The sequence below is a fragment of the Panthera leo genome, chromosome A2 (genome assembly GCF_018350215.1).
Source record: "Panthera leo isolate Ple1 chromosome A2, P.leo_Ple1_pat1.1, whole genome shotgun sequence".
NCBI lineage: Eukaryota > Metazoa > Chordata > Mammalia > Carnivora > Felidae > Panthera > Panthera leo.
In genome coordinates this window covers 89,134,014-89,206,102 of record NC_056680.1, presented here as the reverse complement: position 1 = coordinate 89,206,102, position 72,089 = coordinate 89,134,014, and the positions used below count along the sequence as shown (strand labels likewise).

The following is a 72,089-nucleotide window of genomic DNA, read 5'->3' as shown; positions in this document are numbered from 1 at the left end:
AAAAAGCAGTGGCAGAATGAATAATGTCCATTTCAAAAATGTTATTTTTTAACTTCTGTAATAAAAAATGAATCAACGAAACATGCGTATACCTACTGCCTTTCATATTTTAAAAATGCATGTCAGAAAAAGCAAATAAAAAAACAGTTTCAAAGTGCTACCTTCCAAAAACAATCAGATTGAATTTCACTGGAAAATTCTATCAAACATTCCAAAGCAGTTAATTCTCATGCCAGTTAAATCGTTACAAAGATTAAGAAGTACTGGAAAACATTCCGCACTCTTTTTATGAAAGAAGACGTTGATATTAAACCCAATCAAGATTGTCATTTCAGTTTAGAAGGACGTTAAAGATATAATGGCATAAGAGATACACAATAAAAAAGTACAGATTAGTCCTGTTTAATCATGAATAAAATAATTGCAGAAGAATCTAAAATCACATTAAAAAATACATCATGTTCAAGTAGGATTTATTCCAAAAACTGGATGATTTAATACAGGGTTTCCATTAATTTAATTCATACCATAGACCTGAAGCTTTTTAAAAGTCCACTATTTATTAACAAAGTACCAATAAAATAAAAAACATGGTGACTTTCCAAGGCGCCTGGGTGGCTCAGTCAGTGGACATTGGACTTCAGCTCAGCTCATGATCTCACAGCTCCTGAGTTCGAGCCCCTAATCGGGCTCTGTGCTGACAACTCAGAGCCTGAAACCTGCTTCAGATTCTGTGTCTCCCCCTCTCTTTCCCCTAAACCACTCACATTCTGTCTCTGTCTCTGTCTCAAAAAAAATAGATTATAATATAATATAATATAATATAATATAATATGATATAATAATATAATAATATAATAATATAATCTTTTCCTTGAAAAGATGAAAGGAAACACCAGTTTTTGACTATAACAATCAAACTTTATGAAGACATTTTCCACACTCGGTAAAATAAATTTACCATGGTCCCAATAAAATAGCCAGGACTTGGATTCATTATGAAGGTCATATGGAAAACAAACAAACATGACTAGACTAGGAAACCATAAAAAAGATCAACAAGGCAAAGTAGGATTTTGGCCCTACCAGATATTAAAATAAAGAAAAAAAAACTTTCTCATAAAAACAATGCTATTTGTACATGAATACTCAGAAAGATCCTGGCACCAAAGAGTAAAATTGGACCCAAGTGCATATGAAAGTATAGCGTATGATAAATTAAGTCACAGGGGAAAAATAGAGTTTTCAATCAATGTTTTAAAAAGTAACCCTAAGGGTGCCTGGATGGCTCAGTCGGTTGGGCATCCGACTTTGGCTCAGGTCATGATCTCACGGTTCATGAGTTGGAGCCGCGCATGGGGCTCTGTGCTGACAGCTCAGAGCCTGGAGCCTGCTTCAGATTGTGTCTCTCTCTCTCTCTACTCTCCCCCCACTCATGCTCTGTCTCTCTCAAAAGTAAATAAACATTAAAAAAAAAAGTTTAAAAAGTAACCCAATAGTCACTAAAAAAACCCACTAAAATTGAACCTGTGTATCATTACTTTCCCTAGGATAAATCCCAAATCAGTCAGAAATATAAATGCTTAAAAATAAATTCTCCAAATACAAAAAGAAAATATCTACTATCATAAGTTGGAGTTGGAAAGCTACATATTATGTCTCAAAATTCAGAAGTGATGAAAGATCAATGAATTTCACAATTAAAAAAAAACCTAGACATAGAAACACAAACACATTTCAAGCTAAAACCAGAATATATGTGCAGATTTTAATCATAGATGAAGTTTAATACCTGTGTCCATTCTTTCTCTTCCTCTCCCTTCCCTCCCTTCCTGTCCTTCCTATCATTTGTCTTTATTTATGTTTTATCTACTTCTTTAAGTAAATTCTAGCAGAAAAAAATGACAACTTAAAAATACAGTTGACAGAAAAAATAGAGTAAATGCCTTTAAATTTAGGAAAAATGCTCGGACACACCCCCATAATAAAAGAATTTCAAATTAATGAAGACCCATATTTAAAATATTTTCTCACTTTGTAGTTCATAAAAATCCCGCCAAATTTTGACAAAACACTCTAGTGCCTGGTGGAAAAAGCTATTCTCATAGTTCACTGGTATATATGCGCAAAATGTTACAAAATTTATTGGGGGAAACTGACACCACCACAAAACGCTGGACACCATTTTCATTTTGGCTTAGGAAATCCACTGCTAGGCATCCAACCTAAATGTAGCTCTCTGTAAATGGGGGGGCGGGGGAAAGACACTAATGTCCACTGCAGCACTGGTTACACCAAAAATTTAAAAGTACAAATGTTCAAATTAAGGGACTATTTAATTTCTTTAAATGGTACATCAACATGAAGGAGTACCATGGAACTGTACAAAAAAATGGAGGAGAATGTTGGGTTTCTTGCATCTGAGTGGGAGTCAACGTGAGTGTAGAGTTACAAGCAAAACTTTTCTAAGTATACTCTTACATAATTTTGACTTTTAAAGACTAAGAGAATATTTTACACATTCAAAAAATTTGGGAAGAATTTTCTAACATCTAAAATTGAATAGCACTGAGAAAATCAATCCCAGTTCCGTGTCCAATTATTAACAACCAAATAGAACGAAGAAGAGGCCCTTTATGTGACACTACAATTACATCCGTGTGTGTGTGTGCACCCGCGTGTGCGCGTGTGCAGAGAGGGAGAGGTAACGAAAACAGCAAAATATTAATTATTCTTGTTCTATGTATGGTTTATGACGTTCGCTGTGTTATTCATTCATGTTGCCTGTCTGATCGCAAATTTATATAGGAAATAGTTTAAAAAATAAAACAAAGTGGTCTCAGATCTATTTCTTTAAAGCCTTTTAATAAGCTGTGTGTTGCTGAAATATGTTACTCAATACAGCTCAGTTTGACTTCCTAATTTTATGTAAAGAATTGCATCAGGTGAAAGGTGCTACTCAATCTGAGGTCAACAATTGCTTACAACACAGATTGTGGTGCTTAAATGAGAAATGCTTCAGAAATACTTATATTGGAAACTGTCTCCATATTCATATAGTTCCTTTGAGATATTTATTTGCCATGAATTCAATTTGAGGATCCTACACTAAGGAAACCAGGGTTATAGAAATTAAATTTCCTCTAGAATAATGACCACTTTCCCCGGAAGACCATCTGATTAATTAAGGCTTGAGAAATCTCTCTACTAGGTACATTTGAAGTCAGGGAGAGAAGTAGCATATTTTGAATTTACATTTAATATATGCCCTGTTATTTATATATTATAGTTTTAGTATTCTTAAGTTCCCAGAATATGATCATTAGGTGATGAGAAACAAACAAACAAACAAACAAAAAATGGGAGAGGATAGGGATCTGTGGGATTAGAAATGGTAAATATACATCCATTGGCAATAGTGACATTCTGACGGGAAGAAAGTAGAAAATAAAAAGTAAATTAGTGGACATTAGTTTAAGGTCATATACTATAGAGGTAAATAGTACATATATTTAAAAGGCTCCCAAGAATACCTTTACTTAAACAACAATTAACAGAGTCGCCTGAGTGGCTCAGTTGGTTGAACACTGGACTCGATTTTGGCTCAGGTCCTGATCACAGAGTCATGGGATTGAGCCCCATGCTGAGCTACATGCTTAAGATATTCTCTCTCTCCCTCTGCCCCTCTCCCCTACTCATCCTTGGTCTCTAAAAATGAAAATAAACTTAGAAAAACACTACATAAAAGTGATTATAACATATCCTTATAATACTTAATATTGACATCAAGAATATTCACCTTTATTTCCAATTAAAAAAAAGTAATTGAATTTTAAAACTTGTGTTTCCTAGCATCTCCTGAACTAGTCCCTCTCATTTTCCCTTTTACAGAAAATTAATTACAAACATCCAAACTTGGAAAACTACGATTTCTAGATAACCTGTTATTAGACACATCCAGAAAATCATGATAGAAGAAATACAGCTAGTTAATGCATACTGGCATATTTTTTCTTAAAATTACAAAAGAAACACAAATTAAGGTGCCAATATTATTTTTTTTAATTTAAATTCAAGTTAGTTAACATAGATTAGAGTTCTAGTTGCAAATATTCTCATATCTGTGCTAGTGACAGTGAAAAGATCTTAAAGAAAGCACTCTATTTTGACAACAATGAAGTGAAATAGCGCTTTCTAGAATCAGGTAGAAGAATATGATGCAACATTTCTAGAGAGTGATACGTAAAACGAGTATTCCTAATGTTCACATTCACTGAACTGGTAATTCTAGTTCTAGGAGCTTAGTCCAAGACAAATTAACTAAGGCTATTATCTATTTCCTTTTTTTTTTTAAACAATTAGAAGTTGCAACCAGGGTTATTTATGGGAATAAAATGTAGAAACTGGAAAAAAGTTCAAAAATAAGGCACTGGATATATTTTGTCTATGAGAAGTCATCAGTGAATTCAATAGTTTCAGGGTACAAAGCCATTATAAAAATCAGTTTGTTTTAACATGCTAACAACAAAATATCTAAGAAAGAAATAAGAAAAACAATCCCACCTATAGTAGCATCAAACACAATAAAATGCTTATGAATAAATTTAACTAAGGAGGTGGAATATCTGTGCCCTAAAAACGATAATACTCTGATGAAAGAAAGTGAAGATGACACAAATGGAAAGATATTCTATGTTCATGGGTCAGAATAATTAATATTGTTAAAATGTCCATACTACACAAAGATTATAAAAAGAGACAGAGGCATTATTTAATAATAAAGGGGCCAATCCAACAAGAAGATCTAACAATTATAAACATTCACGCACCCCACATGAAGCACCAAGATGTATAAAACAATTAATAATAAACATAAAAGAACTCATTGATAATAACAATTATAATAGGGGACTTTCACACCTCACTTACATCAATGGACAGATGATCTAAACAGAAAATAAATAAGGAAACAATGGCTTTGAATGACACACTGGACCATACGGACTTAACAGATATATTCAGAACTAAATATATTCAGAATTAGATATATCCCATCCTAAAAGAGCAGAATACACATTCTTTTCAAGTGCACATGGATCATTCTCCAGAATAGGTCACATATTAAGTAACAAAACAGGTTTCAATAAATACCCAAAGACTAAAATCATACAATGTGCCTTTTCTCACCACAATGCTATGAAACTAGAAGTCAACCACAAGGAACAATTTGGAAGGACACAAATAGATGGACGCTAAACAACATGCTACTAAACAATGAATGGGTGAACCATGAAATCAAAGAACAAGTTTAAAAAAAAATACATGCAAACATGAAAAATGAAAACATAGGGTCCAAAAGCTTTGGGATGCAGCAGAAGTGTTCCTAACAGGGAAATATGTAACAATAGGGGCCTACCCCAACCAACAACAGTAACAAAAATCTGAAGTAAATAAGCTAACCTTTCACCTAAAGGAACTAGAAAAAGAACAACAAAGCCTAAAGCCAGCAGAAGAATAAAGATTAGAACAGAAACAAATGAAACTTTGTAGAAACTAAAAAAATGAAAGAAATGAAAGAAAAATGAACGAAATGAAACGAAACGAAAAAATGAAAGAAAAAACACAGTTGAATAGATCAATGAAACTAGGAGCTGGTTCTCTATAAAAAAAAAAAAAACAAAAAACAAAAAAACAAAAAAAAAAAAAACCAGAATAAAAAAAATAATAAAAGTGATAAAACTCTGGCCAGACTTATCAAAAAGAAAAAAAAGATCCAAATAAGTAAAATCACAAATTAGGATAAATAACAACCAAAACTACAGAAATACAAACAATTATAAGAGAATATTATGAAAAACTGTATGCCAACAAATTGGACAACCTAGAAAAAATGGACAAATTCCTAGGCACATACAAACTACCAAAACTGAAAGTGGAAGAAATAGAAAATTTGAAGAGATTGATAACTGGCAAATAAGTTGAATGAGTAATCAAAAAATTCCCAACAAACCAAAGTCCAGGGCTAGATGGTGTCCCACAATTCTACCAAACATTTAACAGAGTTAACACCTATTCTTCTCAAACTGTTCCAAAAAGTAGAAAAGGAAAACTTCCAAATTCATTGTATGAGGCCAGCATTACCCTGATACCAAAACCAGATAAAGACTGCACTGAAAAACGGAACTACAGGCCAATATCCCTGATGAACATCGATACAAAAATTCTCAATAAAATACTAGCAAGCTAAAGCCAATAATACATTAAAAAAATAATTCACCAATATCAAGTGGGATTTATTCCTGGGATGCAAAGGTTGTTCAAATCAATCAATGTGGTACACTGCTCTTGAATTCTAAACGTAAAAATATCCTTCAAAACTACAGACAAAAAACTTCACATAATGAAAAAAGAATTTAAGAATTTGACATCAGCGTAAGTGCACTAAATAATAATTATTAAGTGTTTATTAAGCAAAATAAAAATAATTCTAGATGGGAGGTTGGAAGTTCATGAAACAATAGAGAACAATGGATACAGAATGATAATTAGCCTTGTGGGATTTAAAATATTGAAAATTAAAAGACGTGATATACAAACAACAATAGAACAATGTCAAAATGGCAGGAGGGAAGTATAAAGGTATTGAGAGCAACTTCTTTATCTAGAAAATACAATATCAAGTCATATTTTATAGTCTGCATGTTTTATAGTCTGTAGAGTAACCACTAAAATAATAGTAACAGAAATGTTAATATCAAGTTAGTAGAGCAGGAAAATGAAAACTAGTAGTTCATCAAAAAGAAGGCAACTAAATACAGTATCTATCTACCTATAAAGAGAGAGAGAGGGATAAGATAAATGAGAAATAGTAATAGCAAAATGGTACATTTATTGTTAAATATGTCAGTAATCACATTAAATTTAAGCTAGCTTTGCCACTAATTTATTAAAAAATAGTGGAAAAGTGCTCGTTATCTGACAGTCTACTGGATGACTGCCTAATGCAGATAGGTACAAATTCTGGTGTTAAGTTATGCCATACGCATCGCAAAAGATTTAAAAAATCCTCTAAAGAGACCTCATTATGCATACAGATGTGTTTTGTTTTTTTTTTTCCACTCTAAACTGTTTTTGAAAGACTTATGAGAAATATTTTAAATAACACATGACAGCAGTGTTTTATATAACACACCATCCTTAACTCAAACTATGTTTTACTTTCACCCCTGTCTCCTTCCCAAAATGTTCTGAGAGTTTTAATCTCTCTCAATTTAATCCACATGTGCTCCATTTCGCAACTCTACTAATAAAATGCATCCGATGTACTTCTTTTTGCTTGGTATTTTTAAGTTATTAAATAGCCTTATGTAGAAAAATAAATACCAATGTTCAGGATCCACCTCAAACGAATTACATAAAAATCTGTAGTGCTGGAATTATAGCTTTGACATTTTTAATGCTTATATACTAAGAAGTGGCATAAGACACCCTTCCATAATGTGGGAAATGTATATTTGCAAGTAGAGAATGGGTTAATACTTTTGTAAACATTCACTAAGCTGTATACTCAAGGGGCTATGCAGTTTATGTTTTTTTTTTTTAATTTTAAAGTTTATTTTTTGAGAGAGACAGCATGAGTGGGGGAGGGCAGACAGAGAGGGAGACACAGAATCCAAAGCGGGCTCCAGGCTCTGTGCTGTCCGTGGGGCTCGAACCCTTGAACCATGAGATCATGATCTGAGGCAAAGTCAGATGCTCAGCTGACTGATCCACCCAGGAGCCTTTTATGTAAGTTTCAATGCAGTATAACTTTTTGAAAATCAAAACTTCCCCAAATTATTCTAATGCATAGGTGTATTTTAAAACCACTAAAGACCAAAAATAAAAAGGTGGTGGTGGAAGATACACTGAAAACAAAATTGTGTCATGAATGTAGATAAGAATTAAAAAAAGATATAAAAATATATAATGCATTCTGTAATGTAGCATTAGAATTGGGGGAATGATTAAAATTAAATATAAAGAAGAAAGAAATATGGGGAGTAATTGAGTTGTCTGTCCTTCCTGGATTTGGATGTATGCTTCCTTCCTGGGATTAGGGAAGTTTTCAACTATTAATTCCTCAAATAAACCTTCTGCCCCGTTTTCTCTTTCCTTCTTCTTCTGGGATTCCTATGATATAAAATATTATTACTTTTGATGGAGTCACTGAGTTCCCTAAGTCTACTCTCATAATCCATAATGCTTCTTTCTTTTGTTAAGGTTCATTTTTTTCCACAATTCTGTCTTCTGTTCTACTTGTTTCCTCGCTTCTTCCATCCTTGTGGTCATTACATCCGGTCAGTTTCAAATCTCAGATATTGCATTTTTCATTTCTGCCTGATTGTTTTTTTTTAGCTCTTTTGTCTCTGCAGTAAAATTCTCCCTTGCATCTTCCATGCTTTCCCAAGCCCAGCAAGTATTTTCATGATTGTCATTTTCACTTCTCCATCAGGCATATTACTTATATTTGTTTCAATTAGATCTCTGGCTATGACCTTTCCTTGTTCTTTGAGATGAATTCTTCCATTTGGCAGTATTGACCTTGGCCAGAGCCTGGCAAGTTTTAATGAAGCGTGCTCTGGTCTGCTTGTTAAATGATACCTGATGCTACTTTCACTGGAACTGAAACTTTCTAGAATTCTCTGTTTGGAAGATGTACGTGCAAAGGTTTCTACTGGTCTTCTGGGGAAAGGGCCCGCTGTACTGGTCCTTAAACACACTTACCCAAGAAAAGCTGTACCATCAGAGGACAGGAGGACAGGACTTGGTGTAACCAGGTTAGGCAGCCCATGTTGGTGCTGTTCTGTTTACTCAAGTTCATGTATGCTGAGGGACAGGGGGGAGAAAATGGCAATAGCTGGCTTCTTTGTCCCATGAGAGGGGACTCTGTGCTTGCTGCTCTCCGGGAAGCACTCCCAGAAGAGCACGTACTTTCCCCTTGGGTGTCCTGGGTGTTTCTGAGGTTGCTGTTTTCACCAGTTTGCCTCCGGGTTCCTTGCCTGCCTGGGGCAATGCAGTAAACTTTGGGCTCTATCCCAACCAAGCCTACTGACTTTTAAAACTCCAAATTTTAGGGGCGCCTGGGTGGCTTAGTCGGTTAGGTGTCTGACTTCAGTTCAGGTCATGATCTCACGGTTTGTGAGTTCAGGCCTCGCTTGGGGCTCCATGCTGACAGCTCAGAGCCTGGAGCCTGCTTCAGATTCTGTGTCTCCCTCTCTCTCTGCTCCTCCCCCTCTCGTGCTCTGTCTCACTCTCTCTCAAAAAATAAATAAACAGTAAGAAAAAATTTTTAAAGTACAACTCCAAACTTTAGGAACCTCATGTGTGGAGAACTGTGCTGGTCTTCTGGGGGACAGTTTGCCATGCTGGGACTGATGCAGGTTGGATGAAAAGGGCAAAGCACAGGGACATAGGATTTGGAGCCAAAGCAGGCTGAATCGCCAGTGTCTGATTTAGCCACTCTCAGCAGGTGTCTCTGTGCCTCTGCTGAGGAGTGGGGGAAGGAAATGACACCCACCTGCTCTTTTGTCCCCTGAGAGTTGACTCTGCAAACATCACCTCTCACAAATAAGCTCCAAGAAGAGCAAATATTCTCTCCCTGTGTGCCTCAGCCCATCCTTGGATTGTGCCATCTGCCGCCTGGGTTGCTCCCCTGCCTTCTCTCCAGGGGTAGGGCAGCATCCTCAGAGCTCTATCCCAGCCAAGCCACGGACCCCAAAAACTCCAGTCTTTGTACCCCGCTGGTTACAAAACCTTATGAAAACCAGCCTCTCTGGTTTCCTAGGCCAATGGCTTTGGGCAAGTGTTCTTGTGTGATCCCCTGTGCGTTCCACTCTCCCTCACCTTTCTCTCCAACCAGGGCTCTCCCCCACTTCACAGCACCCATGATCTGTTTCTCTCTCATACCACGTCTCTGTACTTCCACCTTCCTCATCGTGGCCTCTTCCCTCCCTCTCATTGTGCAGTTTGTTCTGTCAGTCCTCAGGTCGATTTCTTGGGCATTCAGAACGATGTGACATTTACCTAGCTGTGGACAAGGCAAGCTTAGGATCCTCCTCCTACACCCCCACCTTAGCTCTAGCTCTGCCTCTCCCAAACAGACTCTTAGAGACAGCAAACTGCTGATTGCCAGAGGGGAGGCGGGTGAAGGTACACGCGAAATAGAAAAAAAAAAAAAAAAGGAATCAAGAGGTACAAACTTCCAGTTATGAAATAAATATGTCATGGAGATGAAGAGTGTAGTACCTAGAGTATAGTCCATAATGTAATAATGTTTTCCAGCGTCAGATGGTGACTACACTTACCTTGGTGAGCACTGTGTCTTGTGCAGAACTGTCACATCAATATGTTGCACACGTGAGTCTAACCTGGTATGCCAACTATACCTCCGTTAAAAAAAAAAAACAACCCTAATCTGCCATTGTTGGAAGAAAGAAAATCACCGCTTGAGAGTTTTTAATTCTCCTCAATTTCTCCACAGTTTCTTCGTAAAATTGCAGATAAGAGTGCTGTGCAAGGAAAGGATGATAGCGTTAATCCAAAGCCAGGCTTATTAGATATTAAGGAATAATTTATGTGAGATAGAGTCTATGATGCTAGAGACTGCATTGTCTCTGACTTTCGGTTGTAGGATGAGAGAAAACATCCAAAGTGATCAAGATCATTGGCCTTTCGTTTTATCATAAATATTGGGATTCAGGGTACAGATAAATTTGAGGGCCAAGAAAACATTTTATGTTCCCACAATGATATTTCCGTTTTAGGTGTAATGTAACAATATTTTTTAGTGTATAGGTTTTTCAATGACAAAAGTGTCCAGCGTATAAATTGGAAGTTATCCCTCAATAATGGTAGATACTAGTTTAAAGCCCATCAGGGAGCTTTTAAGCGCTGAGACACAAGAAATTCAATTTATTTTTTGTTGGCACTCAAATTTACATGTAGTTATTTTGCATTCTGTCCAAAAGAACAGCATTAGAAATGCTGTCTCCCAGGGACAGTACATGATAACTTAGATTATCAGGGTCTCATGTGGATTCCCTGCTCCAAGAAAGGTTAAGTGATCAGTACCACTTCTCCAACTTCTCCCATGATTTCTCTTCCAACTTTTTGGCTGTATTCTGGGATTTAAAAGCCCAGGAATAAAAACGATCCACTAGTGTTCGGGTGCATATGAATCCAGTCTTAAATATAGGTCTGGAAGTGAGGATGGTAAATATCAGAAGTAGCTGATGCATTTTAGATCCACTGATGAAGGTAAAGATAAAAACATGGTCAGTGCAGATATGAATGCCCATATCTAATACTCAGAACTTTAAGAAAATCATTAAGAGGATCAGTTTATAGTGAAAAAAATAAATTAAGGCAAATTATGTATGGAAAAGTTTATCCAATAACAATGGCTGTTTGAATCAAATGGCAAAACATTATAAGCATTTGCCATCTACTTTTTTTTTTTTAATAATAAACATAATAGCTATTACTGGTCTTATGTTAATATTAATAAAGAGGCTGAGGGTATATAATGGAGTAGGGTGAAATTCTTCCTTTTAATGTGCTTTAATATCAGTAAAAGATGATGAATTTGAGAGCTTAAGGTAAAACTATACATTGCAAACTACTTTTTTGTTGTTTGGTTGGTTTTCGTTTTGTTCTGCTGGTACAAAGTAGCAATGCTTGAATTGCCTTTTCTTTAAATTGTCTTAGAAGGTTAATAGGAAAGCTGACATTGTAAGCAGAGATGGGAGTATTACTTAGAAATTTGTAATCAACACTGAGAGAAGTCATTCAAATTAACCTGACTAAAATAGCAAATTCCTACCAGCTCCCAATCCAAAAGAGGAAACAAAATCTGTATCTAGATCAACTCTCAATTCCTGTGTCATTTATCATCATGTTGGATTATTTATTACTCTGTGGTGTTTGCAACTTCAGGGTTTTTTTTTTTCTGATAGTGTCTTTATAACCCCTTACTGTTCATATAGCCTCCATCTGGTTGACTGGTTATGTAAAATTAGATATCCTGATGTAATGGACTGGTATTCAACATTAAATACAAGGCTTCCTGAAAGATATATAATAACATGAGATAATTTTTGTTTCCTGTTGGTAAGCAACATTTTTATTTATAATATGGCATCTGAGATCTATAATGCCTATCTTATATGCATTGCAACCATTTATTCAATAAATGCATATCTATAAAACTTTCCACCAATATTTTTATTTTATGAGGGAATACTGCAGGTGATTTTTAATTTGTTTGTAATTTTTTCTTCTCAAACACTTTGTACAAGGTTAGAGTTGTTTCTAAAATTAAGAGAAGTGGTTGGGAATGGGTGAGAAGTGTAATTGGCATACATTTTATTAGAAATACTACTTTAATACCTCTATTAAAATAAATTTGAAAGAAATTTTAAAACAAAGACTATAACAGAATTACCTAACTTCTGCATTTCCTTTTATCTCCCTCTCTCTCTCTCTCTTCCATTTATGCAGGTGCACAAATATAAGATAGAAACCTCTAAGTTGCACTATTGTTGAGAGGTAGGGAAAAATAAGTCCCTCATCTTTAAAATTGTTAAATTTTGATTTTTTGAGAGAGAAAGAGAGCAAGAGGGGGAGAGGGGCAAAGGGAGAGAGAGAAAGAGAGAGAGAGAATCTTAAGCAGGCTCCACACTCAGTGCAGAGCCCCATGCAGGGCTCAATCCCACAACTGTGAGATCATGACCTGAGCTGAAATCAAGAGTCCAAACACTCAACTGACTGAGCGACCCAGGTACCCCCAACGGTCCCTCATCTAATGTATTGGTTAGTAGCAACATCTCTGCCACTGAAATGTGCCTCATTCATTTTGTCTGCCTTTCCTTCAGTGATTTAGTGACAACCCTGTTCAATTATCAATCTCTTTTTCATACCCTTGCAGCTTTTACTCAAATAAAGCAAAATGGTCTATATTAAGCAAATAAATCAACTTAGAAAAAAGAGATATCAAGCTATTTTTCTACATATCTGAAATAACGCAGACATTATAGACATTTTCTGAATCAAATAAGGTACTGGTGGTGATTGGAAATCTCAAGAAGAATAAGAATTTCATTGAGCCAGGTGTTGTGTTCAGGGCCCGCGATACAAAGACGATTGGAGTGATCAGTGTTTATTGAAGCTCACTCATCTGAAGGATTTTTTTCGTTTGTTTACATAAGCCCCAGCATGGTACAAAGAGATGTGTGTGGAGGTTGTCCTCCGCCAGATCACTGAAGCATGAGCTGCCCTTTGCCTCTGTTTCAGATCCTCCTGTCCCGTCTGACTTTGAACTCTTAATAGCTCTGCGTGCCCCTGCTTGCATATCAAACACCAAAGACAATCCTAGCTATTAGCAGAAAGGGGACTTTCAGAATGCTATTCTTTGCACAGCTGTAAGTGTGACAACAGTGTGGCCCGTGTGTAATGCTACCATTGAGTTAGAGTCCTTTCAACATTCAACTGCCAAGGTAAAGGATTAGGACACTTCTTACTGGGGCATAGCAGTTTCAAAGTGTCAGATTTCTTTAAGCTACCCATGACAGTTGCTACCTGGTGTGTAGAGATAGGGTCCACACAAATAGACCCACGTCAAGCACACTTAACTGCCTGGCTTCATGGAAATGAAGCATAATAGAATTCTTGCCTGGTCTTTTGTGACTATTGCTTTTGTGGAAGTATTTCAATCGGGGTAGGTACCAACAGGTATAGAGTTTCCGTTTGAATACCCTGGGTGCAAAATTTATAATACCTTTTTATTTGGAGAGAGATTTCTTGACCTAATTTGTCCAGCAAGGATATTTCCCACTTGTTCTCCCTTTCTAAATAGGAAGATCCCATTGTTGGAGGAAATGGATGTTAATTAATCATATTCTACTGAGCTTTTTATGGTGTAGCTCCTTTTTATTTGAAAAGTATAATTGGGGTTGAGGTAGGGCAAGAGTGAACATTGAAAATAAAGCATATTATTTACGACAATACTGAATACTTACGCAAACCATCTTAAAGTTTTAGTCTGTTTTCTGCTGGTAACATTTTATGGCTGATTAAAGCTGTCAGAACAACATTCAAATTAAATTCAGTGGGAGGTCATTCAGTCATCAAGAAGTATGTTCAGTCAGCGAGCTCCCAGCTCTGCTGCGGAAGGCCAGGGTGCTAATGAGAAGTTTGGCAATATTGCTTTATTTTTCCATATCAATGTTCAATGAATGTATGTATATGTTTGGTTTTAATAATGTAATTATTAAGTCAGAGCCTTAAATTAGCTTTTAACAAGTAGACAAAGAATCCGGGAAAAAAGGCAAGACTTTCTACTAATCTCTAAAATACAAAAGTTAAAATAATTTAACATAAAGGATAATTAAGTTCCCATAAAACCATTTACTGAAGTTCCCACATCATTATAAACATAATTATAATTAGGGGCGCCTGGGTGGCTCAGTCGGTTAAGGGTCCGACTTCAGCTCAGGTCACGATCTCACGGTCAGTGAGTTTGAGCCCCGCGTCGGGCTCTGGGCTGATGGCTCAGAGCCTGGTGCCTGTTTCAGATTCTGTGTCTCCCTCTCTCTCTGCCCCTCCCCCGTTCATGCTCTGTCTCTCTCTGTCTCAAAAATAAATAAATGTTAAAAAAATTTTAAAAAGCGTAATTATAATTATTAATAAATATTTTATTTTTCCTTAAAAATTAAAGGAGTCTCTGTTGTTTTCCATGACATCTTTATTCACTGTGATTAACTGCCTTGAAATTCTCACAAATGAATTCAAATATTTAAAGGGCTTTCATATAATAGGAATTGTTCTTATAATGTATGGAATCTAGTACTTGAATTAGCTCACTGCAAAGCAGTGGGTGTTCCGTACATATTTGTTTGAAACTAGCAAACAGTGGATTTTCTATCTATGATGCATGGAAATAGGACTACTTAAAGAGGAGATAGGTTGACCCCAGGAAACAGAGTACGTATTGAGAAATTTTGGGTCAATTACAGCTCAAGACTTTTATCAGATATCCAATACATTGTTGATGTAGATGACTTCAGAAGTCTCCTCCATCACTGAAAATTCTAAACACACACGTTTACGCGCACGTGCACACACACACACACACACACACACACACACACATGTTATCTAAGTTTATCATATCAATTTACTTTTTCCCCTGGCACTCTTAAAGTTCAATCAGAATACATTTCCCTTCTTTCTTACTCTTCCTTTTGTTTAACAGTGCTTATAAATATGTGTACTTCCTTAATAAAAATTTGCAGGATGTTTAGAATCCTAGGTCTTTTTTGGGATTGTCAAGTCACAATTTTCAAACTCTTAAAATGCTATTTTTTTCATATAACTGGCAAGTGGTTCCTTTCAAATTTCCACATTGAACTTTTACCCTTAGAACTTGCTTTTTCTGTTTTCAGAACTGGCCATATGTAAGACTCTATATCCATCTCCCAGTGCCCTTATGGATATATCCAGATTACTTCTTAAACTTACTCTTTTGATGGTTTTCTGCAACACATATTTCACCTGAAATTAATGACTCTGGTGGTCATATTATGGGTAAACAAAAATCTGTTCGTGTCAGCTCATAAATGAAGAAGTGATAGAATTAGGAAAATCACCATTTTTACATCCCCCAGTATAAAAATTGATTCAGGCAAGAAGTTTCAGAAGGATGTGGGAAATATAACATTTGCACAGTATTAAAGCATAACACAACAGATTACTTATGTTTTGCCAAAGGAAAATTCTGCCTTATAATGGAAAGCATTGGCAGTGACTACTTTACTCATGGCTTCAATTATAGGGAGACACCAGATTTACTCCTCACGTGATTACAATAAGAAGTACGTAAGAAAATCTAAAAATTATTCTTATAAAAAATGCTTAACCTAAATCCAATGAAACGTCTAAACTCCTATCTACATTTAAGCAAATACAAGGGACAGAGGAATAAACTAAAGGATACCATGAGGAAACACTTAGCCAATTCCAGAATTTGGGACACTGTAAAAGACAATGGCCTTGTACATTTCACAATGTCAAAGTAAAAAAAAAAAAAGGTATGAAGAGCTTTCCTCAGATAAAAATAATAAAATCTGCATGAAATACCCAAATTAATAACCTGGAGTTTCTACAGCCTGAACAAAGTCGCAGATTTTGGAGAGGAATTAAGACATGGAAAATGGACCAGCTTGTGGTGGGTTATCTATTTGTGTGGATTAAAATGAGGGTAAACTATGATTCATAATGGTCTGGAGTGGCAGAGGCTATGATAGAAATTCCACTATGCTTTTGGCATGAGAATTTAAAGAAGAATTTATGGTGGCCACATCTTGAGGGGGTTGGAAATTCTGGAAATGTGAAAGCCCAATGATGGAGGCCTCCATGGTTCTGTGTGTAATGACTACCACAGTCTTTTCCTGACATCTGAGCCATGCAAGTGTGGGCAAAATCAAAGTAAGGCACCTGAAGGGGCACCTGGGTGGCTCAGTTGGTTAAGCGTCTGACTTCAGCTCAGGTCATGATCTCCTCGTTTGTGAGTTTGAGCCCTGCATCAGGCTCTGTGCTGACAGCTCAGAGCCTGGAGCCTGCTTCAGATTCTGTGTCTCCCCCTCACTGTGCCCCTCCCCAGCATGTGCTCTGTCTCTCTGTCTCTCTCAAAAATACACATTAAAAAAAAAATAAAAAAACAAGTAAGGCACCTCAAGCCAAATGAAGTGACAGAGATTTGAGCTGCTGCCCAAAAGACAGAGCTTGAAATTAGAGTCTAACCAACTCAGAGTATAAGAGTCTCCATAATATAAATTTTATAGTATCCAAGAACATTTTAAATTATAAGAATAACTAGAGACATAGGACATATGACTGTATGTCCTCTGATAAGTCAAGCAGGTATATTGTAATTCCCAAAGCAACAATTAAAAACATGTAATTGTAACTAGATATCTAAGAGATAAATCAAACTGGGATTCTAAAATTATTTACATAATCACAAGGCAGGAAAGAGGAATAAGGAATAACAACAGAGAAGAAAAACATAAATAAATAATAACATCGCAGATCTAAGTCTAATGCTCTTAATAATCATATTAGAGTCAAAATGACTAAAAACTTCACAAAGAAGGCAGAGAGTACAGAAGTGAAGAATGCAGAACCCAATTACATGCTACAGGTTCCAAATAAATGGATGGCAGAGACATCAAGAGTAAGCTTGAAAAGTCTCGAACGTTATACTATTATCAGATGAAATAGACTTCAGGATAAGGAGCATATTTGAGACCAAATTGTACATTTCGTAATGATTAAAGAGTAGGTCCATAGGGAAGACATGACATCACATAATGTGTATATAGATAATAAGGGAATTTCAAGATATATGAAGCAAAAGTTGAGACAAGGAAAGAAAACAAAGACCTTTCCACAACTAGAGTAGATACATTTAACACATTTATTTCATCACCTGATGGAAAACTATAAACATTAAAACTATAGGTGATTGAAAAATTATATCACCCATATTGATTTAATTGTTATTTATACATTGCTATATCCAACAACTATATTATTTTTAATTGCATGTAGAATATTTGCCAACTTAGGCAATATGCTGAACCAAAAAAAAATCAAGGAATTTAAAAATATTTACATCATATAATATATGTTGTATTTTCATAACAGAATTATAGATTAAAAAAACCTTAAGATACCAAAGAAAACCAAAAGTATCTCAAAATGAAAGAAATGCTAAACGACTCATAGGTCAAAGAAGAAACCACAAGACAAATTAGAAAATATTTCCAACTGAATGATGAGGAAAATACAACTTATCAAAATTTATGGGTGGGATAGTAATGCTTAGAACTATGTAACTTTAAATTATCATATACAAAATAAGAAATGGATCACTGTTGAAGTTTCTCTCTAATGGAGCTAGAAAAGAAGAGCAAAGTGAATTCACTTCAAGTAAAAGGAAGTAAATGATGGTGGTAAGAGCAGGAATGGATGGAAGAGAACAAAGGCAAACAAGATGGGTAATTAACAAAGCCAAGAGCCTGTTTATTAAAAAACATCAATGAATTTGATGAAACTCCAGACAGAGTGAAAAAGAAAGAAGTACAAATTACTAATATCAGGAATTAAAAAGATTATCACTACAGATTCCATAACCATTAAAATAATAATATATTAATGTTATTAGCAATTTTATGCCACCAAATGAAGTGATGAAAAGGAAAACTTGAGTGAAAATCTACAACTTAATGAAAGTGACATAATTAAATGAAAAACAGATACCTTTATATGTATTTAACAGCTTAAAATTTTAATTTAAAAATCTCAGAATACCAGAGTCAGATATTTCAGTAATTCTGAGACATTCAAAGAAGACAGGTCAGCCTCTTACAAATTCTTTCAAATGAAGTCAGCATTACCTTAATACTAATGTGATAAAGATATTACAAAAAAGTAAAATGATGGGTCAAGATTATTTATGAACACAGATCCCTCAAATACTAAACAAAAATATTATCAAATTGAATTCAAAAACATGTAACAAGCATGTAACAACATAACTTCTTTTACGATAGCATGAAACATAAAAGATTTGGGGATTCATAAAAAAGGCAAAACTTTTGAAATAAATCTAGTTATTTTTTTCTGAAAAAAATTAAAGAAGCTTCGATAAAAGTTAGAAATATTATGTTCACGGATTTAAAGACTTACTACTTTAAACTATCACTTCTCACCAAATTGATGTACGTAGATTCAACAAAATACCAAAAAAGATCTCAGCATGCATTCTAAGAAGGGTATTGATAAACTATTTCTGAAATTTTTTGGTAAACTATAAAAAGCAAAACAACGGTCAAGAAGGGGAAAGTTAGGGTACTTATAACATTGATTTTAAGATTTACTATAAACGGACAGTTTTTGTAGCTTCTTATAAAGTTAAACATACACCAACCATATCCCCCAACCTTTCCACTCCAAGAGATTTCTAGGAGAAATAAAAACGGGCATGCACAAAAATATTTGTTTGTGAATGTTTACAGCAGCTTTATTCAGAGTAGCCCCAAATAGGAAATTACTTTAATTCCCCAAAAAGGGAAAATGAGCCAAAAAACCCTCACAAATACACACACACACATACATGTTACATCATTAAATTATTACTGAGCAATTAAAAGGTAACTAATTACTTATACATCTAGTACTGTAGAAAAATCTCAAAATCATTCTTTTTAAGAAAGTCACATGTAAAATATACTTATTGTATGATTCCATTTATATGAAATTCTAGAAAAAGCAAACTAATCTACAGTGACAGAAGCAGACCGTTGTCTGGATCTGGGAGCAGAGGGAGGGAACAGCTGCCGAATAATGATGGAAAATTTTTAAGCATGATGAAAGTATTCTGGATACTGATTGTGGCTTTATTTCCATATATTTATTTATCCAAAGACAATGATTTGTACACTTAAGATAGATGCAGTTTATTGTACCGTGACTTAAAAAACAAAAGCAAATATAATTAGCCTAATTAAAAAAGTACATTTCATTTTGGTCTAAGCTATGTTTTGTTATGCTTTACTAAATCTGAATTCATCAAACCCTAATGATATATGCTTTTTGCACTTAGTAGTAGTTAGGTATTAACACACTTGTTGAGTATACAAGTAAATGTCTAAGTACTATAGTCACTTTGTTTTTTTTAACCAATGGGATGAAATTAGTGTGTGTGTGTGTGTGTGTGTGTGTGTGTGTGTGTGTGTGTATGTGCGTTCTAAACTGTGGTAGAGACATCTGTAAGTCTCTTGCTTTTAAATCGCTTGCAGTATTAAAATGTTTCAATACTGATAGGAGGAAGACCTGATATGATATACCTATTTTGTTTAAGGCTATAATTTGTTTGCTTTTTAAAAATCTATGACAAACCACAAATCTTATTTTATGAAAAAATGTTGATGTCATGGAAAAATAAGTGGAGGAGGGGTGATGTTCTATGTTTGAAAAAAGACTAATGAGACCTAACAACCAGATACAAATACTTTACTGGAATATGTAGGTAATCTTTGCATGTTGCGTGTTAATATTAAAAAAAAGTTATATGTTTTTTCAATTTATTTTGGGAGAGATAGTGTGAGAGGGGGAGGGGCAGAGACAGAGGGAGACACAGAATCTGAAACAGGCTCCAGGCTCTGAGCTGTCAGCATAGAGCTCAACGCAGGGCTTGAACCCATAAACCGTGAGATCATGACCTGAACCGAAATAGCACACTTAACCAACTGAGCCACCCAGGCGCCCGTTAGTTAGTATTTTTAAGGCTGATAATGATACTGTGGCTATAGAAAGGGGAAAAACCCTTATTGTTAAGACCTGTGAGCTCAAGTTCTTCAGGTAGATATCATGACTTTATAACTTGTTTTCAAATAGTTCAGGAGAAAGAAGGAGAGAACTATTGTAACATTTGGACTATAATTACATTTTCTGAAAGGTATTCAGTGTTTCCTACTTGTTCAATTTCTATATATTTGAACATTTTCATAAAAGCACTAGAAGAAAAAAATCTCTTTTTACTCTGAAGACAAATAAAAGATCATTAACTCAAGAAATGGACTCCCAAGAAGTAAAAAATGGACTCTCAGTGAAGACTGACCTTTCACTGACTGAATAAATTAATTTTTCTAGTAACAATCATCACTTTTTAAGGAGTTGAAGTCAGCTATTAGGTATGAAAAAAAAAAACTGTTAAAATGCTATGGTTCACCATGGATACACTATCATCTAGCTACTAAGTACCATGAACCAGAATATTTTTATGTGGATGATAACATTTCAAAGTTGAAAAAAAAATAATAGCAGAAACAAGAAAAATTATATTCACTTTCCACATTTTTACTCAACGACAAAGGCTTATGAGCCTTAAATGCCTGTACATCTATCAGAAGGTATTTGAGAATTTTATTTCCAAACCAGTGTCTTTAAAAAAAAAGACAAAATCAGAAATAAGGCTGACAAACCCTAACCCCAAAACCTCCAAAAAACATTATCATGTAACATAACTGCTTGGTTGTTTCTACCAGGTTATCAAAAGTGAAGTGCTTGAAAATAAAAGTGTTTTTAATGATATTTCGTACATGTTTTTTAAATGGTCACAATAATCTCTCCCATCCCCCATTCCTATCATCAGAAAGTGGGGTCTATGTTCCCTCCTTTGAATCTGAGCAAGTTTGTGGCTACTGCAGACGCAATGCTTTGTGACCTCCTTTTGTGTCCCCACTAGAGCCACCTCACCTGATCCCACTGAAGCAGAGACAATCTGTTACGCCGTGACCTGACCAAATTGTAGACTTGTGAGCAAAATAAGTGGATATTGTTGTCTTAAGCTTCTAAGTTTTCAGGTAGCTTGTTATACAGCAATACATAACTGAACCTATTGCCAACAAAGAATTTAATAAAATATTAATTAGAATTAATTAGAATTAATTAATAAGTACCTTCACAAATACCACTGCTCCTGTAGTTATATATCTTATTATGGAATGCCATGAGTAATGCCATTTTCTTTTCCTGGCAGGTGCCATATGAGATGGCAAGATCTATTGTTCGTGATACCCGTGTGCACATAGGTAGGGTAATTTGTGTTGTAAAGAACCTTCTATGAAAGGGTCATGAAATGTCGTACTTACAAAATAGGAAACAGTGGCTGAGTCATTTGCTCATATGTGGTCAAAAGGAGCCATTTTTGTGACTTTCACAGAGCCTATTTAGAAGCTCCAATTACATAAACATAGGAAAGGGGCAACTGGGTGGCTCAGTCTGTTAAGCGTCTGACTTCGCCTCAGTTCATGATCTTGCAGTTTGCGAGTTCGAGCCCTGGTTCGGGCTCTGTGCTGTGCTGACAGCTCAGAGCCTGGAACCTGCTTTGCATTCTGTGTCTCCCTTTCTCTCTCTGCCCCTCCACTGCTCATGCTCTGTCTTTCTCAGTCTCAAAAATAAATAAACGTTAAACAAAATTATTTGAAAAAAACCTAGGAAAGCTCTTCCTAAACTCTAAGGAGCCATACAAATAACATTTTCTATTAAAATCAAGATCATTGAAATGTTGCTATTATCTTTGTTTTTATTCTGGTCTTTAAAAGTCAAGGCTGAGAGAACTGAAGAGTCTAAATGAATTAGGTGTAGACTACAGCAAGGTCTTGGGTTGTTTACAGGCAGGTACAAAAGATTTTGCTTTTTCATTTTAAGTGAAATTACTTTTTGAAACCTTTATATGCTACCTTGGCTATATCCTGAGAATAAAAAGCTAGGAGGTCAAAGGGCACTCTGAATTCTGCTGTGATCAATTTAATCCTGCCTTCAGAATTCTAAACAACGTTCTTTTTGTGTCTTAAAAACATTCATGATCATGGGATAATGTTCATTTATATATTATTAATACTCTCAGTTTACTTCATTTCCCAAAACAGAGTTGTCAAAGAGCTAACTTGTTAGTAAAAAAAAAAAAAAAAAAAAAGAAAAAAAAAAAAACCTCGCTTCTAAAAATAGGTATTATCTTTCAGAAAATCCACACAGTTCATAGATTTTCCAAATGGAAACAGAAACAGCCTTTAACTGCATAAGATAATGAATATTATAAATACTTTAATATTGTTGAAGATACTTGATTGCTACCCCAGTTAGGTAATTTTTGTTCCCATTCGGAAATGTAGGATATTTTTTCATTATATATTTTCTTATTTAGCATATTTCAGGAATGTCAAATGCAGAATATGTGGCTATTTTAATATAGTTCCACTCTTTTTCCGGGATGACGTTCAAGCAGCAGACTTATCAGAAATGGGCATGCTTCAGATGACAATGCATATGTACAAAAAATACGCAACTCTGCACTTTACTCTGGATTTTTCAAGTGGGTATCTGAAGGGCATTTATTATTTTGGTGACCTGAAATTCTGAAGATACAAGTCAGCTCAAAATGACAATCTTTTAAACTTGGTAGGAATTAATCCATTTACTCATTTATTTATTCTTTTATATACTCGCTAATTCAGGCATACTATATTTTACTTTCTATTCTTCTGTGCCAGGCGCTAAGTGAAATCCTTAGGCTATAAAGATGTTCATGATTAAACTCTGCCTCAAAGAGCTTGCAATATTGATGGAGAGACAGTTGTGACTACACCAGGAGGCATTAGACCATTTGTTTGCCTGGCCTGGCTGCCATCAGAATTAGCAGTCCTTTTCTCTCTGAAGTGACTGGCTTTCCTATTCCTAAAATATGTGGGTCTCAGCCTAGAGAGTCAACACCAAAGGTTTCCTAACTCATGACTTTCTAAATATCCCTGTAAATGATCATAGGACCTGAAAACTTTAAAAAACACAATTCTGTGGCTTTAGGTGTGTAAGGTACCTGATCTCCGTTATGAGCTATGCATGTTTGTGTAACAGTTTTACCTTATATGTTAGATCTTTTTTAAACTAGCAGCTTACTTCCCCTTTACTGCTATTGTATCCCCTTCCCTATCTGTCTACAGAATACACATATACAGTTGTTTTCCTTATATGTAAATATTTTCGCGCATGTAACTTTTAGTGGAAATAGGGGATTCTGTGTTTAATCACAGAGTGAAACAAGGTAATTTTCACTTCGCATTCGCTTCACAGGCAGTCTTCGAAAATCTCGAGATACATTTATTTTAATTTTGTATATTTTCTTTGATTCCAAACATCATCTTTTTGGAAAGTCAGCAGTATTACGTGTAAAACACGTGGGCTATTAAGTGGTAATGTACATCTCGCATGTGGAAATGTATCCACCTGTAACAAACAGCTTAAGCTAAAAGGGTATTTATTGACTCACATAACTGAAAATCCAGGGAAGGGGCTGTTTTCAGATGAAGCTTGATTCAGGGCCAAACGCTATTATCTTTCTTCTATGTATTGACTTGAAGGAGGAGAGTGAAATTTGGTAATTCTTTTGTACTAATCAAGGCCTGCATCTGGAGCTGAACAGACTGAGCCTACCCAAAACTATAAGGATTGAGACGAGACAGGTGGGTTTTTTTGTTTGCTTTGTTTATCAGGAAAAGTGTGATTGTTGGATACGGGCAGGCAAAAGTGCCCTCTCCTGATTGTGTACCAGTGACAGCATCTCCTACTTGTTTTTCTAGTAAGTCAGTGCGATAACAGACCAAATCAATGGAACAATAAATTCAACCCTAAATATAGATGAGAACAACCACCGAAATTTTCTAGAATCGTGCAGTCCACTTATATGTAAATCATGAATGGAAATGACACTTTGTAACAAGCATTCTTTCTGCTACTGTTCAAGCCTCTGGATCACTTCACATGGACTGGCACTGAGGGAAGTAAAAATATTTAAAAAAAAACAACAAAAAACAAAAAACAATTTGGAACTTTTCATAATATTCTGTAGAGGAAGGTACAGGAGAACATCTCAGCTAATGTATGAAAATCTCTTGCAGGTCAAATAGCCTCCAGCATATGTCTGAGTTAATTGATACATTTTCTATCAGAGAAGGCTCAAAAAAAAAAAAAAAACAAAAAACCAACAAACAAACATCGTCATTTCCTTCTACTTGTGTTAATACTAAAGTTAACGAATATTTGTCTAAGGTATGATTCTTGGTAGGTAGGTCATGTTTCTAGAAAAAAAAAAGACCCTATGGCTCTCTTTTAAATTTTGAATTGCATTCCAGGGCTCTTTGTGAACAAGGATCTTTTTTTTTTTTTTTTTAATGTTTGTGTATTTTGAGGTGGGGGATGTGCAGAGACAGAAGGAGAGAATCCCAAGTATGTTCCAGGCTGCGAGTCCAATGAGGGGCTTGATCTCACGAACTATAAGATCATGACCAGAGCAGAGATCAAGAGTCTGATGCCTAACTGACTAAGCAACCTAGGTGACCCGAGAGCAAGGATCTTTAATACTTTCTGAATTTCCCAACCTCCAGGGTATCTCTTGCATATTGGAAGTCATTAGAGTTTGCCAATTTTAGAGACCTAACTATGCCAGATATTATGTAATCACAGAATTCCAAGATTCAAAAAGAATTTTTGAATTAGCAAATTGTTGCGGGCCTTTCATTTACTTAAATATTTACTAAGTAAATGGGTCTTTCATCGGGCCCATGTTTTCATAGAGCTTACATGCTCTAGAAAGACAGGCAGAAGGTAAATCCAGAAAAGAGACAAATACACAAAATATAAAATAGGGTGATGTTACAGAGATCAACTGGGTAGGAAATACTAATTTAGAATAGGTGTAATGAAATGCTTCCCTTAGTAGGTGACATCTGAGTCAGGACTTGAATAATAAAAATAGCCAACCATGTATAACATGAGAATTAAAGATCCTGGAATATAGGTCACAATACATAAATATGTTCGGTGATTAGGCAAGATATAGTCTAAGCTTTTACATAGGTATCAATATGGTTTATTTGAAAACTTGCTTCAGGAAGCAAATATTCTAGTTCCAACATTCTAGGGTCTTTTAAAATGTGGCATTATAATAAAATGACTTAAATAAACATCAATGTGGGCAAAGCTGATGCTGTTATAGGCAAAGTAGAGAACTAGTTTCTTAGCTGTACTAGGAACAGAAATGTATTGCTTTTTATTTATTGTCACAATGTAAAATTTATTTATCCAAACTCTGGTCTAGGTCTCTGATAAGATTAGGTTGATATGTCTCAATCAGTGTCTCCTTCTTACCAAGAAGCAACTTCTCTCTCAAATGCCTGTATCAATTTGACAGTTTTCTCTACTTCAGATATTCCAAAAAAGCTTTGGCTGTCTTAGTAAGTTTCAGAAGCCTTGAGGTATATAATTTAGAGTGGTTTAAAAGCAATGCATTCATTTTCCCTTTAACTTACTCTGACTGCCAATATTATTTTCACTTAGCCTGACTCTACACATAATGGAAGAGATTACTTGGCTGATAAGTTTAAGTTAGAACAAGGACGTCTGCGTTTCCAATGGCAAAGTCCAGATAATTCTCATCAGTCCACTGATAATTAATTTTTGAAACATTAAGAGATATTTTGGCATTTGCTTTTGTGGTATTATGTCTGGGCAATCAGGGATTTGATTACCTTTTCTTAATATGCTAAAACCTCCAATAACCTAAAATAGCAAACTGGAAAAATTCAGAGAAGCGCTATAGTTCAACAGTGATTAGATGCAGTCACATAAAAACACTGACAATTTTCTTTTTTTGTAAACACAATTTTCTCTTGAAAAATTGTGGTTATTTAAAATGACACAAAGAGTTTTTATATTAAACCATAAAGCTAATGATAAATGTAAATTAGAAGATGATGTAACTGTCTCTACTATAACTTTAATTCGTTTCATTTCATTAGGTTCTGAAATATTGGATTAGCCCATTTTTTTATTTTTTGAAAATATTTCTTTATTTTGAGGTAGAGAGACAGCACAAGCAAGGCAGAGGGAGAGAGAGAGAATCCTAAGCAGGCTCCATGCACAGAGCCAGGTGAGGGGCTTGATCTCAGGAACTATGAGATCATGACCTGAGCTGAAATCAAGAGTTGGGTTCAGCCAGGCACCTCAGGATTAGCCCATTTTATAGAAAAAACAGATTCATAGGTTGCACAAGGTCATTATAGTAGGCTTAAGTCTTTGAGTAGACCAAGGATATGTAGGTACTAATCTCTGTTAGAAGAAGTGTATGAACCAGACAACAAGTCATCCCTTGGAACGTCCAGAGAGGTATAGGCCTGCTGACACCTTGATTTTGGCTAATGAAATTGATTTCAGACTTCAAATCTGTAAGAGACTGTGCATTGTTCTACCACAAAGTTGGTGGTAATTTGCTAGAGCAGCCACAGGAAACTAATGCAATCGTAAAGTTGAACTGGTGAATCCTAAATAAGAAACAATGTCTTCCCCCCATTTTCTTTCTCATGTGTCACCTTGTTATGTTGCTTTCTACAGAAGACTTTATAATGGCAAACACAGAACAAATGACTAAACTCTTCATGTGAACTTCATGTGAACTCTCACATTCATGAGAATGCCTCAGTTTGTAGATACGGTAAGGAAACCTATGTTAAAATATTGGCTTCTTCACTTAAAATTGGGTTATTTATACAGTGTGCTGAAAGGTGAAACCCAAGCTTTGAAAAATTATTGACATTACTTATCTTCTCAGATATATCTCCCTTAGGAGGAACTTAGAGAATATAGACTTCTTGTCAGATAGGCATGATTTGCAACCTATTCAATTCCTTTTGAATACACTATAGTCTAGCATTTTGTGTATAAAATAAGTTTAGTGACATAATCTGATCTAGGTCTCTGATAAGATTAGGCTGATGTGTCTCAATTAGTGTTTGGCTTGAATAATCACTGGGTGTCCCAATCCAACCAATAATCACTGCTCTGTTGTGTTTTTGGAATAGACAAAAGTTGTGAAGAATGGCATATTCTGTTTACTACTCTGAAAAATATAATAAAGATAGTAAACTCAAGAGGAAAGCTAAAGGAATACAGTACACATTGCTAATAAATTGAATTAGGCAATTTATCAAGTTACTGACTGCTAATTTGGATCTGAGTCAAAAATGAGAAGATGTCTTTTCGTTTCTGGAAAAGTGGGTGCCAAAACAACACAGAACCCCACATGTAGAAAAAAGATCTATTTATGGGTAGATTCCAGAGTAGAACAAGTAAAAAGGGATTCAAAGCTGAAGAACTGTGGTAAGATTGGGTATCTGGGTGGAGTGAACAAAAAAGAAATGGGATTTTGGAATCAAAGGCATAGAGCTGAGAGACAGATGTGGGGAATTTGAAACTAAGAGCTCATTAAGGGCAAAGATTATATCTTATTATTTAAAATATATTTATTTCTGTGCCTGCAATGTGCCAAGAACTTGTCAAAGTAAAAATTTAAGCTGAGTAGTCTGAAATGAAACGGCATCATTTCTGAATGAGTAGCAATGGTTAAGGTTGAGCAAAGAATGTGAGGTGGTTCAATTCCTTCGGTTTCAGGTCAAGTTCGGTCCCAGAAATTGAGGTCAAAGTGAGCCTGAAGTGGTCCTCAAGAGTACTATCCTAATGTGAAAAGCAAGTTGCATTTCCAAAGGTTAGGAACTTGGCTGGCTCAGAAGCACTTTGCTGTTTCAATTCACAAAGAAATGGTAAAGGAGTTAAACCTGTACCGCCTACATGGGCAGTCTAATTTTATATGGCAAATGTAAGACTCGAGGTCTTTTCATACTTCTTCAAAAGTGGTAAAGCTGAGACTTGATGTGGTTTGTAAATTGTCAGACAAGGGGAAATGGCATGAGGTAAGGTTAAAGAGCTAGACAAGGGCCAAATTGTTTTGGGCTCTGTAGACCATGGTAAAGAGCCTGGACATTATTCTAAGTACAAATGGGAGTCATTGGAAAATTTGATGTAGCGGACATACATCACATGACCACATTCTTAGAGGTCAGTTTGGTGATCTTACGATCACCAATGAATTAGAGAAGCAAGAGGAGTCAGAGGAACCTCTGAGAAGGCCATCAAAGTATTTTAAATGGAAAATGATGTTGAAGGTGGTGGGTGTAGAGTTAAAGAGAAAAAAAAATTCAAATATTTTCTTAATTTTTTTTTAAAGTTTATTTTTGGAGAGAGTATGCAAACATGAGCAGGGGAGGGGCAAAGGGAGAGGGAGAGACAGAATCCCAAGCAGGCTTTGTGCTGTCAGAACAGAGCCCGAAGCAGGGCTCAATCCCACCAACTATGAGATCGTGACCTGAGCTGATATCAAGAGTTGGATGCTCAACCAACCCCTAGGATATATTTTCTAAATTGAGGCACAAGAATTTGCCACTGACAGGTAATGTATATGGGTTTGTATGAATATGGTTGGCAATGAGCAGAAGAAATTCAAATTAAAATAATTGGGTGGCATGTCTAGGAATTCACTGACATGAGAAAGATTAGTAGAGAAACAGGATTATTAACCTGATTGGTTGATTTCTGGTGGGAAAAGAGGAAGGAAAATCAAGGGCTGTTTTTTTGAGTTTGTCTTGCTTGTGAGACATTTCAGTGGAAATACCAAGAATCAATGAGATATAATGCGATAGTTCAGTAAGATAAGTATTTGGGAATCATTATCTCACATATGCTATTTAAAGACATGTGAATCTATAAGATAAACAAAAGAGAGGATATTGCAGAGAAGAAAATAGACGCCAGCTACAAATCCTAAACAATTCATCTGAGAAAGGGATAGCACATACAAACTGAGAAAGAAAAATAGGGGGGGTGGGGGAAGAAGAGTGAGACATCATGAAAACTGAGGAAAGAAGTATTTTAGGAAGTATTCATTGGTCAAGTGTAGAGCATGATGAAAGGTGGCCTAAAGTGAGTACCAAAAAATGACCACTGGAATACTCCAAAGGAAGGTTCTTAATCATGTTGATCAATGAAGTTTCAATGGAATATGGACTTCGCAAGTGAATGTGAAATATTGTAAAAATAAATGTATGATATTGTTGAGGAGTTGTGCCTAGACGGAGAGTATAGAAATTTAGTGGCTAATGGAAAAACATACATCTATTGAGGGAGAATGTGTTTTCAAGATGGGAGATATTTTTTAACTTTATTAATTTATTGTGAGAGAGTGAGTGAGAGCATGAGTAGTGGAAGGACAGAGAGAGATGGAGAGAGAGAGAATCCCACGATCAAGGTACAGAGCCTGACGTGGGGCTCAAGCTCATGAACCATAGGATCATAATCTGAGATGAAACCAAGACTCAGATGCTTGACCCACTAAGCCACCCAGGTGCCCCCAAGATGGCAGATAATATAACATGTTTATTATGTACTAATGGAACAAATTAGTAAGAGAGGGAAAAATTGATGATGTGGGGAAAAAGAACATATAAATGGCAGAGTAAACCACTGAGAAGGCAGGAGTGATATAAAAAAGAAAGAAAGAAAGAAAGAAAGAAACAGTATTTACTATTACAGAGGAGAGGCATCAGAATCTAAGCAAACATGAGGATATTTTGTGATGGAAAGGTGAATCTTTCTTAACTGATTACTTCTATTTTTTAAATTTAGTTATCAAGAGGAATCATTAGCTGATTCAGAGAAGGGAGGAGAGGGCTATGAAAGGTTTATAGAGAACTTATCTGCTGAAATATCTAAAGCACCAAGAATAATGCTTTGCACATGGAAAACCCTCATAATTGTGTGCTGAGGGAATGAAGGAATGAAGGGAGAAAAGAAAAGAGAGAAAATTGTTATCTCAGGAAACAGAAAAGCTGGCTTACAAGGGATACATAATAGGGTTGTGTAACAGACTGTACGTCCAGTTTTACCTCTTCACTCCTTCCTGCAGATCTTGGATCCTAATTGCTCTGTACTAACAATGATGTTGTCAATGCCCGGTTTTGGCAGTGGAATGCAACTGGGTTCTGGGCCAACAAAGGAAAAGAAGAATTCTTCTAGAGGTTTCTGCTAAAAATATCTTTGCTTTTAAAGAAAGATGCAGGTTAGGAAAAAATGCTTCTTTTCTGCCTATAGACAGCACTATGTTGGAGGATAATACAGGGACCTAGATCAAAGTTCAAAAATGGCAGAGCTGAAGAATGAAGAGGACTCAGGCATGGGACCAGCATTCAACCAGCACATAAGACCCTGCTATCAGCCTCATAATCTGACCATTTAAAAGACCTGGAACAATGCAAACCAATAAAAAAACATATTTGTTGAAAGAATGCACTGGTAAATTTGTCAACATGGTTTTGTGCTCAACAGGTACAAATGTTAACCTATAAACCTAAATATCACCTTTCATGGTTACTGTAGGATAGCCAGATAAAATACAAGACAGACACTTATGTTTGAATTTCATAAAAACAATGATGCCCTTCGCAATATTTGGGAAATGCTCATAGAAAAATATGTTAATTCTCTGAAATTCCAATTGAGCTGAGCAACCTAAATTTTTATTTGTTAAATCTGGCCACTTTAGACTAATCAGCCTGTCTGTAGCTTTTGTCCTAGGTCCTTAACAGGAAATGGGATGGCATTCAAATGCTGTGAACTCTGGTTGTACCACAGAGGACAGTGGAAGACAGGCATTGCTTTGGAGTACAGACAGCATTTCACCAGCAAGTGCTTAAGTGAGAAAAGACAAATATAGTTTTATTTATATTTTAACATACAAAATTCTTTGCATATAGCAAAAAATGCAACAGATTTTGCACAAATCTGCACAAATAATACCATTACTGAGTAGTGCCAAGCATCCACCTCCTTTTTTCCTTTGATGTTTGGATTTGTGGTTCTAGAGGTATTTATTTATGATTTAGTGCAGTATCGACCTTGGCAGTTGATAGCTGGAGAATATTTGGCTATATTAAAAAATCTATATTATAGGTCCATTTATAACACGAGTGGAGCAGGATACTGATGCTTTATGTTGATCACTGGATATTCAACGAAACCTGAAACTCTAAGTGATTTTAATTCTTACAATGTAGTAGTAAATTTAATTTTACAAAAAAAAGTGAAGCATATAATTTTACTCAAGTGTTTTTCTTTCTTTCTTCCTTTTCTTCTTCCCTTCCTTTCTTTCTTCCCTTCTCTTCCCTCTTCCCTTCCCTTTCCTTTCCTTCATCTTGTTTTCAAGTTTCCCAAGCATAGTACTTAGCTAGTATCATTCTAGATGCATGGGGGAAAAATTAATTCATTACACCAAATAGATGCTTTAGGCATTAGGGCTTAATTCTCTTTTGTGACCCTAGGTGATAAAAGCTGAAGGGATATAGGTTTTCATTTAATAAACAGAAGAGCCCATTAGTCCTATTAGAGCTTGTTAGAAAATACATCACAAATGGACTTTAACAATCACAAAAATCTACAGTCTAGATGCTCTGGTGTTTGAACAAAGCAGGTAAAGAATACACAATACTAACTACTGATTCTTCAGATTCTTTGAAAAAATATATACACATATAATTACATATTATTTACATATTTGGTGTAGAATATATATAGGAAAGTGGCAATAGAATTATATATTTGGATTGTGTTATTTTAGTTCCGACGGAAGTGTCTTTTTTTTCCCTTTACAGTGCATATTTTGCTCTAGTTAACTCTTCCTGTATCCATGCCTTTGCAATACGACTTTGAAACTTCTTACATCAAGAAGAGTCTATTATCCTAACCTTTAAAACAGGGCTGGCCTTGGATTTGTTTTGGTTAATATTATATAGAAGAAGGGATGATTAATAAGCAAAAATTTGAATTCATTCTTTTTCTGTGTGTCATAGAACTTGTATCCAGCTATAAGAATTAAGTGAGTGTTTTTTTTCTTTAAAAAAGAACCAGAATTAATAGGTTTTTATCTATAATCTTTAATGATACGCATTTTTATCCTGGATGGTTATTTTTTGTATCTCTTCATCACCTACCACTACGCTTCATTCCAAGCAAAATACATTTAGAGTTAAAATAGCTTTAACTGTATTTTTTTTTTTTAAGTAATCTCTATACACAATGTAGGACTTGAACTCATGACCCTTAGATCAAGAGTCATATGCTCTACTGACTGAGCCAGCCAGGCCTCCCAACTGCTGTCTTTTAAAAAGTATTGTAACTACTTTTCTAACTTTTTCACTAGCACTTTTTAAAAATTGTCAAGTCAGCACTTGAACTACATGACTAAAACCTGATAAACTTAAGATACTGAAAGTCATAATCTGTTATAAGAACATCTTGAGACATTATGGCTAAAACCAATTACCAGGTTAGAAGATTATTTTTCTCAGTGATGGTGTTTTAAAAAAACCTTTTAGGCATTTTCAGGTTACTACTTGACAGTTTTTGAGTTTTAAAATAAAAGCATATTCTTTGTGCAAGGGAAAAGCCTACTGTTTTATGAAAACATTGTCTAGAAAGAGTGAGGGTTAGGTTTATTTGAAAACTGTATTCAAAGTATGTTTTTATGGCTAACACATATATTTATTTTTAGAGAATGATGTTATATGCACAATGCATAAATATTGCCTTCTACTATTTAGTGTTCCCTCCATTTAAATTTTACAAATCAATATTTTAAGATTATAACAAATGCTTATCTATTCCTTTAGAAATATGTGCTTATTCCACAAATAAATGTCTTATATTTTTATGGTCATTTTGGACGTCTCTGGGTGCAAATGGCTCTGGGTGCATTGTATGTTCGCAGAATTGAAAGCTTAAAATTTAGCAGAGAATTTGGTGTCTGCTCTTCAGAATGGCACAATGGCAAGAGTAAGAAGGAATATTCCAGTGTTGGTAATGGGCAGAAATGTTCTGGCTTTCAAAAAAAAATATATGGATGTCTGAGAACCAGGAATTCATGGAACCCAGAAGGATTTACTACTTATACGTGGACAATTCCTTGACTTATAACTTCTCCAAAATTGAGATAAAATTCAAGATAACTTTGGAAAAGAATGCTATCCAATACAATTTCTATAAATTCTAAATTCAAGGGCAGGGGCAATTTGTTCTATAGTAAAAGGAATGGGGCAGAGGGATTTTCCTGGAATTAATACAACCATGCACTCCCATCTGTTGTCTGAGATGATCTAGGTAATTAGTAGAGAGCTTACACATACGAAAAGGGGAGACACTTTTGTCATAGTTTCTCAAGCACATACCTCCATAAGTTGTGTTAGGCTTCTAATAGAAAACACATAAATAATTTTTCTTTTTCTTTTTTTTTTTTTTTTAGAGAAAAGCCCTAAACACAGGTTTTCTAGATGTCTGCTTTGACAAGTTTAATTCCTAATCAGAACCTCTCCATTTTTTTCCAATCCTCAACAATTAGTACGTAAACAGATAAAATGAATGTATGGGTTCTTTTGAGAAACTGATTTATCATCCTGTGTTCAAGATTTATCTAAAGTGCCCTATGTATTGACAGATATAAAACCACAACATTTTTTCCGCAATTAAGTGAATTAGGCACGTCAAATTTACCTATTACGTAAGACATACTTTAAAAAAATGTGTATGTTGGGGCGCCTGAGTGGCACAGTCGGTTAAGCGTCCAACTTCCACTCAGGTTATGATCTCACTGTTTGTGGGTTTGAGCCCTGTGTCGGGCTCTGTGCTGACAGCTCAGAGCCTGGAGCCTGTTTCAGATTCTGTGTCTCCCTCTCTCTCTGCCCGTCCCCTGCTCATGCTCTGTCTCTGTCTCAAAAATAATAAACATTAAAAAACTTTTTTTAAAATGTGTATGTTTATATGTATACACGTGTATACCAATTAGTACATTAAAACTTGACACAAAGGAAATGACAGGCTGACTTGTGAATTCTTCCAAAATTTTAAAGAATACAAATTGAATTCTTCTTCCCCCTAGATGTTCATCGACTGTTTTAACTTCTATTTAATAGTGTTTTCAGGGGCGCCTGGGTGGCACAGTCGGTTAAGCGTCCGACTTCAGCCAGGTCACGATCTCGCAGTCCGTGAGTTCGAGCCCCGCGTCAGGCTCTGGGCTGATGGCTCAGAGCCTGGAGCCTGTTTCCGATTCTGTGTCTCCCTCTCTCTCTGCCCCTCCCCCGTTCATGCTCTGTCTCTCTCTGTCCCAAAAATAAATAAAAAACGCTGAAAAAAAAAAAAAAATTTTAAAATAGTGTTTTCATGGTTTTGAAAACATGAAATAGACTCCTGACTAAAAGGAACAAGTAAAACTATCTGTATTTGTATATCACATGATATCATATATAGGAAATTCTAAGGAACCTATTAGAAAACTACTAAAGGCAATAAATAACTTATAGTGTGATGGGATACAAGATCAATAAAAAAATAGTATTTCTAAGCATTTATAACAAACTTGATTGAAATAAAAAATGCACTTAAAGTAGCACCAAAAAGAATAAAACACTCAAATATAAGTTAATAAAAAGAGTGAAGAACCTGTATATTGAAAATTACAAAGCATACTTAAATTAAAGAATAAAACATAAATAGACATCCCATGTTCATGGATTAAAAAACTTAGTATTGTTAAGATAGCAATATTCCCAAAATTGATTCAACGGATTCAGTGTGATCATTATCAAAATCACAGTTAGCTTTTATTACTTTCTTTGCCAATATTGACAAGCTGATGCTAAAATTTGAGGGACCCAGAATAGTCAAAACATCTTAAAAAAGGAAAGAGTGGGAGGACTCACACTTCCCAATTTCAAACCTGCTGGAACAACTGCATAGTTGAATGCAAAAGAATAAATTTGGAACCCTATCTTACACCATTCATGAAAACTTAAGGAGCTAAAAGTATAAAACTTTATAAGAAAATCTAGGAGTATGTTTTTTAGATATGACATCACTATATGCAACAGAAACAAACAAACAAACAAACAAAAAGCAACTGATTAACTGGACTACATGGAAATGAACAATGTTTATAATACAATTTATAACATTAAGAAAGTGAAAAGACAACACACAGGATGTATGAAAATATGTGCAAATCAGGTATCTCACAAGGAACTTGTGTCCAGAATATATAAACTCTCACAACCAAATAATAAAAGGAGAAGCCATTTTAAAAGGGGGAAAGGACTTGAATGGACATTTCTTGAAAGAAGTTATACAAGTGGTCTATGACCACGTAAAAAGATGATTAAGACCACTGTTCATTAGGGTACCACAAATTCAAACCACATTAACATACTACTGCCTGCCCAATAGAAGGGCTATAATTAAAACAACGGAAATTAATAAGTGTTGGCAGATATGTGGAAAAATTAGAACATGTATGCATTTTGGGCAGAACTATGTAATATATAGCTGCTGTCTTTAACATTTTCACACTTCCTCAAAATGGTTAACATAAAATTGCCATACAGTTCAGTATTCTATTTCTAGGTGTATTTCTGTGATAAATGAAAACCTATGTCCACACAAATACATGTATATGAATGCATAACAGCAGTACTTTCAATAGCCTAATTGGAAGCAACCCAAATATTCATCACATATTAAAAAGAAAAATTAAATGCCATATCTATACAATATAATACCATTTGGCAACAAAAATAAATGAAGTAATGACACATGCCACAACATAGACGATCCTGAAAACCATTTTGCTAAGTGGAAGAAAATCCTCACAAAAGACCACATATTGTGTAATTCCATTTACAGAAATATCCAGAAGAGGCCAATCCATAGAAATATACAATAGATTGCTTAGAAATAGGACATGGGCAATAGGAGGGAGATTATCTACTAATGGGTCTAAAATTTATTTTAGGGAGGAAAAAAGCATCCCAAATTAGATTATGGTAATTGTTGCACAACTCTCTGAATATACCGAAAATACTGTATAATTTAAATGAGCAAATGAAAATGAAAACATGACAGTCCAAAACTTTTGGGATGCACAAAAGCAGTCATAAGAGGGAAGTATATTGCAATTCAGGCCAATCTCAAGAAGCAAAAAAGGTCCCACATACACAAGCTAACCTTATACCTAAAGGATCTAGAAAAGGAACAGCAAATGAAGCCTAAGGACAGCAGAAAAAGGGAAATAATAGATTAGAACAGAAATAAATGATATAGAAGCAAACAAACAAAAACAGTATAGCAGATCAATAAAACTAAGACCTTGTTCTTTGAAAGCATTGTCAAAATTGGTAAACCCCTAGCCAGACTTATCAAAAAGAAAAGAGCAAAGACCCAAATGGATAAATTTACAAATGAAAGAGGAGAAATCACAACCAACACCACAGAAATACGAACAGTTATAAAACAATACTATGAAAAAGTTGAAGCCAACAAACAGGGCAATCTGGAAGAAGAGGACATATTCCTAGAAACTCACAAACCACCAAAATTTAAGCAGGAAGAAGATTTGAACAAACCCATAACCAGTAAAGAAACTGATTCAGTAATCAAAAATCTCCCAGGAAAAAAGAATCCTAGGCCAGATGGCTTCCAAGGGGAATTCTACCAGACATTTAAAGAATTCATACCTATTCTTCACAAACTGTTCCAAAAAATAGAAACAGAAGGCAAACTTCCAAAGTCTTTCTATGAAGCTAGCCTTATCGTGATTCCAAAACCAGAAAAAGACCCAACTAAAAAGGAGAATTATGGGCCAATATCCCAGATGAACTTGGATGCAAAAATTCTCAAAAAGATGTTAGCAAGTAGAATTCAACAATTCACTGAAAGAATTATTCACCATAATCAAGTGGGATTTATTCCTGGGCTGCAGGTCTGGTTTAATATTTGCAAATCAATCAGCGTGGTACACATTAGTAAAAGAAAGGATAAGAACCATATGATCCTGTCAAGAGATGCAGAAAAAGCACTTGACAAAATACAGCATCCATTCTTCATTAAAAACAAAAAAAAAAACAAAAAAACCTCAACAAGGTTGGGATAGATGGAACATACCTCAACGTCATAAAGGCCATATATGAAAGACCCACTGCTAAAATCACCCTCAATGGGGAAAAACTGAGTCTTTCCCCTATGGTCAGGAACAAGACAAAGATGTCTGCTTTCACCGTTACTATTTAACCTAGCACTGGAGGTCTTAAACTCAGCAATCAGACAACAAAAAGAAATAAAAGGCATCCAAACTGGCAAGGGAGTCAAACTTTCACTATTGGCAGATGACATGATATTGTATGTAGAAAACCAGAAAAACTCCACCAAAAAAATTGCTACACATAATATATGAATGCAGCAATGTTGAAGAATATAAAATCAATGTGCAGAAAGTTGTTGAATTTTGGTGTACTAATAACAAAGCAGCACAAAAAGAAATCAAAGAATCAATCCCATTTGCAACTGCACCAAAAACAATAAGATACCTAGGAATAAACCTAACTAAAGAGGTAAAAGATCTACACTCTGAAAAATATAGAATACTTATGGAAAAAAACTTTAGAGAACACAAAGAAATGGACAGCATTCCATCCTCATGGATTAGAAAAACAAACATTGTTAAAATGTGCATACTACCTCAAGTGATCTACACATTTAATGCAATCCCTATCAAAATACCACCAGAATTCTTCACAGAGCTAGAACAAACAATCCTAAAATGTGTATGGAACCACAAAAGACCTTGGATAGCAAAAGCAATTGTGAAAAAGAAAAACAAAACTGGAAGCATCACGATTCCAGATTTCAAGCTATATTACAAAGCTGTAGTCATCAAAACGGTATGGTACTAGCACAAAAACAGACACGTAGATTAATGGAACAGAATAAAAAAATCCAGAAATGGACCCCCAGTTATATGGTCAACTCATCTTTGACAAAGCAAGAAAGAATATCCAATGGAAGAATCTATTCAACAAATGGTGCTGGGAAAAGTGGACCACCTTCTTACACGATACACAAAAATAAATTCAAAACAAATGGAAGACCTAACTATGAGAAAGGAAACCATCAAAACCCTAGAGAAGAATACAGGAAGTAACCTCTTTGACCTTGGTTGGAGGAATTACTTATTAGACACATTGCCAAAGGCAAGGGAAACAAAAACAAACTTGAATTATTGGGACTTCATCGAGATAAAAATATTATGCACAGTGAACAAAACTAAAAGGAAATGACGGAATGGGAGAAGATATTTGCAAATGACATATGGGATAAAGAGTTTGTATCCAGAATCTATAAAGAACTTATCAAACTCAAAACCCAAAAAACAAATAATCCAGTGAAGAAATGGGCAGAAGACATTAATAGATACTTTTTCAAAGAATACATCCAGATGCAGATACATCAAGAATCAGAGATAGGAGAACCCTCTTGGACTGCTGCTGGGAATGCAAACCGGTGCAATACGGAGGTTCCTCAAAAAAAATGAAAATGGAACTATCCAACGATCCAGCCATTGCAGTATTAGGCATTTACTCAAAGGACACAAAAATACTGATTTGAAGGGGTACATGTACCCCAATGTGTATAGCATTGTCAACAATAGCCAAACTATAGAGAGAGCCCAAATGTCCATCGACTGATGAATGAATAAAGAATAGGTAGTGTATATACACAATGGAATATTACTTAGCCATCAAATATAATGAAATCTTGCCATTTGCAATGATGCGGATGGAGGTAGAATGTATTATGCTAAGCGAAATGTGTCAGTCAGAGAAAGACAAATACCACATTATTTCACTTATATGTGGAATTTAAGAACATAGGAGAGGGGGAGAGAAGAGAGGGAAACAAACCACAAGAAGCTCGTAAGTATAGAGAACAAGCTATGGGTTTACAAGGGAAGTGGGTGGGAGCTGGGCTAGATGGGTGATGGAAACTAAGGAGGGCACTTGTTGTGATGAACACTGGGTGTTGCATATGAGTGATGAATCACTGAATTCTACTCCTGAAACCAATATTGCACTGGATGTTAACTAAAATTTAAAGTATTAAAAATGTGTAAAAAAATTTAAATGCTGAAGTTGTATGGTATGGGAATTACATCTCAATGAAGCTAATGAATAAGTCTAGCTTCTTTTGTTGGGGCAATAAATACAGTTTTAAAAAATTCTAAGGTGGCTCAGTGGGTTGAGCGTCTGACTTTTGATTTCATCTGAGGTCATGATCCTGGGGTCATGTGATCCAGCCCTGCATTGGGCTCTGTGCTGAGCGAGGAGCCTGCTTGAGATCCTCTCTCTCTCTTTCTGTTTTTCTCTCCACTCCTCTCCCCTGCTCATGTGCTCACTCTCTCTCAAATAAAAAAAAAAATAAAATAAAATATTAAATAAGAAAGGCTAAATTCAAAAGAGAGCCTGAGAGGATGGCAGAGTAAGGGGACCCTAAGCTCACCTCACCCTATGGATACATCTAGGTAACAGTCACAACTAGATAGCACACATAGATATAACAAAATAAGTATCAACAACCCAGAGAAGAATTGGAAGACTCACAGCACAAACCCTACAAATGAAGGCAGAACACAGGCCATATGGAAGACGGTAGGAAGGGCAGAGACATGGTGGGCAGCTAATGGAGCATGGACTTATGCAGGGGTTGGGGATGGGGTGGGGAAGCAGCCATAGACAAGGAGAAGGGAGAGAAATAGAGTATCTTATCTCAAAGCCCACATGGGGAAGCAAATCCCCAAAATATTTGGCTTTGAAAGCAAGAGGGGGAGAATTTCAGGGGTTCTTACAACCAGAGGGACTTGAAGTCTGGAATTTTAAATATCAGCAGGCTCCATTCTGGGGAATCTGGATGGCATAGGGAGCTGAGCCCCTACAACAAACAGCCCACAGAGATACAGTGTAGAAGCAGCAGTTTGAAAAACCTCTGGGGCACACGGAAGGGAGTTATTTATGCCTCCCGGAGCTCCTCCCAGAGGGGCAGCATTCACGGAAGAACTTCTCTAGGAACAAAGGAGTTGGCAGGCACCATCTCCCTTGTCTACCCCACAGCATAAATGCTCGCCCACCTACTGGAACCTGTGCAGCACAAGCACCCACAACCTAACTTGCTTACACCAAGCCCCTCCCCCCCACCCCCACCCTGGCCCCGACCCAACACTGCACATCAGTGGATCTGGTCTTCCTCGTTGCATGTGCCTCAGTCCCAGAGCTACAGGTCCCCTCCCCCGAAGCCCAGTGCAAACCTCGCCAACACTGCATCTTCCCACCTGTGCCCTTTGCGGGGCCTTGGTCCCGGCAGTGGCAGCAGGCCCTGTGGAAATTGGGTGCCCTGACCATTCATGCTCTGTGGATCCGACAATGCCGGCCCTGGTCCCAGCAGCGGTGGCAGCTCTCATTTCATCAACAGACTGGTGTACATCCTGTTAAAACTGCATGCTCCACCCAGGCTGGGGACCACCAAACACTACCTACAATAGGCAAAGAGAGTCTCTGCAGATGATTGAACTGAAGGAAAAAGTGCCCAGGGCACTACAGCAGGGTACATGGAACACACAGAGGAGACATCACTGAAACTCCAGGTTCTGATGAACAGGGGACATTGCACTGCAGGGCATTATAGGGACCTCTTCTTCATAAGGACATTACTTATAAGGTCAGGAGACATAGGTGACTTCCCTAACACAGAGAAACAGACAGAGAGAAAGAACAGGAAAAAATCACAGCAAGAGACCTAAGCAAAACAGACCGAAGTAATATGTCTGATAGAAAATTAAAGTAATGATCATAAAGATATTCACTGGATTTGAAGAAAGAATTGAAGACATGAGTGAGACCCTTAACAAAGGGATAAAAAAGAACCAATCAGAGATGAAGAGCACAATAAATGACATTAAAAATATACCTGACGGACTAAACAGCAGGCTACAGGAAGCAGAACAAATTAGCAACCTGGAAGACACACTAATGGACTAAACAAGCAGAGCAGGTGAGAAAAAAAATTATGCAAAATGAGAACAGACTTAGAGAACTCAGTGACTACATCCAGCATAATAATATTCACATTATAGGGATTCCCAGAAGAAAAGGAGAAAAAGGAGCATACAATTCATTTGAAGAAATAATAGCTGGAAACTTCCCTCATCTGGGAAGGAAACAGATAGCCAGATCAAGGAGGCACAGAAATCCCCAAGGGGGATTAGTGATAAAAGAAAAAAATTAAAGCAGCAAAAGACGACAATGACATACAAAGAAACCCCATAATGCTATCACGATTTTTCAACGCAAACTTTGCAGGCCAGAAGAGAGCGGCATGATAGAATCAAAGTGCTAAAAGGGAAAAATCTGCAGCCAAGATTACTCTATCCAGCAAGTCTGTCATTCAGAGTAGAAGGAAAGATACAGAGTTTCTCAAACAGAAGCTAAAGGGGTTCATGACCACTAAACTAGCCCTATAAGAAATGGTAAAGGGGACTCTCTGAGCACAAAGGAAAGGCCCTACATAAGAGTATGAAAAGTAGAAAACACAAAAGCGTAAAACTAAGTATATCTGTAAAACTCAAGGGATTCACAAAATAAAAGAATGTAAAGTATGATACCATATACCCAAAACATGGGCAGCGGGGGGGTATGGGAGGAGTAAAGAATGGGGTCAAACTTAGTGAACCATCAACTTCATACAGACTGCTATATGCAGAAGATATTATACACAAACCGAATGGTAGCCACAAGTCAAAAACCAGTAATATGCCAAGAATTTAGAGAAAGGAATCCAAGTGGATCAGTAAATGCCTGCAAACAAAGAAAAGAGATCAACAGGAGGAGTCAGAGAAGAACCACAAAAACAACTACCAAAAAAGTACCAAAATGGCAATAAATACATATCTATCAATAGTTACTTTATGGGGCACCTGGGTGGCTTAGTGTGTTAAGCATCTGACTCTTGATTTTGGCTCAGGTCATGATTCATGAGATTGAATCCTGTATCGGGCTCTGTGCTGACAGCTTAGAGTCTGCTTGGGACTTCTCTCTCCATCTCTCTCTCTGCTCCTCCCTGCTCACTCATACTCTCTCTCTCCAAATAAACATTTTTTTTTTAAAATAGTTACTTTGAATACAAATGGACTAAATGCTCCAATCAAAAGACAGTGAGAGAATGGATAAAGAAAACAAAACGCCAAGACCCATCTATATGCCACCTATAAGGGACTCATTTCAGACCTCAAGCCACCTACAGATTGAAAGCAAAAAAATGGAGAAACATTTATCATGCAATGGATGTCGAAAGACAGCCAGAGTAGCAATACTTATATCAGACACACTAGACTTCAAACCAAAGACTGTAATAAGAGACAAAAAAAGGACACTATATAATAAAGGGGACAATCCAACAAAAATGTGTAACAATCGTAAATATTTATGCACCCAATATGGAAGCACCTAAGGACATATAACCGTTAATAACAAATATAAAAGAAACTAATGGATGGTAATACAATAAAACAACCAAGCAAAGGGTGAAAAAAAAAAAAAAAAAAAAAAAAAGAGAGAGAGGGCGGCAAACCAAGAAAAGACTCTTAACTAGAAAGAACAAACCGAAGGTTACCGGAGGGGAGGTGGATGAGGAGATGGGTAAAATAAGTGATGGGGATGACGGAGAGCACTTGTGATCAGCACGAAGTGTTGTATATAAGTGTTGAATCATTATACAGTACACCTGAAATTAATATAACATTGTATGTTATCGACACTGGAATTAAAAAAAAAAGTTGCAAAAAATTCAAGGAGGAATAAAGGAATTTTTATACAAAGAAAATGTGAGGAAATGCATTGCAAGCAGTCCCTTTTGTGAAAGATTTTTTTTTTCAGGCTAACAGAAAATTATATAGGTCAGAAACTTGGATCTCTCTAAAAAAGGATAGAAATACCATGCTAACACTAATCAAAAGAAAACTGGAGTAGCTTTATTAGCTTGACAGGAGGCTGACTTCAGGGCAAAGAAAATTAGCAAGAATAAGGTAGGTCACTATATCATGTACACATCTCTCAAAATTGTGGATTTTTTTCTTCTTTAGTAAAATTCCGTGATGAGATTTAGAATGTAGCAATTCCTTTATATTTAATTCCATTTCATATTGATAGTTTATCATTTGTTCCAAAATGTCTGCTTGTAGGTAGTTTGTTCGAATTATATACATTGCTATGTGTCTGAGGTCTCTGTTAATCTAGAAAGATTTCTTCTATCCAAATCTTCCTTCTTCTCGTTCCACACTACTGTCACATTACAAAAACTGTGTCAATTGTCCACTGGTATGAACCGCATTCTTGATTGGTCTATCTCCTTTCTTTGATGTCATTTATATTTTTGGAAGAATTATTTTTCTTTAAAAATTGGAAGCATTATTTACAAATTTGTATAAATTCAGGTTCAACTTGGGAATAATGCTTCTAAGAGGTATAAAATATCTGGCTGCCTCCCTGTTAATAATCGTAAGATTGATCATGGGTTCTAGTGGTAACAGCCTAATTCCTCCTTTATAAAGTTCCCCATTATTCTTTCATTTAATTGTTTACTTCTATGCCAGAAACAATGATTTCATTACAAATTGAAAAATGGCAATGTTCTAATTCTGATATTTCTTCCTCATTTATTATCTAAATTCTTCTCTAAAAAAACTTTTCATCATTCGCTAAGAGTATTTGATTATACTAAAATATAGTTAATATGAGATCGGCAGGGAAGATATTAAATTTTCCTTTAATTGCCAATTCCAGAGTAAGGAACTGGTGCTCTAGATACCACGGTGGTAATCAGTAGTTTTTTGTTTGTGTTATTTCTTGATATTATTGTTGGTTGACTCTATCTTCTCTGTAAATATCCTTATTAACTCACTACTTTAAAATATATATTCCATTTACAGTAATGAATAGAATCTGATTTTACTTTTGTTGCAGAATTTTCCCATCTTTGTTCAGTGAAAATTCCTTAGTTTAAGTCCCAAATTCCTTTGGCTATAACACTACCAGATTTTTATTGTTTCTTTGCTTTCTCATACAAATATCAGACTCACCCCAAGCATTTCTTACACTATTCCTGGAATCAGTCAATAGTTTCAAATTACCACTTGTGACAGCATTTCAGAGTCCACAGTTTTAGGAACAGAGGTGCCTATTCCTATGGGGCTGACCTTATTTTTAGGGTTTTTTTTCCCTAGTGAACAGAACTAGGATGGATGGATGATGGATGGATGGATGGACAGATATATTACAGATTAACAGATAAATGTATAGCATGTTTTCAGACATATAGTCTTTAGGCTTAATGAATTAACATAACTAAGAAGTAACTTTGTTAGTTATAAAAAGTATACTTGGCATTCTTCAAAGAAAAAAAAAGACAGGGAAGAGAAACACCAATGGAGAGGAGAACTTCAGAGGTGATCTTAAGTTTGTTGTTCCCAGGAAAGGAAGTCTTAGCTAATGGATTTCAAATTTGCCAGTGTTGATGACAAATCTAAATCCCAAGTGGAGATGGCTGTAGGCAATTTTAGGCAAGAGTCTGGAAGGATGCCAGAATTTGCAGAAATACCCTAACCTATCACCATTAACAGTTGGTTTATAGAAGTCTTTTTGTTGTGAGTCATTCTCCTTTTTAGTGACCTTTGGATTCCTATGTATTCAGATTATAGCACACCCTTGCTTCTGGCACTTACTTTATTTTTGTGAATACAATTTCTCACTTCAAATAAAAAATGTTTCCTTTTAATGCATCTGGCTTCTTTATAGTTGACTAAGAGGAAGGATAAGCTGATCGTGCCAGTACAGTATTCACAATCCCTTTGACATTTATTTTTTTCTGTTTAAAGTCAATGATTTAGCATTCTAGTACCTTAATTTGAAGTATATTTTAGTACGCACTAGTCATTTTCTCAGCCATGGTCAGTCCCCGGCCTTTACAATACCAAGTCTTCAAAGAAAGGACTAGATAATAGCAAACACTAATAATAGCAAGTCTTCAAAGAAAGGGCTAGTTAATCGCAATGCCTTAAAGAAAAAAAAAATAGCAAAAGGCATTCTTTACTCAGATCAGAGCTTGCTAAACCTTTCAAGGAAGTGTGAATACAGACAGACTGAAGCACAGTCAGAAAGGACCAGCTTCCAATGAAACATTTCTTGAACATCTCTTGTAACAGAAATTCAAGCTTATTTGACGTGCTATTTCACAAGAATGCTTTTATTTATTGAGTGCATGGTATGTGCCAGATGCTGTGTAAGTGCCTTACACTTTTCTCCCCATCTAATTGTCTTAATCCAGCAAGCTGAGGCTCCAAGAGGTTGAATTAACAGACACCTCTAAAAGACAGGGTCAGGATCTGAACCCAGCCCACTGGATGGCCTATGCTCTTAAACATGACCCTTCAGAATCATTTGCCAAGTTTAATCCACAGTTTTCCATACTCTTTCCATATTCTTTCCATACCTCATTTTTAGAAGTTTGCCATAAATATTCTGCCCCATCCAGAGGAATCTCGAATAGTTGATCCAGTGTGGTCCCAAAGAATAAATACGTTTTGCAAAGAATCTGGAGGATTATCATGCTGAGGGTTAAGGGTTCACTTTGAGAAACCATATGCCTTTACGTTTTTTCTTCCATCGACGCAGCTCCCTATGTTGACTTTTTTCTTGTGAAGAAAATATGAAGCTGCTACATCCTGAGACAAGTCCTACTAGACCCAGGAGGTGGCTGAAGTGGTAAGAAAGGAAGAGAATGATTGACATTGAGGCACAGCACCACATGTCTTCCTTGTTCCCCTGGCAAGACCAAGTGGATGATGGTAAATTTACATTTATTTATTTATTTATTTAGTTAGTTAGTTAGTTAGTTAGTTATGGTAAATTTACTTTAAAACATTGCCTGTCTTGGCATGCACAGATGCGTTCTGCTTACCATCAGGTTTGTTGAACAAAAAAGGCATTTACTCTCTGTGTTGGAAAGGTAGTACTGGAGGTTAGAGGAGAGCAGGGAAAGAGAAGATATGTGATGTACTGCACTAAATGAATTTTTCTCCAATTTTTTTTTTTTTTTGCTAAGTAGTACTCATAAATTTTTGTGAATGGATTTAAAAGGTATCTTTGTTTTTGGATATATGTGTAGGGATTTGGCATCAAAATTGACCCTAAAAGACTACCTAGTTTGCATGTTTTAATGAGACCTTTTTTATTTCTAAGTTTCTTTATTTGAGACAGAGAAGAAAGTGCACGTGAACAGGGAGAGAGGCAGAAAAAGAAGAGAGAGAATCCCATGCAGGCTCCTTGCTGTCAATGCAGAGGCGGCCGACAGGTGGCTCAATCCCATGGCCCCGGTATCATGACCTGAGCCAAAATCAAGAGTCATATAGATACTCAACCGACTACTGAGCCACTGAGACACCTCTTAACCAAACACTTTTAACCATAATATACTTAGGTTAAAACGAGTTTCCTTTGAGTAGACATGTTGGCAGTCAGCCAGGAATTTATGCATATTTTGGCAGTGTTTAAGATGTCAAAAAAAAAAAAAAGTCAGCCCCTATTCGGGAAATTTAAAAATATCTTCATAAGTTTAAAACCTCTAAGTGTGTTGACCAGTAAGCTGGAACAGCTTTTGTAGAGAAATAGGTACCTCTGAGAGCTGAGAATTGGAATCAAGTGGTTATAATGAAATTTACTTTAAAAGTTTCTCACCAGCGACATTTATAGAATATTTAGATTTTGAAGAGTGCCAGGAAGGAAGTCTAATGTATGTATTAGGATGACCAACCAAAAAGGGTTGCCAGATTTCATGTTTGCTTCTCTGGCTTCCTGAGTGAATGAAAGGGATTATGGGAATTGGGGTCCATAAGGTGGAAGGTTGCTCTGGGGACAATTGTTCCCCAGGCTGTAGAAGAGTATTTGGATTGAGATATTGAGGCTTGAGGTCCCAAGCATGGAGAACCCCTGGCTCATCTGCTTGCTCTTGTACTAACAGTGCCTTCTGTATAAGAATGCAAAGCCACAGGACGTGGGTACCAAACACTGTAAAACATCATCTGCCCCAGTGTTATGGACTGCTCTTCTGCAGTGACACAGGGTGACATCAAAAAGCAAATGTTGTGGAGTTTAGTAAGACAAGTTCTCTAGGGGTGAAGCTCGATTTCTTTCAGTAGATCATTTGGGAATGGGAGACATGGGGCATGTCTAGTAGGGCAAATGTGTTTCTTAATTTATCAAGTAATAACAGCACATTTATAATTCAACTAGAGTAAAACCTTGGTTTCTGAGCATAATTTTTTCCAGAAAATTGCTTGTAATCCAAAGTACTTGTATATCAAAGCAAATTTCCCCTTAAGAAATCATGAAAATTCAGATGATTTGTTCCACAACCCCAAAATATTCATATAAAAATGATTACAATAGTGTAATATAATACAAAACAATAAAGAAAATACAAAATATAAAGAAAAATAAACAAATTCACTTGCACTTACCTTTGAGATCCTTTTTGGCTGGTGTGAGGGAGATGAGAAAGAGGAGGGTTGTTGTGTAGGATGATTTTCACTGTCACAAATGAAATCACTGCTATCTGTTGATTCAATGGAATCTTTTTCTGCATGGGGGCCATTGTATACACTCACACAGGAGTTGACTACAGTACAGTATTAATAAACTCTTGTCATATACAATAAAGACTTGGCAGTCTTTAATGTGACTGCCAATAAGGCAGCAGGAGAAAGGGTCTATATCTGCAGGCAGCCTGACCTAGAATGAAGCAAAGCATTCCTAAGCTTACGCTTATATGGAAAAGGACTGTCCATAGGTGCTTTGAAGTGACAAAACAATATACTAGGTGCCAGTTGTGGGCACCTTGCAATTTATGACAAATCACTGATTTTTGACAAACACCACAGCTTGAGACCAAGCATTCAAGCATAGGAAACAATCACCCACCACCCGCAGTGAGAGAAGAACCACTGGCTTAGTTATGATCACGTGACATTCAGCGTCATGTACTACTCATATTTCAAGACATCGCTCGTTTATCAAGTTAAAATGTATTAGAAATGTTTGCTTGTCTTATGGAACACTCGCAGAACAAGTTACTCACAATCTAAGGTTTTAGTGTATATGGAAGAGTTCATATTCTTTGCAGTTGTAGCCCTAGAAAGCTGGCTATGAAGATGTCAGTAGAAAAATAAAAGTCTGGTTCTCACTGGAGTAGCTTGTTAATCCTGCGCTGGAATACGCTAGAAGTGATACTATTAAAAAGATTACCTATAAGACATCTCTGGAGCCACACACTTTGGTCCAACACTGGCTGTATCCTTGATGGATATTTCACATTCAAGTTATTTAACATCTCTGTGCCCCAATTTTCTGATCTGTAAAATAGGAATAATAAAATTATTTGCTTCATAGGGTTTTTACAAGATTACATGAGTTACTGGATGAAAGAGTTTTGAATAATTCCTAATACTTAGAAAAATGTCATTCTTGATATGTACTGTTTATTAGTTTATTATCATTTCGATTATGAGTGTGCCTTTAGGACATGCCTATTACCATATTCGGAAAGATTAGTTGATTATATAGGTTAATAAGCTCTTGAGTAAAGTTGCCAGATTTATCAAATAAAATTACACAATACACAATTAAATTTTAATTTCAGATATTTTTTAGTATGAGTACATCCTAAGTATTTATGAATACTTATACAATATTCTAACAGCTTTTTACCCCTTTTGTAACTACTGATTTTATTCTCCTATAGTTGCAATCAAGGTCTCAAGATGGAGTCATGGTGTGGTCAGCCGTACATGCAAGTAAGTCCTAGAGTAAGGTAGAAGCTTATCTCCAAAATGAGGTCAGAAAGAAACAAGCACAGACCTTTACTGCAACTACTAATAACAGAAGGCATCTTTCCTCTGGTGGCTGAAAACTGTTAAAATATAACCCAGCAGCCTCTATGTAATAAAGGATAAACAAAACAATACAGAAGACAGCAGAGCAAAGAGAGGAGAAAGACAAGATTATCACAAATGCTCTCAGCCCCTGGAGTTAGCTGACCAGATTTGATATACCACTGGCCTTTTCATTTATAGGAACCATTACATTTTCCATTTAGCTGATATCAATTTGTATTAGATTCCTCACACTTATAGCTGAAAATCTTCTAGCTAATAAAACAAGTAAAGGTCATCTACAAGGCCAGATGGGAACAAGAGAACAGTCCAAACCAGGGGTTTGAGAATCTTTTTTTTTTTTTTTTAATTTTTTTTTTTTTAACGTTTATTTATTTTTGAGACAGAGAGAGAGAGAGCATGAACGGGGGAGGGTCAGAGAGAGGGAGACACAGAATCTGAAACAGGCTCCAGGCTCTGAGCTGTCAGCACAGAGCCCGACGCGGGGCTTGAACTCACGGACCGCGAGATCATGACCTGAGCCCAAGTCGGCCGCCCAACCAACTGAGCCACCCAGGCGCCCCAGGGTTTGAGAATCTTACAATTAGTCCTAATACGTATCCTACCACATTATTAGTATTCAATAAATAATGGTCATTGTTAATAGCATATTTATTACTTAGTAAGTGTCTAAAGAGTGAAATGTAACTAATTTGAGATGTGACATTGAGTTGCACCTATACAGATTTTCTGTAAAAAGGATGAAATGTAACTAATTTGAGATGTGACATCGAATTGCACATATACAGATTTTCTGTAAAAGGGCATTTAAACCAACTTGTGTCATTCTCGTTCTTCCTATAGTCAACACGCTTTTATTTTCCCAAAGAATCTTCATAAATATTCTACAATAGCACAGCGCCGTTAGAAACGTTTTGACAAGATGAATTAGACAAGTGGAGATTTTAGTTCCCTAGAAATACACATACTTGAAAGAATAAATGGATAAAAATTGCTGGGGCAACTTATGTTTGTGTTTTGTCAAATTTTCCATGTTTGCAAAATTGTTAAAGGCATCAGATGACCCAGAACGCAGATTTCCCCTCCTGTTGCTTGCTTGATGCCACGAGATTATTAGAATATGGTTGTAGCTCCATTCTGTAATCCTCTCTTAGACCTAATTTCTTTTTATAATGCAAAAATATGGTTTTGGCAGTTGATATCATTTTGGTCAAAATCACAATGGCAAGGACCTTTTACAGTAAGAAAATAACAGATCTTCGTGATTTATATATTAATTTCTGTAATTCTGAAGCCAGATGAACATAGATCTGAACGTCAACTTTGCTACTTAATGTTTGAATGACCTTAGTCATTTCCTCTTTCTACAACTCAGTTTTCTTCTCTGAAAACTGGACCTCGTAACAGCACCGGCCTCATACGGTTGTTGCAAAAATTAAATAAATTAACATGTATAGTGTACTCACAACAGTCTGTGGCACATGGGAAGCAGTATGTGAAGTGTTAGCTATTATTATTATGACTATTGACCCATTGGTCCTAACCTGGATCCTCTCAAGAAGTTAGCACATTCTATTATTTATTAATATGCCTTACTCCCATAACTGGGAAACTCATGTTCACAGGAGTCAAGGAAGGAGCCAAGAAGACACAGCAAGAGTGGCAAATATGTGTCTCAGCCTCAGGTATAAATGGTGTGAAGAAACAGGAAATGTCTTTTGTGGAGATGCCAATTATTATTTTTTGACATTCTCAGAATCCACAGGCAACATTTCCAAGAATTGATAAGATATGAAATGGTTGGTTTTATTTATTTTCTAAACGTTTATTTTGAGAGAGAGAGAGAGAGAGAGAGAGAGAGAGAGCGAGACAGACAGACAGGCAGAGAGGGGAGAGACAGAATCTCCATCAGGCTCCCTGCTATCAGTGCAGAGCCTGACGTGGGGCTTGAATTCATGAACCGTGAGATCATGATCTGATCCAAGCAAGAATTGGAAGCTTAACCAACTGAGCCACCCAGGCGCCCCGTGAAGTTCTTGGTTTTAAACTCAGGAAATCTATCTGCACAAATCATTTTTCTTTCATTCAATGTAGAATTAGTCAAACCAGTTGTTTTTAATAATGGACCATTTCTTGGTGCTTGCAAGTTAGGGAGGTTTTCTAAGGAAAAAAAATATTTAAGCTTGAATTTTAAGATGTGAACTATTTTTGCTATTTCTACTTTTTACTTTTTAATTTCTTTTCGGTTTTTATTTTGTGTTGCTGGTTTTGCATTACAGTTTTATCTTGTACTACTAATAACTCACACTGACCTAGATAAAAGTTTTCTCTGTAGGTAGGCAGACTGTCAGTAATTAGAGACCTGACTGTATTAAGAGCTACTTATATCAAAATATGATTCACGGTGCTTTTCAGATAAGGATTTGTCTTTGGTCTCTGGCGAGGTAGCAAATACCACATAATCTCAAAACTTCAACAGTTTATATATGGAATTTGCAAGCATGTGGATATGGCAAGCACAAATTTGATGCCTATGTTTAGAATCCTTACGACCAGGTTGCAGACTGTAAGGCAGCATTTATGCAGTAGAAGGTGAAAATACAACACAATGACAATGCACAAAGAAACTGCAGAAGTGATTTTTACCCTAATGTTTTTTGATCAATAAGGAAAACAAGTATCTTTGGCATTACAAAACCAACTCTAATTAAAAAGAGCAATGTTAATGTACCTCATCTGATTATTTTCTACAATACCAGGGATTGATAATGTACCAAGTATGTGCCATTGAAAGCATAAACTGCACCAAAAATCATCCATGCTCATGTAAGAAAGCAGTCCAGTTTTGGGGCACCTGGGTGGCTTGTCGGTTAAGCGTCCGACTTCAGCTCAGGTCATGATCTCGCAGTCTGTGGGTTCGAGCCCCGCATCGGGCTCGGTGCTGACAGCTCAGAGCCTGGAGCCTGCTTCCGATTCTGTGTCTCCCTCTCCCTCTGGCCCTCCCCTGCCCATGTTCTGTCTCTCTCTGTTGCAAAAATAAATAAAAACATTAAAAAAAAAAAAAGCAGTCCAGTTTTGGTGAAGAGACTGTCTTTTTTCCATCGAATACTCTTTACTGCTTTGTGAAAGATGAGTTGGCCACACGTTTGTGGGTCCACTTCCGGGTTCTCTATTCTGTTCCATTGAACTATGTGTATGTTTTTGTGCCAGGGCTATACTGTATGGATGATTTCAGCTTTGCAACACAGTTTCAAGTCCGAAATGGTGATGCCTCCAGCTTTGGTTTTCTTTTTCAACACTACTTTGGCTATTCACGGTCTTTTCTGGTTCCATCCAAATTTTAGGGTTGTTTGTTCTAGATTTGTGAAGAATGCTGGTGTTATTTTGAGTGGGATTGCATTTAATATGTAGATTGCTTTGGGTAGCAGAGACATTTTAAGAATACTTGTTTTTCTGATCCATGAGCATGGAATGTTTCTCCATTTCTCTGTGTCTTCTATTTCCTAAGTTTTCCATAGTTTTCGGCATACAGATCTTTTACCTCATTAGATAGGCTTATTCCTCGGTATCTTAAGGTTTTTGATACATTTGTAAGTGGGAATGATTCCTTGATTTCTCTTTCTGCTCCTTCATTATTGGGATATACAAATGCAAGTCATTTCTTTTGCATTTTATATCCTGTGACTTTGCTGAATTCATGCATCAATTCTAGCAGTTTTTTGATGGAGTCTTTTGGGTTTTCCACATACAGTATCATGACATCTGTAAGAATGAAAGTTTGACTTCTTCTTTGCCAATTTGGATGCCTTTTATTTCATTTTGTCGTTTGATTGATGAGGCTAGGGCTACAAATACTATACTGAACAGCAGTGGTGAGAGTGGACATCCCTGTCATGTTCCTGACCTTAGGGGGAAAGCTCTCAGTTTTTCCCCAGTGAGGATGATACAGCTCTGGGCCTTTTCTATATGACTTTTATGATGTTGAAGTATTTTCCTTCTCTCCCTACTTTCTTGAGGGTTTTTATCAGGAAAAGATGCTGTATTTTGTCAAATGCTTTTTCTGCATCTATTGACAGGATCATACGGTTCCTATCCTTTCTTCTATTAATGTGGTGTATCACACTAACTGATTTGTGAATATTAAACCAACCCTGCAGCCCAGGAACAAATCCTATTTGACCATGATGAATAATTCTTTCAAAGTACTGTTGAATTTGATTTACTAACATCTTAGAATTTTTACATCCAAGTGCATCAGAGATATCGTCCTATAATTCTCCTTTTTAGTGAGGTCTTTGCCTGGTTTGGGAATTAAGGTAATGCTGGCTTCACAGAAAGAGTTTCTAAGGTTTCCATCCATTTCTGTTTTTTGGAATGGTTTGAGAAGAATGGGTATTAACTCTTCTTTAAATTCCCCTTGGAGGCCATCTGGCCCAGGACTCTTGTTTGTTGGAAGATTTTTGATTACCGATTACTGATTCAATTTCTTTGCTCGTTATGGGCCTATTCAAATTTTCTGTTTCTTCTTGTTTCATTTTTGGTAGTGTGTATGTATTCGAGGGATTTCTCTGTTTCTTCCAGGTTGCCCCGTTTGTTGGCATATCATTTCTCACAGTATTCTCTTCTAGTTGTTTTGTATTTCTCTGGTGTTAATTGTGATCTCTCCTCTTTCATTCGTGATTTTATGTTTTTGGGTCCTTTCTCTTTTCTTTTTGTTAAGTCTGGCTAGGGGTTGATCAATTTTGTTTATTCTTTCAAAACACCAGCTTTTAGTTTCAATGATTTGTTCGGCTGTGTTTTTGTTTCTATATAATTTATTTCTGCTCTGATCATTATTATTTCCCTACTTCTGCTGGTTTTGGGCTTTCTTTTCTGCTCCTTTTCTAGCTCCTTTAGGTATACAGTTAGGTTATATATTTGGGACCTTTCTTACTTCTTGAGATAGGCCTGAATTGCAATGTACTTTGCTCTTAGGACCACCTTTGCTGCATCCCAAAGGGTTTGGACTGACATGTTTTCATTTTCACTTGCCTCCATGTATTTTTTAAATTTGGACTTCAATTTCCTGTGAACCCATCTATTCTTTAGTAGGATGCTCTTTAACCTCCATGTATTTCAGGGCTTTCCAAATTTTTTCTTACAGTTTATTTCAAGTTTCATAGCATGATCTGAAAATATGCATGGTATGATCTTGATCTTTTTGTACCTGTTGAAGGCTAATTTGTGACACAGTATGTGATTTATTCTGGAGAAAATTCCATGTGTATTTAAGAAGAATGTGTATTCTGCTGCTTTAGGATGAAATGTTCTGAATCTTTCTCCTAAGTCCGTGTGATCCAGTGTGTCATTCAAAGCTATTGTTTTCTTTTTGATTTTGTGCTTAGAGGATCTGTCCATTGTTGTAAGTGCAGTATGAATGTCTCTTAGTACTATGGTATTATGATTAATGAGTGTAATAACGTTTCTTATTAATTAATTTATATATTTGAATGCTGTCAAGTTGGGGGCATAAATGTTTATAGTTAGATCTTCTTGATGGATAGACCCTTAACTATGATATAAAGCCCTTCTTCATCTCTTGTTACAGTCTTTGTTTTAAAATCTAGTTTGTCTGCTGTCTCTCTCTCTCTCTCAAAAAGAAATAAAAAAAAAGGCCGCCTGGGTGGCTGAGTCTGTTAAGCATCCGACTGTGGCTCAGGTAATGATCTCATGGTTCATAAGTTCAAGCCCCATGTTGGGCTCTGTGCTGGCACCGTAGATCCTGGAGCCTGCTTCAGATTCTGTGTCTCCTTCTCTCTCTGACCTTCCCGTACTCGTGTTCTGTCTCTCTCTCAAAAATAAACATCAAAAAAAAATCTAGTTTGTCTGATATAAGTATGGCTACTCTTTCTTTTGTCCTCCATTATCATGACAGACAGTTCTCTGTCCCCTCACTTTCAATCTGCAGTCGTCTTTAGATCTGAAATGAGACTCCTGTAGGCAGCGTATAGATGGGTCTATTTAAAAATCTATTCTGCTACCTTATGTCTTTTGATTGGAGCATTTAGTCCATTTACATTCAGAGTGATTATTGAAAGATATGAATTTAGTGCCATTGTGTTACCTTAGAGATAATGTTTCTGGTGATGTTCTCTGGTACATGCATCTGGGATTCAAAACTCAATGTCTTAAAGGACCCAGCAATGTGTGGATCTGCTCCCCTCCTTCAGAGTCAAGTCCCTCCATCCTGTTAATGAAAGGCTTTGGCTGGCACCTGCATGGACTTTTGTCCTTGGGGAGACAACAAACCCCCTTTGAAAAGTATTCTGGGAAGGGGACTGTTCTCTCTCAGTGCCCCCTCAGAGATGTCTACACCACATTATACACTCTGGGACCAGCTCCCTCCTCCCCAGGAGTGTGTGACACAGCTCCACTCCAGAAAAAGTCACACACATCCAAAACTTCAGAGTTTGAGCTCCAAAGGCCTTTGCAAAAAGGAACTGAGACATTCAGTACTTCTTGCTTCCCAGTCCATGGCCCAGAGAGGTTTTCTTCTTGTGCTAACTCAGTGCCACACTATCAACACCTCTCCCTTTTGTCTTCCCCTGAAAGGGTTCCCTCCTCTCTGTAATACCACGGTTTTTCTCTCCCCCAATTCACATCCACACACCTTGAACTTGCCAAGGTGTCTCCCTCCAACAGTGCAGATCCTTCTGCCAGTCTTCAGACCGATTTCCTGGATGCTCCAAGTAATCTGACCTCAATACAAATGAGGGATGAGGAAAGCCCAGTGTCCCCCTACTTCTCCACCATCTTAATTCCTCTCCTGTAATAGTTTTTTAAAATACATTTTAGATATTAGCCCCCTAGTATATCTATGGTTTGCACATATATTTTCCCTTTCGGTGGGTTGTCTTTTCACTTTACTGATGTTTTCTGTTGCTGTGCAGAAGCTTTGTGACTTGATGTAGCTCCGCTTGCTTATTTGCAGTTTCGTCGCTTGTGTTTTTGGTGTCATATTTAAAAAATCATCGGGGCGCCTGGGTGGCTCAGTCGGTTAAGCGTCCGACTTCGGCTCAGGTCACGATCTCGCGGTCTGTGGGTTCGAGCCCCGCGTCGGGCTCTGGGCTGATGGCTCAGAGCCTGGAGCCTGCTTCCAATTCTGTGTCTCCCTCTCTCTCTGACCCTCCCCCGTTCATGCTCTGTCTCTCTCTGTCTCAAAAATAAATAAACTTAAAAAAAAAAAATTAAAAAAATAAAAAATAAAAAATCATTACCAAGAACCATGTAAAGGAGCTTATTTCTATGTTTTCCTTTAGGAATTTTGTATTTTCAGGTCTTACATTTAAGTGTTTAGTCCATGTTAATTTTTGTGAGTAGTGTAAAATATGGGTCCAGTCTCATTATTTAACATGTGATTATTCAATTTTCCAGTACCAGGATTAGAGGCCTTGTCTCCACTCAATATTCTTGCTTCCCCTGTCAAATATGCTTGGGTTTATTTACAGGCTTTTGATAACGTCCCATTGATCTATTTGTCTGTTTTCAGGTCAGTGCCATACTGTTTTTGATGACAATAGCTTTGTAGTGTAGCTTGAAATCAGCAAATGTGATTCCTACTGCTTCATACTTCTTTTTCAGAATTTCTTTGGCTATTAGGAGTCTTCTGTGGTTCCATATACATTTTAGGAATGTTTCTTCTACTTGAGTAAAAATGTCATTTATCCTCATAGGGTTTGTATTGAATCTATAGGGGGCTTTTGGGAGTGTTGACATTTTGACACTAATTCGGATTTATGAATATGGGCTAACTTTCCATTTATTTGTGTCTTCTTCAATTTTTTAAAAATATCTTTGTCTTGTAGTTCTCTGAGGAGAGATCTTTTGTGTCCTTAATTAAATTTACTCCTTAGTACATTATCGCTTTTGATGCTATTGTAAATGGGATTCATTTTTTATTTATTTTGGAGAAAATCCACTTTTAGTGTACAGAAAACCTAAAGATTTTTGTGTGTTAATTTTGCATACTGAAGCTACATTTATTGACTAGGTCTAATGGGTTTTTGGTTGAATTTTGAGAGTTTTCTGTATACAAAATCATGATGTGCAAACAGACAATTGTATTTCTTTCTTTCCACTTCTAATACCTTTTATTTCTTTTCCTCGCCTGATTGTTCTAGCTAGGACTTCCCATAGTATATTAAATATTAGTTCTGAGAGTGGGCACCCTTGTTTTATTCCATATTATAGAAATTTTATCCAGCACTCCTGCGCTCAAAACACGACTACTTTGTTTCACAAAATATGGATTCTTGATACTGTACTTAGCCTATATATACACCTTATGTGGGGAAACTTAATTTTTTCAACAAGTTTTAAAACTTATTAAGTATTAAGATCAAGCTTTAACTCTTTATTACTATAATACAATGTCCTAGACAATGTTGAGCACAATAAGCTCTTAATAAAGATTTATTATCTCTCTTGACTGGCAGTATTAATTTTCCCTTTCTTCTTCTTTTTTTTTTTTTTTTTTGAGGGTTAGCAAGAGAGAGCATGAGAGTGGTGAAGAGGGGCAGAGGGAGAAAGAGAATCTTCCTGCATGAGAGGATCAATGCAGCACTCAATCCCACAATTCTGGGATCATGACCTTAGCAGAAACCAAAAGCTGGGCACTTAACTGACTGAACTACCGAGGCGCCCCTCCCTTTATTCTTAAATGAAACAAAGACAATCAAAATTTTGTCAGGTGCAACACATATTAAGTTTTCTCTTTAAATATAATTGATTCTTAGGAATGTGTAAATTTCTTATTTATCTTTACATTTGTAGGATGGGGACCAGTGCCTACCATCTACTAGGAACACAGTAACTTATTTCTGAATAAGTAAAATAGTCAAAGTCGTGTTACTCTTAATCTCAGATACACATTTATAGTCAGCAGGATTCAGTTGTGAATAGAAACATACGAGTGCTTTTTCTGAGACAGGACCTTGATTATATCCGTTGTAACTTCTTTATCTCCTTATACAATCATTTGTGATTTCCACTAACCATTTGCCAACCAGATCATTTGGTCTCTGCCATATCCATCAGTCCATAATGAGAGTGATGTGTATCATTTTCACTTCTAATGACAGGGCAAAGTAGTTTCCTTTTCCTTCTTAAACAAATCCTTGGTTTTCATAATCTTTACCTTTGATCATCACTGTCTTTGCCAGGAGCTATTTGATTTTAATACTCAATTTTTAATAAAAGTGCCAATTGGGAGACTCTTAATTTTCTTTTGAGCTAAAAATCAGTTGCAATTTTAATTTACTTTCTTTTCCTTTAGGCAAAAAAAAGGCTTTAAAAGACACTGCATTTTACAAACACTGCATATGGAAAAGTTAAGTCATAGAGAAAGAGAACATTTTTATTGTGGTGGTGATTTTTCTTTCAGAATTCTAAGAAAATAGAGGCCTGGGCTATAGTTCTAAGCAGTGACATGTAAAGTAAGGTATTTTTGTTGTTGTTGTTAAAGAAGGATCAATGGCAAGATGTCACTTTTGACGGTCTTGATTTGGTCTTTCACTGGGCTGAGCATATGATTTCGTGGCCATTAGGTAGCCCCCAAGGTGCTCTTTCCTTACATTGACGGATGTTGTTTCCTTTGACACAAGGTTTCAGTATGTCATGCATAAGTCATTTGCCCTGGAAATCCACGTTATTCCTGCATAATGGTATTACATTTGGTGTTCTCATTTTAGATGTTGACCAAGTCTCATGACCTATTCATTTAATTCTTTCAACTTTTTCAACCTTTTTTTTTTTTTTTAGGTTTATTTATTATTTCAGAGAGACACAGAGCTCAAGTGGAGGAGGGGCAGAGAGAGAGGGAGACACGGAATCCAAGTCAGGCTCCAGGCTCTGAGCTGTCAGCACAGAGCCCCACATGGGGCCTGAACCCACCAACTGTGAGATCATGACCTGAGCTGAAGTCGGACACTCAACCGACTGAGCCACCCAGGCACCAACCCCTTGCTGTATTTTTCCTATACAAATCTATTTCTCTTGAAGGCTTGAATTTTAGCTTGATACGTGACTGTTAAAATGTAATTTGTGCCATTAAAATATGGTGAAACTGGGCCAACTACCTCTCAGTATCTCTAAGCATAGAGTGAATAGAGGTAGACACAAGTTTCCAAAGATAAAAGACATTGTTAAAGATGACACAAAAGGCATCAGCAGATTTTTGTTAGTATTTGTAATATTAGAAAACAAAGAATACTGGGGTGCCTGGGTGACTCAATCAGTTAAGCATCCCACTCTTGATTTTGGCTTGGGTCATGAGCCTAAGGTCGTGACATTGAGCCTGGCATCAGGCTCCATGCTGAGCGTGGGAGCCCACTTGAGATTCATTCTCTCCCTCTGTCCCTCTCCCCCACTCATACTCTTATCCTCTCTAAAATCATAATTTTTAAGAAAAGTTAAAAATTTTGTTTGGACAAGTGAGAGTGAACAGAGAGTGAGAAATTTTAGCAGTTGTTTCTGTCTATTACAGTCTAAGGCAGTCTGGATCATAGTGGGTGAGCTATTTATCCAGCATCTCCACTTATGGTTTTGTTGTTGTTTTAATACATGAGTTTATGAAAAAGTTACTGGGAAAGCCCACATACAATTTTTCTCTCTTTGAGTTTGTAAAGGAAGAAATGACTTGTGTCTTTAAACTACCATATATGCTCATCTGTGGGTTTTTTTTCCATATTAAAAACAGTATTTTCTCCAGAAGAGTGCTTTTTTATTTTATCATTTAACAGTGCGAGTAATTCATGATTTAAAAACTTTGTAATGGGAAAAATAAGAATGCTTCCTCAAACTCTAGTGCCTGTTTTATGCAGCTAAAAACTGCTAAAAGCCTATTTTTCTATCTATCCATTAACATATGTTAAGAGTCCCAGAATACCCCTTCCATACATATATAGGCACACCCAGTCAAAATCTTTTGGCCCTTGAAAAATCAACAGAAATTTTGAAGTATTTTCAAAGACTGCTATCAGCAATATAACTGTTTGGCACAGGGAAGAAAGCAAATCCATTAGAGGGTATTTGATATAATTTCTTTCACTACAGATTAGTTTATTCTGCTTATCAGAATTCACAGCAAAACATTAATATGTTTAACATACCCGAAGGGTTTCCCTTAGTAAGGGCTAATGAGCAGATACATCCATCTATAATGTACCACAAGTGGGCTATAATTTTTCTGCAAAATTTGACTACCTTTTATATAAAAGTAATTATAACTTCACAGACTGAGTTGAAAGCCAAGAATGAAAAGAAAGCAGAAAGATATAACCTTTGGTGAGGGTAAATATCACTCAATAAAAAATGACCCATAATTGATGGAAAATTGGAGGACGAAGAGGACATTAAGTCAACTGTTGTAACTTTAGGACATCTGGTAAAAACACAACACAACACAACACAAAACAAACAAACAAAACCCAAGCACTTTACCTAACGTTCTATGAATCATGAAGCTTTCCAGGATCACTGAGGGCAACAGGCACTATTCCTAGCTCCGTGTATGCATCAATCACTGGCCTTGATTAGTTTCCTCACATGCATGCCTTGGTAAGTATTCAGCTGAATATTCAAGGGAACCTTCTACTGATCTATGAAATTCTTGCTCTCTGGAACTCTTTCCTCGCTAGATTCTGTGCTGTGAATTCCTGCTGCTTTGATTTTCCACTCTCAGCTTCCTGTTACTAATGCAAAGATCTGTAAGACTATACTTGGATATGTCCTCATTACGCCCCAGACTGAAAACTACCTTAATGCAGGAAGCTTGGGTCTTCCTAGGGCTCGTGTTCCTCTCCATCCCATTTGTAAGGGACCTTTTTTCTTCATTTCGTGATGCCCTGTGTTTTTTCACAGTTGTGTCATTTTTTCTTTTTTATAGTTTCATTTGGGAGCATATATCTGGTTTCTGTTATTCCATTTTGGCCAGAAGCAACAGTCCTGTATTTACTATGTTTTTCACCTCTTACTGATACCTCATTTATTCCTTATTGAAGACATTCTCATTCTGTTAATGTCACATTATAAATACTATTGGATCTTATTCCTGAAAAATGTTTTCATTTTGCTCTCAGATTGAACACATTCCTAAGCTAAATACAGAAAACTACATGATTTTTTTATATTGTTTGAAATTCAAAGACATATTTACATTGACTCAACCTTTTATTTATTGCTCTATTGCATCTAAGTGTCATTCCTTTTGGCTTTCACTATTATATTTCTGCATGTTTTATCCGCTTAGTTTGTGATTCCTCAACTATGCATTCAAATCTTTAGTTTTTCAAACCCATATATTTCTAGTCCATTCTCTTCTGTCATCTGTCCCATATTCTGTGTATTCTTCCATCTGGAAACTACCATTATAAATGTGCTAGAACTCTCTCTTGTCTTCCTTTTTTTCTTCTTATGTTTATCTTTCTGTGTCTTATGAGTGTGTACTTCCTCATGTCTAATAGTTCTCTAATTTTCTTCTTTTAAAAATTTTATTTTATGCTATTATATTAAAAATCACTGCCTGTATTTTTCATTTCTAGATATTCATTTTGTCCTATTATGTAACATTTTAAAGTTGTATTCTCTTATGGAATTCTGATCTCTTCTCAGGTTTGGTCCAGGACTGGAGATTCCAGTTTTCATAGGTTTTTTTATTTTTCCCATCCATAGCATGAAGAAAAGAGAAATTTCATTCTGTAGCTTGTGTCCTCCATTTTCAGAAATTATATAGTACTTAAAGTGCCCTGGCTTTATCAATGGTCTTATTTATAGCTTTCCGTTTGCCTGCACTTAAGGCTACATCACTTTCCGCCACAGTCCAGACAAAACCCAAGTGCTCAGTTTCATTATGTCTTATTTCTGGTGCCAAGGATCACCAATGTCAACTTGATTTCTTTACTCTGAGATGATTGTCCTTCTCCTTGTCCTTCTCCTTCTTCATTTAAGACAGGGCTCCCTTTTTGCCATTTTTTAAAAATTGATATATAGTGAAGTTTGGGTCATGGTTCATTAACAGTTTTTACGAATTTTTGCCTGGATAGTGATCCACACTAGTTCTATAGGCTAAGATTGTCAGCAAACTTAATGTAACATTTTATATACATTATTTAATTTATTCCTCATAATGATCCAATGAATACATGTTGATAGAGGGGGGAAAAACAACAACTAAGGCTTAGGCATTTTAAGTGACTTGACCAGAATCACATGATCAGTAAATATTTTGACTGTGGTTCAAAATCAGGTCATGGCATCTCTTGGTTATGCAGTTAGCCATTAACCTCTATAACTGCATCTTTAAGAGACAGGACATTTTGACACCTTATGGATATCTTTTTTTGTTGTTGTTTTGTCTTGTTTTCTAAAAGGAGAAAAGACCTCAATTATTTGACTTGCACTTGACAGTTGAATCGGAGTAGATCCAAACTATGTTCTTCGCAATTTAAGTATCTTGTGAAACCTGTTCAAATTACTGGGAATGGAGTAGGGTTTGTTATAAAGAAAAGAAAGCAGAATAATGTTATAATATTAGATATTGGCAGGTAGATCAAGCTTATGTCTTTTCCCTTGCTGAAAAATTATAATATTTTAAGTTCCATGGATGGGTAATGGAAAGCTTTCTCTCATAAAAATTCTGTAAGTTTATTTTGTGATGTGCTAAAATCAGACTATTTGAAGTCACCCATGATCAGTCTTTGATACTGATCATGCTTTATCTATCCATCTTGAACTAAAAAGCTTACTTAGGGATGTATTGTCCTCTTAATTTAGTTTGCTTTCTCAGCACTACTTCTGTCATTTGCATTATAAAAAATGAATCCTTAAAGCTGTGATGAATTTCTTCTTTCAGCAGCAAAACAATCAGTTACTCAATTCATGAGGTTAAGTAGATACATGTCATTGGTTTATCACCATCATCATCATCACATCCCCATACCAAAAATCAAAGTTCAAATTACCTTCTTTACATATTGATATTGTCTCTATGTTTCTTTTCTATCTTGTAGAATTTTCCAGAGAGTTTCTCATAATTATATAAACTTCAGAAACTCCCACTAAAGTTATACAGACCTAACAATTCATGTCTCTGATAGACACAGATTATTGCTTATCTGAACTGAAGTTCTAAGTCAGATTGAATCTTACTCTTTCTCATGAATTCCCAATTAATTTAGAAAATAGCACTATTTACTTTATAAATGTAATGCCCTAATAAGATGCACATTTCTATCCTTAAAAGTTTGTCTTCAGTATTTTCCAATTCTCTTACTGTTGCTAAGTTACATAGTATACCATTAGCATCATTATCAGCAAAGATAATTCTATCACTAACATCAAGAAACTGAAGGATACAGGGGATGGGACTTTTCATTGTGACAAAAATTACAGAAGCTTATGGGGATGACTAAACAAAATTGGAATTTGTCCAGAGGTCAGCATCTAAGCCCACAAAGTATCTCACTTCAGGTATGTGAGGTGTAAGTCATCCGTTCCACTTATACATGGAGAGAAGAATTTGGCCAGATTTTAGGTTTCCTTTACTGTTTTCTACTTCTCTACTCTGCCATCCATCCCCAATAGCCCCTACCTGACTCTGTCTTAGCCACTCTGGAGACCTGAATATGTTTCTGTCTATTTGACCAGGTGCTAGTCACAAACCAATTATTGTATTCTCTTTTGAGATTCAATAAAGTTCAAGTTAATCACCCCAAAATATTGTTCAGTGGGTTCTGGCTTCCGACCTTTCTGAGGTGATTCCCATACAGTCATAAGAAGTTCCAAAACTTTAATGGTCAATTCCAATGGCAGGCCTGACCACCATGCTAACTGCCAACATAATCTGGAAAGCTTTTTCAGAAACTAGTCTAAATCTTATTTAGTCCAATCAATTACTGTAACAGCATAATTCTTGCCATTTTATCTGTAGTCATAGGCTAATATGAGATTTAAGTCTAAATTCTTTTTTTTTTAATGTTTACTTATTTGAGAAAGAGAGAGAGAGACACCAAGCAGGGAGGGAGCAGAGAGAGAGGGAGAGAATCCCAAGCAGGCTCCATGCTGTCAGTGCAGAGCCCGACATGGGGCTCAATCTCACTAACCATGAGATCATGACCTGAACCCAAATCAAGAGTCCTATGCTTAACCGACTGAACAACCCAGGTGCCCCAGAATCTTAAGCAGGCTACAAACTAAGCACAAAGCCTGACATGGGGCTCAATCCCATGACCCTGGGACAAGACCTGAGCTAAAATCAAGAGATGGATGTTCACCCAACTGAGCCACCCAACACCCCTTAAATCCTTTAATTATATTTATGAACCCATGAATTAAATGATGCTGAATCTACCTATTTTAATATATTTAATTTGAAATAAGTCAGTCTATTAATTCAGCAACTTTTCCGGAACTGGTTACTTGCACCTAATTATAACAAGTGATATATTCTCTCAACAGTGGACATTACTTATACTATTCTTTGAATACATTTTTGATGGTGTTCTTAATAATTTCCTTAATTATAAACTTTTAGAGGTAGACTTTATGAGTGGTTAGATACCATCATATTTTTAAAGCTTTGGTGTTTACTAAACAAATGCACACTGGGAAGGTTGCATTAATTTATGTACCCAACAGCATAATGAGGAGGAGGAGAACTTAATACTACTTTTTAACTTTGGTCATGGGTAAGGTTCCATGTGTGCTGAAAAAAAGTTTTGCCACTAAAATTCAACAATTCAAAGATCTATGTAGGTTTTTTTTCAATGCATGAGATCATGTTTTAAACGTGATTGACACAATTATTTTAAAAATTAAAATCATACATAAGGCTTAAAGAGTTAACTAAGTATTGCAGAATATGGATATAAAAGAGAAAATGACAATAAAAATGAAAAGGTTCAATGGAGAATCTAATACATTATGTAGCGAGGGACTTACACACAGAAACATCATCATGAAATTCCAGAGGGTTGAAACAAAAAATGTTAAAGACGCAATAAGAGACAGAGTCATTTACATATAAACAGTATTCAAAGAGTAATATCAATTAGTTAGAAATCAACCGAAAATGATTCAACATACACTTTCATGAGCTACCAGATTACTAACCATATAGGTAGAGAATACAGAAAAACTGAGTAAATTTACCTCTTTTGTACCCTTTTCTTAGGGAAGTTGCTTGAAGTTGTGCTCCAGCAAATTGAAAAGTTAAACCAAGAAGTCATAAGTAAACAGTGGATCCAACCTAAGAAATGTAAGAAGAGACATTCCAATTGAAAAAATCAAGAATTCTAAGTGTATTATTTTAGATATCATGATATCTGTCAAGAAAAATATTGAAGTAATTGAAAACATTTACAAGTTGACTTTTAGATACTATCTGTATTTACTAGGCACATATGTTACTTTTCTATGGATTATAAAATAAATTTTAAAAATAAAAATTCTATTATAAGGGATATTAATGTGTTCATAATAGAATAAAACTGCAAATCACTGACAATTTCTGTGTCTTAAATCATAAGCAAATGTATGGGTGCACATAACAACACTTAGTTACTGTCTTATTCATCAATAAACATAGTGGGAACTCAAAAGTTTTGTGAAATGGATAAATCTGATTCAGTGATGAATATGGATTTTTAGCTTGATGAATCCAAAGATGCCTGAACCTTTCTTAGAGAATAATTCATTAGTCAAAAATTCATGAGAATGAGTAAGTATTTTCATTTTCTTTGGGTAAATACCTAGTAGTGGAAGATACCATTTGCAAATATATGTTCCCACTTAGGAGGTTGCCTTTTTATTTGGTTGATGAGCAACCCAAGTGTCCACTGCTAGATGAATAAAGAAGATTTTATACATATACATATACATATACATATACATATATATATATATATAAAACACACACACACACACACATATATATATATATATATATATATATATATATATATATATATATAAACAATACATATACACATATACAGTATACAGACATACATATACATGGATATTAGCCATAAAAAAGAATGAAATCTTTCCATTTGCAACAACATGGGTGGACCCAGAGGGAATAATGCTAGGTGAAATAAGTGAGTCAAAGAAAGACAAATATATGATTTCACTTATATGTGGAATTTAAGAAACAAAGAAAAAAGGCACAAAAAAAAAGGATTCTTAAATACAGAGAAGAAAATGGTGGTTGCCAGAGGGAAGGTGGTAAGAGAACTGTGAAATAGATAAAGGAGAGCATGAGTACACTTATCTTAATGAGCACTGAGTAATTGTTGAATCATTGTATTGTATACCTGAAACTAATACCAAGCTGTATGTTAATTATAATTCAAAAAAGATCATGAGAACACATCCTGATTTCAGAATAGTACACAGCACTGCTTCAATGGTGGATCGTTACTATGGCCTCAAGAAAGCTAAGAATTTGTTTTAATAAGGCACAGGTCACCACTCTCTACTTCTTCCTGAACCCTCTTCCACTCTCGTTAACTTGTCTTTTTATTAGCCTTTTGAAGAGCAGGCAAAAATATTCCCACTTCATAATGAGGCAGAAATGATGGCTGCATCTACATTGTGATCTAAATTATGGCACAAAGTCTGCATGCTTTTAAATATCTGGCTCCAACTAGTTCTATCCAAGTTTACATTTTAAGAGAAGAATGGTATTAAGATGAACACCCATTTTAGTCAGGCACAGAGAGGTACCTTAGTACTTCACATTATCCCAAATGCAAACATTGCTTTCTGAGTTTAGAGAAAGCAAAACACCATCTAATTTGATCAGGAATACATAGAAGGAGGGAGTGGGGTGTTGATCTCTAGTTTTTCTGCTGCTCATAAAGGAGGTTGTGGAGGGTGTCCAATCAAGACTGCTTGCACTGGGGCACAGGTAGGGCAGGGGTGCGTTGAGAAATCTTCATACATATCAGTCTTAAAAAAAAAAAAACCGTGACAAGAAAAGAGGAGAGGGATGTAAAAAGTAGTAATTGTTAATTTCAAGCTTCCCCTGGGGCTCTAGCATTTGCCCAGGGACCTGAAGTGGAAAATTAAAAAAAAAAAAAAAAAGTACGTGAAAGGAACAACGACAACTGGAATTCCCTAGAAACATTTGGAGAAAAGTAGTCCAGAGTTCCATTTTTTTCAAGGGATGCATTAGTTTGAGTTAAACTCAGGATTCTCATTTTATTGGTGTAGAGTTTCCATGAAAGGGAGATAAATAAAAGTAAATAAAACATGAAATTGTGAGCCCTTCCCAAATGGAATATATAGCTTAAAGATTCACAGTGATTCGATTAAATAAGCTCTGTGGGAGATCAGATTGCAGGGCATTAGGTGCTGAAATGGGAACGTCTAGGGAGCTCTTTATCATTTAACCAGAAAATGAAACTAGATAGAAATTTTAAAAATAAACTTGTTAGTGGGAGAAAAGCACTCAATGTCATTTTGTTTATTAAAAGAACATGCTCAACAAAACAAGCATTTCCTACCAAAACAAACAAACAAACAAACAAACAAACAAACCAAAACTAATATTTAATCAGCAGAATAAGCTGCTTTAGCATTTTGCAAAAATTCCATGCGGTGCTTTCTATTTGCACGCCTCTGTGCTTCATGTGAAACATTCTACCATTTTTGCCAAAGGTATTATTTTTGCTTTTCCATTTAGTCACAGTGGAACAGCGTTCTGAAGAGTCAGGGACAAGAATATTTTTGTTTTCCATTTGATCATTCTCTCTTGCTGCCCAATGATACTACATGGTATGTTCTTACAAAGCAAACCTCACAGACACAGTGTATGTTCCCAGCAATCTGATAAATTAAGAGTCTTAGCGATTTTTTTATAGAACAGTTTAGCAACCTTTCACCAGATGAGTGAGTACAAGGTAACAAAAAAAAATGTTCTTTTTGCCATCCTGAATGGGATAGTTCATCATTTGTAATGAATTAGCAACATACAATATGATGGGTCATATAGAGAAAATTGGCTGGAGTAAAATAAGTCAATAAACATTTACTATTAGGACCATGTTAAAATTATGAAATGAGTGATTCCATCCCATAAAAGCCATAATGGAGATGTTTATCATCCTGAGAGACCTACAAAAAGTTGCTGTTACTTCTTTTTTTTAAATATAACTTCCTATATGCCAAAGGAAAATGGGAGTGATATGAAATTATTTGGAATTATTGGCAAGCATATTCAGAGAAGGAGTATGTAACACTTCTTTATAGCTCATTTCTAAAATATTTTAAAAGGAATGTATGGTTTTTTGACTAAACATTGTTAAAATCCTCAAGAATGAAATTAGTAGCTTCCGGGAGAAACTGCTCTGTCCAATTTAAGAGGTTGGAATCATCCTTATATATAGCAGGCAGCAGAAGAAAATCATACAATTTTACAAACAGAAAGTAACCCAGAGATCATGAAATTCAATTTTGTACTCTGACACCATGTTGCCTCACTTACTCAGCAAGGGACATGTGATATTCTACTCAGGGCAATACCACGGTGATACATTTTTTTTTCCAATGTAACCTCTCCACTCCCATAGCATCAATGGCTATATGCTGATGTAAAAGGTCATTACCTACAATTTAACAAATATTTGGAGGTTATAAAAGGAAGTTAAGAAGGTACTAAATACCAACTTTTTTGCTAAAATTAACACACATATACTCATAAAATTATATGCTAAGTATATCAGTGTTACAACATTTTTGTTTAAGGTTTTTCTTATTTAGTGTAAATATACCTTTCAATCATTTTTTTTTTACATTTATTTATTTTTGGAAACAGAGTGAGACAAAGCTGAGTGGGGGAGGGGCAGAGAGAGAAGGAGACACAGAATCTGAAGCAGGCTCCAGGCTCTGAGCAAGCAGTCAGCACAGAGCCTGATGCGGGGCTCGATCCCACGAACTGTGAAATCATGACCTGAGCTGAAGTCGGACGCTCAACCAACTGAGCCACCCAGGCGCCCCTACTTTTCAATCACTTTTGACCACTGGTTGTTTTTATGGCATCACCATAACTGACTGATATTTATGACCTGTGTGAGTGATCAACAATAATTTACTACCTTTTGTAATAAGAGTAAAATGTTGAGGCTTATTGAACAAAACCCCAAGGCTCCATTTTTGTTTCATATTTAACTACAATTTCATTTTTTTCTCCATGTTGATCCCCTTTCCCTTAAGTAAATTATATGTCATTCTAACACTATACCTTGAAAGCATTTTATAAAATACAGCCAGAAGCTGGGGTGCCTGGGTGGCACAGTCGGTTAAGTGTCTGACTTTGGCTTAGATTATGATCTCACGGTCAGAGAGTTCGAGCCCTGCATCCAGCTCTGTGCTGACAGCTCAGAGCCTGGAGCCTGCTTCAGATTCTGTGTCTTAGTCTCTCTCTGCCTCTGCCCTACTCATGTTCTCTCTCTCTCTCTCTCAAAAGTAAACATTAAAAAATTAAAATAGAATAGAATAGAATAAAGTACAGTCAGAAGCAAATTTCAGGTTTATCAACTTACATAGCAAAAATACATTCAGTACCTACTATGTGCAAGGTACTTTTCCTGTTTTGGGGATTCAGTGGAAAACAAGACCCACAGACTTCTCTTGGAACCTACATTATCGTTCTTTCAGTCTGCATATTCAGTTTCCTCTTGAGCTTGGGGAAACTTCCTTCTCCGATTGATGACAGCCTGTCCTTTATCCAGTGCTTTTCTCTCTCTCAACATCACAACATCATCCTGTTTGATTTTCAGAATTCTCCCCCTAAGTCTCCTAGTTTCCTTCATGTCTTTTATCATTTTTTGATATTTTGAAATATTGTTTCTACTCGATTTTATGAGACAAGAAGTTTTGCCTCATCACTTATGGAGTTGTATCTGCCAGTATGGAAAACATGTTTGCAGTCCCATAACGTGTGCTGGCAGGATGTGACCTACTTCACTTTCCACAAGGAAGACAAAGACTGCCCCTGAGGGCTGGCTGGGCAGCAGGAGCATCTGGAAGAAGCTTTCCATTCAACCAGTTTCTAGAACTCTTTCAGAACCAGCAACAGCGGGAGCTAGCCTCGGCAACAGGTAATTCCTTATTTTCCCAAGGGCCAGGAAAAACAGACACACTGACACTGAGTCCAGTCAACCTCTTTGGAACAGCCCTCTCCAGGCTCTCAGCAGAAGGGAAGCCCAGTACCATCTCTCTCCTGGAACCTGCCCGAACCTCCTGAACTGCATGGCTCCAGAGAGGTGATAAAGGAACGTGTGTGCAGCTGGTTGAGTTTATGTTCAACACCGTGTCTTACCAGAACTTCTGTGGCTGACTCCAGAGTACCATTTTGTTTTTGTTTTTGTTTTTAAAGAGAATCTCATCACACAACGTCGCTTTTTAGAATTTATCAAAAGTATCTCACTGCACCGAAAACTATGAAAAATGACCTTCATATCCTTGCCTCCTCAGATTGCAAATTTAGAAATAAATCTTTTCTGCCATTTTCCTGTCAGCCAGTCTTACTGGACTGGACAGACTGCTTGCAGGTCTGTGCACCACATTCCTTCTCACCTCAGAGCCTACTCTTCTGTTTCCCCCTCTGCCTACAACTCTCCTCTCTCTCCTTTCGTGTGGCTGTTTACTCAGAATTTCCTTTCTTCCCTCTTTCCTTCAACGTGTACTTATGGAGTGCCTGTATGTGACAAGGGCTAGTTCTACACTGGTAATCCAAATTAATAGGGTCCATTTGAGTTTTCTGTTCACTAGGAGAAGCAGACTAAAAAAAAAGTATATAAATACGTAAAAAAGTATATAAATACATAAATTCAGTGAAAAATGATACATTTGTCTCAGGGCACACAATTGAGTGAGTGAAGGGGTGGAGATATGAAGTCTTATTTGTCTGGTTTTCAAGAACTCTGTCTCCATCACCATATTCTTTCATATCTAATAATTAGAATTGTATTAGTTTACCTCTCATACTATCATTTTTCTCTTTAACATTCACTACTTAGGATATGTCCTGAAACATACATTGCTCAGTCAGAAAAACTCCGCAAAGCAATTGCAGGGTAAGAAATGGAATGCATTATTTTTCACACCTTCCTATGTGGTCTGCCAAGCGACTTTGCGGTCGTGCCTACGAATAGTGTGATTTCTCTACATCACGGACACCGAGTACGTATGGTGATAAGTGGTTTGTTATGTAGCAGTGTTTGTGACAACAGCTGACAAGTACATTAGACGCTCCTGAGTCCTTTCCATATTTCAGAAAACCTATTGGTGTATTTTAATTTTCAATTTTGAGTCTCTAATTGAAGGAGGCACTACATCAAAGACATCTCTTTTGTGGCGTAATAAAAAAGAGAAGCATAAATTACTTACTTAAAATAATTATGGATGCAGAATTTTACTCACAGCAACCTCAATGGCAACACTCCCACTACGTCCCCAAAAGGTAAGACTTTCCGGTAATGAGGAAGCAAAACTATCGATTAAAAGAGAGACATACATCCTGTCTTGTGCTACCTGCCTTTTTTTTTTGAGATGTAGAAAAAAGGGAGTTTATAACTCTGTATTTCCTATTTAGGAAGACATGTGTATTTATATTAAGACTCAACCATACACCAATGGA

General features: G+C 36.2%; 1 long non-coding RNA gene across 2 annotated transcripts; it reads left to right on the top strand.

Moving 5' to 3' along the window:
* The first annotated feature begins 27,052 nt into the window (after positions 1-27,052).
* Positions 27,053-65,829, top strand: LOC122213467. Of its 2 annotated transcripts, none has more exons than XR_006199529.1 (4): positions 27,053-27,148; positions 46,134-46,306; positions 49,258-49,309; positions 65,616-65,829. It is a non-coding gene; the product is annotated as an uncharacterized LOC122213467 (long non-coding RNA). The 2 variants fall into 2 exon arrangements; XR_006199528.1 differs by lacking the exon at positions 27,053-27,148 and adding an exon at positions 43,402-43,489.
* Positions 65,830-72,089: the final 6,260 nt, after the last annotated feature.